General features: G+C 44.2%; 4 protein-coding genes across 5 annotated transcripts; all 4 read right to left on the reverse strand.

Moving 5' to 3' along the window:
• Positions 1-8,251: 8,251 nt before the first annotated feature.
• On the reverse strand, positions 8,252-9,208 carry LOC130085886 (gamma-crystallin M2). Its single transcript, XM_056251873.1, has 3 exons — positions 9,144-9,208; positions 8,797-9,039; positions 8,252-8,570 (listed from the first exon to the last, which is right to left on the reverse strand). The coding sequence occupies exons 1-3, from the start codon at positions 9,147-9,149 to the stop codon at positions 8,298-8,300; spliced, it is 522 nt and encodes a 173-aa protein (XP_056107848.1). The 5' UTR covers positions 9,150-9,208; the 3' UTR covers positions 8,252-8,297.
• An 8,617-nt stretch (positions 9,209-17,825) lies between these two features.
• On the reverse strand, positions 17,826-21,215 carry LOC130085872 (uncharacterized). The gene is made up of 2 exons (XM_056251856.1): positions 21,027-21,215; positions 17,826-20,929 (listed from the first exon to the last, which is right to left on the reverse strand). The coding sequence occupies exon 2, from the start codon at positions 20,329-20,331 to the stop codon at positions 18,745-18,747; it is 1,587 nt and encodes a 528-aa protein (XP_056107831.1). The 5' UTR covers positions 20,332-20,929; positions 21,027-21,215; the 3' UTR covers positions 17,826-18,744.
• A 13,009-nt stretch (positions 21,216-34,224) lies between these two features.
• Positions 34,225-44,859, reverse strand: LOC130085876 (gamma-crystallin M2-like). 2 transcript variants are annotated; one of them, XM_056251861.1, is made up of 3 exons: positions 44,809-44,859; positions 34,678-34,920; positions 34,225-34,539 (listed from the first exon to the last, which is right to left on the reverse strand). In XM_056251861.1, exons 1-3 carry the CDS (start codon positions 44,818-44,820, stop codon positions 34,267-34,269), a joined length of 528 nt encoding a protein of 175 aa, XP_056107836.1. In that variant the 5' UTR covers positions 44,821-44,859; the 3' UTR covers positions 34,225-34,266. The 2 variants fall into 2 exon arrangements, with proteins under 2 accessions (XP_056107836.1, XP_056107837.1); XM_056251862.1 differs by lacking the exon at positions 44,809-44,859 and adding an exon at positions 35,020-35,099.
• Positions 44,860-47,691: 2,832 nt separating this feature from the next.
• On the reverse strand, positions 47,692-48,502 carry LOC130085882 (gamma-crystallin M2-like). Its single transcript, XM_056251867.1, has 3 exons — positions 48,422-48,502; positions 48,074-48,316; positions 47,692-47,992 (listed from the first exon to the last, which is right to left on the reverse strand). Exons 1-3 carry the CDS (start codon positions 48,431-48,433, stop codon positions 47,720-47,722), a joined length of 528 nt encoding a protein of 175 aa, XP_056107842.1. The 5' UTR covers positions 48,434-48,502; the 3' UTR covers positions 47,692-47,719.
• Positions 48,503-72,089: the final 23,587 nt, after the last annotated feature.

The following is a 72,089-nucleotide window of genomic DNA, read 5'->3' on the forward strand; positions in this document are numbered from 1 at the left end:
TCGCGAAAACACTTGAACGAGTTGTTTTCAACCAGATCTCCTCCTTTCTTTCACAGAACAACCTCTTGGACGACAATCAGTCTGGTTTCAAAAGTGGACACTCAACTGAGACTGCCCTGCTCTCAGTAATTGCAGCTCTGAGACTGGCAAGAGCAGCTTCCAAATCCTCAGTCCTCATCCTGCTGGATCTGTCTGCTGCTTTTGACACAGTTAACCACCAGATCCTCCTGTCAATCCTAAAGATGAAGGGCATCTCGGGAACTGCACTCCAATGGTTCGAGTCTTACCTCTCAGGTAGGTCCTTTAGGGTGTCGTGGAGAGGTGTGGCATCTAAGACCCAACATCTAGCTACTGGGGTGCCTTAGGGCTCAGTGCTTGGACCACTCCTCTTCTCCATCTACATGACATCACTAGGATCTGTGATTCAGAAACATGGCTTTTCCTATCATTGCTACGCTGATGACACGCAACTCTACCTCTCATTCCAGCCTGACGATCCAACGGTAGCTGCTCGTATCTCAGCCTGCCTGACAGACATTTCTGGCTGGATGAAGGACCACCACCTTCAACTAAACCTTGCGAAGACAGAGCTACTTGTGGTCCCGGCCAACCCAACACTTCATCACAACTTCTCCATTCAGCTAGGCTCGTCATCCATAACTCCATCAAGGTCAGCTAAGAACCTTGGGGTTGTAATTGATGATCAGTTGAAATTCACAGACCACATTGCTAGAACTGCCCGGTCCTGCAGATTTGCCTTGCACAACATTAGGAGGATCAGGCCCTTCCTTACAGAGCATGCCACACAACTCCTTGTCCAAGCACTTGTTTTATCCAGACTGGACTATTGTAATGCTCTCCTGGCTGGTCTTCCAGCTTGCTCTGTCAAACCTCTACAATTGATCCAGAATGCTGCAGCCAGAGTAGTCTTCAATGAGCCGAAGAGAGCACACGTCACTCCTCTCCTCACACAATTGCACTGGTTGCCAGTTGCCGCTCGCATTAAATTCAAGGCACTGACGTTTGCCTACAGAACAACCACTGGCACTGCTCCCTCTTACCTAAACTCATTACTTCAGACTTATGTGCCATCCAGAAACCTGCGCTCTGCTAGCGAATGTCGTCTTGTGGTACCATCTCAAAGAGGCACAAAATCTCTTTCTCGGACCTTTACCATGGCTGTTCCCTGTTGGTGGAATGATCTGCCTAACTCAACCAGAGCTTCTGAGTCAGTAGCCACTTTCAAGAAACTGCTGAAGACATATCTTTTTCGGCAGCACTTGATTCAGTAGAATTAACACTTTCCCTTCTCTTCTCTTCTATTCTATAAAAAAAAAAAAAAAAAAAAAAAACCTGCACTAAAATTAAACTGAGAGGGGTTATAGCACTTACGTATTGTCCTACTGTTAGTTTAACTGCTTCTATTGTTCTCATTTGTAAGTCGCTTTGGATAAAAGCGTCTGCTAAATGAATAAATGTAAATGTATATAAGGGCGCCTTGCAAACATGACAAATCACCTTATCGTCTGAAGGGACTGTACGGCAGGCGGGCCCCGAGGCATGGCAGGGAGACGTATTGTCTCGTTCCCTCGTTACAGTCGTAACCTGAGACGTTCCCTTTCGAAGGGAACTCAACAATACGTCATCGACGCTATGGGGAACGAAATACCCACTCCGCCATGCTGAGGGGAGTGCATGCCCTCAGGCAGTGACAACTGTCCGAACCAGCAAATTCAAATGAAATGCTAGAACCACTCACCCTCAGGTCACACTGGGCTGTCAGTGACCTCATTCCCTACGGTCATAGCCCAAGCTATAAGCCTCACAGGAAAACCTCCATAAACATGGTTAAATGAAAGGCCTACCTGGGCCTGCTCAAAGGCCTAGGACCACAACTTCAATTAGAAGGGGTCCCTTCTAGGGAATGTGGCTAGGGAACCCGAAGGAACCCCAGCCAATCACTATTCAGGGGAACGTACTCACCCCGAAATGCCACCAGGATGGCCTGACCCGGCATCAGATACATAGACACTTAGTCTGGCCACTTCCTGTCTGTCCGAAGACAGAGCCTCTGGACACTTGCCTTAGGTAAGGCATCCAACCCGAGGGACTGCGAAGCTGGCAGTGAACCACTCGGCCCGGATCTCAGAGACGGGATATCCCGGAGAGTATGACTCGGCATAGTGCTTTCCAACCCTTGCTAGCGAGGGGAGTTTCTCTACTCGATCCACAGATCAACCCAGTGTCTGTGTTTCAAAACACTGAGGAGGCCTGTGAAGGCCTAAGGACTGATCTAACTGGGAGGCCCTCACGAGAGGCCTACGACCGTCTGACCAGACTCAGGAGTCCGCGTGCTCACAGTGACCCTCAATGAGGGGAGCATATGGTCCCCCTGGTAGGCAAAACCAGGCTGTAGGCAGGAAAGAGGTTCCGAGAGGGAACCAGTAGCAGAGAATGAACACTTTAGTCGAGCCAGGGCGCAAGCTCGCCTTCAGCAGCTGCCTGATAAGGCCAGCTGAAATGATAGCAAGAGGCCACTAGCTTCCTGAACCCAGCACCGCTAGGGAACCACTCACAAGGAGGCCTGGTGAGGCCTACTACCTGATAGCAACAGTATGTGGTCACCTACAGGGAGGCCTAGAGAGGCCTACTACCCGATAACGATAGTACGTGGGGAACTCACCCTCAGGGAGGCATTTCTCTCGAGAAGTGGCCTACAGCGCCCTATTGGGGGCTGCCCATACAAGGAGGCCTGCTGAGGCCTACTACCTGATGGCGCAGCCTTCGTTGGCAGATAAGCTGTTTACACAGCGCCTACAGCATCCTGGTGCCTAATCACATTGCCCACGGCAGTGTACTCAGCAAGAGAGCTTAGCACCCTTAAAAACAAGGGGAGTACAACATACACCACTCTGCCTCAATGGAGGCCCCAGTTAGTCAGGGGCCTACCATCTATGCATGGGCGTCAGCTCAGGGCAATGCTCTGGCTACAGGGGAGCGTACTTCGACCAAAGAAGAAGTGAAGGCTTACTTCATACTCGACCCGAGCCATAGTGGTGCGAGGTAGGATAAACAGAACTGGGAGTGAAGTACTCAGACCTACCCTGAATCACAGGGGAATACTCACACCTCACCCTGAGGTTACCAGGGGGCGGGCCTGCCAGCGGCTCTAGGGGTGACAGAAATGTATCTGTGCCCAACCTAGGGGAGTGGGGCTTGAATGAAAGCCAACCACCTACAACCCGGCGCTCGAGCAGTAGCTCAGCGAGGTAAGTGAAGCCCATACTGGCGGCCTAAATCCGTAGGCCAGTTCTGCACGGCAGGGTCGGGCAGGAGACTCAGTGTTCTTCGTGAAGCGAAAGACGGCCTAACCCTGCTCAAAAGGACTTGTATACCACGGAGGCCTAACTGAGGCCTGCCATGTCCTTATAAACCATCCTCTGCACCACGCTGCATTACTCTAGTCACCCCAGAATGCAGAGAAGGGGGCGGGCCTTGGCCTAACGACTCCCATGGGAGGAGGCTGATTATACAGGGACATGAAGGGTCAGAGGAAGAAATGTTAATTTTAGCAGAACGCCTCTAATATCCCTGGCACAGCCTAGGCCAGCTACAGAGGCGGCCCTGGTGAGGGCCAACCTGTAAGCATAGATCTATCTGAGGGCTCAGAGGAGCCACAGCCTACTAAAGAATATAGTCTGTATTATTCCATACAAAGGGCTGCAGAACGCTCAACCTAATGAAAACTCAACAGAGCTCAAGGGGCGAAATACTCAGATCTTATGTCCGGCCCATGGGACCGTTTTGACTTTTCTATCTGAAGCTCTAGCGTCAGTCAACACTCTAAGTAAAACATTCTATCAGAGAGAGACCAACTACTCTACCCTGAGGTGGCTAATAGCCCGAAGGCTAACATAGTTATCGTTCTGGCCACCTGAGGGGGAACTTCAGGGCCCTGATAATCCAAAAAAGTTATCTTACTTTATTACCTTGACATGGCCCCATAACTCTATACAGGGAACGAGGTCTGTAAAGAGAAACATATTATTTTTTAATCACAAAAAATACTCTTTGTAAGACCAGCAGCTCACCTGCGGCGTGCGAAGTGAAGACTCACCAGACAGTTCTACATGAACATGGGGTCTACCACCTTTACATACCTGAAAGAGGCACTCTCACTAACCAAGCCGAGGCGGGCCATCAGAACATTGTTCTAACCATGAGCCCAGCCTCAGGCCTGATGTAAGAAGCGCCTGGGGAGTCGGGGAAGAGAGGAAAGGGCTAAGATATAATCACGCCCTCAGGGAAGATGATCCATGACCGACGCAACGTGCGTTTGTGCCGGATCACCTCCCTCAGATCCCTCTTCTTGCGGGAGTCGCGCCTCCTCTGCGACCTACTACTCCACGGAGGAGGCGCACGAGAGGTGACACTGGCTCTCTGGCCTCATCTAAGGTCCTCGGACCATGATAGGCCAGGCCCTCCCATCTGTCTGGGCGTGGACACGGATCTCAGCGGTATGTATTTCCTGGATACAGCTAAGCGCGCCTTCGCCTCTTTGAACTTTCCAACCACCGCCAACACGGAGGTGCCGAAAAGCTCAGAGGGCAAAACCAGCGAATCGAGGAGAAAGCCTTTCTCTTTCTTCCCGATGTCAGCCAGGTTCAACCACAAATGTCTCTCCGTGGCCAGTATCGTCGCCATCCCGGAGAACTATATATATATATATATATATATATATATATATATATATATATAAATTTTTTTTTTTTTTTTTTTTCATTTGCGGCGCAGCTCAGTAACCGCCTCAGGGGCCCCACCCCCTGGTAGAGATCCCCCAGCAGATCGGCCTGGTGTACCTGCAACACCGCCATGATGTGCAGGCTAGCACCGGCCTGACCCGCTGACATGTATGCTCTGCCATTCAACTGGCAGGGTTTGAGCTCTCAGTGTCGATTGTTTTCCCATCAACGCATAACCACGCTCTCCTATCCTCTCAACATCAGCGAGACTAGCCTGCTGATGTTGGTGGATACAGGCAGAGTATGGGTTCTTCCATGTCCTCTCGATCTCAGTATGAGATGGGGAAGAAATGAAAGGCTCACCTGAGCTGGTGGTTCTATGACCGGGGAAAAACCGCTCTCATCACGAGCGATTTCTCCCCCAACGAGCAGCCACGGCAGCTGCAGCCTGCCCGCGGCGCGTTCTATAATACCAACCAGCTCAGCATGCACGGGGCAGGGTGGCTGAGAAGATACAGGAAAATATCTTATATTACCACCCTCATCAGCCATCTCCTGTTTGTCCGGGAGAGCGCTTGCTGCCGGACTAAGTTTTCCCCTTTTTTTTTTTTTTTTTTTTTAAACTTCATCCAATTGCAGCTTCTCGTCAGCCGCCGCATCGTCTTGAGAGGATTACACCCCTCTCAAGGCGATCGGCGAGCTTCATCTGTGACATCCAGACACTGAACCCTTTTCTCTCGAGAAGAGGGACAGGCGCGATCACAATTTGTACAGGCAGTTCCCTCGAGAACTGCCTGTGCGCGTCTTCCTTCCCAGACAGAAAAATGCACAGTTCGCGTGTGTCACCTGGCTTCAGATAGATTGAGCATGGGTCTGCACACTTCTGAAAGCATTTCATAATTACCTGATTTTCAAAGCAGTTACAGACAAAACAGTCCCTGAAGACGAAAATATGATTTGTCATGTTTGCAAGGCTCCCTTATATACTTCCAGGTCGCACGTTAAACATTCACGTTAATGATTCACGGGCTGTCGCCGGTCAATGTGATTGACGTGATTTGATAGTGATTTCAGACACCTGTCACGCCTGAGGCGTTCCCCATAGCGTCGATGACGTATTGTTGAGTTCCCTTCGAAAGGGAACTGCTTTTTTCATATTGCTGTGTTATTTATCTTATGGTTTGTTTTATTATTGTTTGGGTTAATTGATTATTGTGTGTTAATTGTGAGCTGACTGCAGCATGGGTGATGGCCCAATACAAATTTCCCCATGTGGGATAATAATGTTTTACCTCACCCTTACCTTACCTGTTGTTTCCTTTCCTTTACCTTTATTGTTGTTTACTTGATCTTTTGTTCACTCAGATCTATAATTGTGGGAACAGATTTCAGATATAATCTGACACAACTCAAATAGTTTTACTAAAACTTAGTGGTGAATTTGACACTGTAGATCATAAAATTTCTTTGGACAAGGTTGACAATCTTGTGGACGTTTTCGAATCATATCTGTCAGATCACCACCACATTGTATTTAAATGAGCTATGTGACTTAAAGGAGTCATAATGTAGTATTAACTTTGATACCCACGCTCTATTATAGTCATTTCATGCCCTTCTAAAAAAGAAAAATTGGAAAAAAATAAACAGAGAGCTCGTTTGACCCTTATTTCTGAATGCATTATTGTCTCGCGAGATCTGATGCGAGGTTTTGGCTGTCGTGGACGGTCATTTTAATAATGCAAATGAGGGGCGCGTTGATTGGTGGCAGGAAGGAGGGGGCTTGACACCGCAGGTAACTTCAGCATATCATTCCAAAAAGAGATCATGGAGCAAGTTGTTAATGAACCCGACCTGGCCGCGACCTACGGGATTAAACCGTATATGTTTGAGCCAGACTCTGAACCAGAGCTGGAAACGGAAGAGGAACAACAGTCAATTGAAGGACGTCTACATCAACATGTCTCTGAATGGTAAAGACAATTTTTTTGACTGAGACATACATTAACATCAGTAACGAGCTAAAACGTTTTTTTGCTATTTTCTCCCACATAAGTTTAGCTTTAATTTAATGTAGATTACATTAACTGAGATGTAGTCTACTTTATTTTCAGTTTACAGTGGTTATAGAGATTAACGTTTGCTATAATGTGTTGTTTTTGCCTTTTTTGACGTTGTGGTTTTTTAGATATTTAATAATTTTCATCTGCAGACATGTAACGTTATGTTTATTAATTCTTGACTGTTTTTTAAATGTATCTATCCTTATCTATTATATAAAAAAATCAATACAATGATATGTTGTCATTGTTATACTGTATACGATTATATTAAATAATAGCTGTATCATTTTCTAGTCTGTTTAAAGTGGAAAGATGTGGCTAGCATTCCCGTGTTTACATCACATACAACAACCGCATTAGTAGTTAGCTGCTATTTACACAAAATATAGTAATAAAAACAGTCTTACTGTTTTAAATTCAGGCAAGTCCCTGATTGTTGGAATGGCACCTTTTTCCAAACGTAGCTTCGATGCCAACTTCGCCTGATATTGCCCCAAATTTGTAAAAGATTATTTTGTGAAATGTTTAGCGCAGAAACCTAACGTTGAGCAAGTTGAGATGGTTGTTGGACAGCGTCATTGAAAATAAATTTCATCCACTTGTCCCTTGTAGTTTGGTCAGTTTTGGGTAAAGAAAAAACATTAGAATGTGGATTATGACAGTCAACCACAGAGCAACTCACGTGTGCACTACGTTTCTGCATCTTTCTTGACTGAATATGATGGGGAGAGGGGCAGGGCGGGCCTCCTCTGCGGTGTCCATATATGGTATATCCGGCCCCGTCTTGACGTCAAGTCGGGGGAGAAATTGAAATCTCGTATTTGAGTGCGCGTGCACGTTGGCTAGTTTAAGAACCCTGGGGTAAACAAACGCTTCACTTTTGAATATCGGCATCCCGGCCAATGTATAATCGTTAGTCAATCATAACATACATTGATTCTCATGGAAAAGTGAAAATTGCACATTATGACTCCTTTAACATATGAAAAATGTATGGTGTGCCTCATACAGTAGATCAATCTTTGGCCTTTGGGTGTCCTTGGGTGTCCTTCGAACCCTTTCTTTTTTAGATGATTTTTAGGAAACAAGGTATTAGCTTTTTTGTTGTGCACCACATGGAATTTCAGTTTTTTATATCAGTGGACTACATTCAGTTCTAACAAAGGGTACTACTAGTCATTTGACCAGATGCTTTGATAAGTATGCTATCCAAGTACAGAATCTGTATCTATATGTTTCCACTGTTGAGACATGTTATTCTGCTAAAGAGCTGAGTAGCTTGTCATTTGAAATCCAAAATCCAAATATTAGCACATGATGTATTAAAAAAATACAGTAATTGATTATTCTTTTTTCTTTTCTTAATTTGTTTGACATCATGAGAACTTTGTTTGTTTGTGCACTACTCATGCAGATATTTGTGGCATAATGATTTTCAAGACAATGTTTAGTGTTCTCGTGAAATAGTTTTATTATTAGACACACTGGAATGCTAGTACCAAGAGTCCATGATACGCCTCATGCTCATGAATCTCATGCCACCCATATTGTTGAAGCTCCTGTACTCTCCAGGCCTGAAGTAGGACATCTTGCCTCTGTAGTGGGGCTGCTCATACATGAGCCAGTGGCCGTCCATCACATGACAGGACTGGCAGTGAGACATGCGGTAACGGTCCATGATGTTGTCACAGTCATCCATCATCTCGTACATCTGACCCATGAAGTTCTCCCTCTCGTAGATCCTCATTCTGTAGGATCCCCTGTGCTGTAGTGGAAGAGAACTCCATTATTTTCAAGTTTGTCAGGCAGAATTAACATAAAATGTAAAAATTAGGTCTGTCTCAAATCACCATTCTTATAGGTTCCTCTGTTCTTTTCAAACATTTTTCTCTAACCCCCAAAAAACTAGAGTTAGTTCTCTGATTTATGCTTCTAAATAAATATGAATTAAAATATTTCATTTATTACAAATACTTCAATGTGGAGCTCACCATGGGGATCATGCGGCAGGACCTGATGCAGTTGCTCATTCCAAACATAGACATGTAGTCAGCGTACTCGCCCCTTTTAAAGAAATACTGATTTCCCATGTAGTTGGGATGATCATACATCATCCAGCATCCACTCTCCACTCTGCAAGAGTGACAGCGACTCATGTAGGAGTGCATGTCAGCACAGTCGCCCATACAGTCGTAAGAGCGACCCTGGAAATTCCTGTCCTCAAAAAAGGTGACCTGAAAATTCAAAGTTAATTATTTAGTGATTTAAAGTGAAATATACCAAATAAAATGCATAAGAAGTTAAAATATGTGTAAATGGCAGCTGGAACAAGGTTTACCTTCATGGTTGTGCTGTCTGATCCCCAGTAGGAAAGCAAAAAGAAAAAGCTGAAGCTGATTCTGGTTGTTGACTGACTGCTGTCACCTGTGCTTTTATACTAGACCAAGACTAAAGACTACACAGCACCTATTGTTAGTCAATTCCTGACTGTGCAAGTTGGAATAGAGGCCATTCTAGCTAAATCTTGGTATGTAGATCATAGTGTTCACATTTTATTAGGACAAATTATCATAATTTTCTAACATTTACATTAGTCAAAAAGAATGTGAATCTGTAAAACACTTAAATTAATCTAGGCTAATGTTAATCTCTGCATATATTAGTATTTTAATTAAATTGAATAAATTAAGTTATATAAATTGATGTTAAGGGATTATCAACAAACATTAACAATAGTTTATTTAATGAACAATAGTATGGTGTATTCATAAATTAGCTTTAATATAGTGAATGCTGAAAAAAAATATTTTGTGATAACATGTCATATTTCACACAAATTGAATCTAATTGTAATGTTACTATCATTCTTAAAATAAACATGTAAAGTTTTACTGAAATACTTAGTAGACAGAATGTGATACAATCATTGGATCTGAGATATGTATAAATGTATGTTAGCGACCAAATATTTTAACTTTTGATTTAAATTCTAGCAACAAAAAAAAAAGAGTATTGAAGAAATTAAATAATAAATAAGTTATCTCCAAAGCTCTCTCTGTTGTAGTTTATTAGACCATTATGCTGCCTCAGAAGCCTGTGTGAAATCAGTTTTAGCTGTGTGTGCAAACTGTGAAGTTATTACCTGATTGGGCAACTAGTTAGTAAAGATGATAATCACCAGAGGCCCCACAATACGATATTATGACAGTTCTTAAGCAACAATAAGATATTATTGCGATTTTTTTTTATATAAATGTGGTATATTGCGACTGCAAACATCCCCAAGTGAAAACTTTGTCCACATATGCATTTAAAGGGTTAGTTCACCCAAAAAAGAAAAGTATGTCATTAATGACTCACCCTCATGTCGTTCCAAGCCCGTAAGACCTCCGTTCATCTTCGGAACACAGTTTAAGATATTTTAGATTTAGTCCGAGAGTTTTCTGTCCCTCCATTGAAAATGTATACACGGTATACTGTCCTTGTCCAGAAAGGAAATAAAGACATCATCAAGGTAGTCCATGTGACACCAGTGGGTAAGTTAGAATTTTTTGAAGCATCGAAAATACATTTTGGTCCAAAAATAACAAAAACTACGACTTTATTCAGCATTGTATTCTCTTCCGGTTCTGTTGTCAATCCGCGTTCAGTGACGCTGCTGACGTAAGACCCTGCTGACGTGTTATCAGTGCTCCCGAGCTTCGTTTACAGTCTCTGAGGGAGACGCACGCTGTAAACGAAACAATCTTCACAAACATGTCTAAGGATTTCGACACAGAGGAAGACTTGCATTTTTTTGCCCAGCCATATTTATTTGAACCCGAATACACGGAAACACCAGATAACGTCAGCAGCGTCTTACGTCATCAGTGTCACTGCGGACTCGTGAACGTGGCTTGACAACAGAACCGGAAGAGAATACAATGCTGAATAAAGTTGTAGTTTTTGTTATTTTTGGACCAAAATGTATTTTCGATGCTTCAAAAATTCTAACTAACCCACTGGTGTCACATGGACTACTTTGATGATGTCTATATTTCCTTTCTGGACAAGGACAGTATACCATGTATACATTTTCAATGGAGGGACAGAAAACTCACGGACTAAATCTAAAATATCTTAAACAATGTTCCGAAGATGAACGGAGGTCTTACGGGCTTGGAACGACATGAGGGTGAATCATTAATGACATAATTATCATTTTTGGGTGAACTAAGATACGGTTCTCAGTCTGTTAATTTAACATCTTCATATCTGTCACGAACTGCTCCGAGACACAAAGGTTGAGGATCCAAATGCAGTTTTATTGAAATGGTAATCCACAATCGTAGTCGAAAACAGGCAAAGGTCATAAACACCGGGTAATCAATCCAAACAATAACAAACACAACAAGGCAGGGAACACAGGCAAAAGAGTAATCCACGGAACAGGCAAGAAATCCAAAAACCAAGAGACATAAAACCAGGGAGAATGCTCGGAATTGCAGTGTAACATTTAACAAGACTTCGTGGGAATGAATGTGAAAACCAGGCTTATATGGGCTGAATAAACAAGATAATGACATACAGGTGGATACAATGAGTGCTGATGAGTCCAGGCAGAGAATTATGGGAGATGTAGTTTGTGAGGGAATGACAATAGTCTGATGTGGAGTGCCCTCTGGTGGCTCTCAAGGGCACTCCAGCTGGTGACCATTACATAGCCCCCTCTCAAAGGAGCGGCTTCCAGACCCTCCTAAAATTGTCCAGGAGGGAGGTGGAGGGGAGGCGGACCCAGGGGCGGGGTGGTGGTTCAGGCCCGTGGAGCGGAAGAGGGCCTGGAGACTGAGGCGGAGCAGGCGGCCAGGGCGGTAGTGAACTGAGACCGTTCAGTAGTCTGGCAGCATTTTCAGGTCGTATCAAATCCCAAGTGAGATAATATTCTCAAAGGCAGGGGAAGTAGTAAAAAAAAAAGAAATAGACTAAGCCCTCACACAGTCCTGCTCCTTAGTAAAAAATCTTTAATTTATTCAATTACACAACTCCCCAGTTCACAAGCACTACCCAGCCTTTCACCATTCCACAATAGCTTTCTTTTATTTTGATTAGCCTATATACAGTATGCCTATATGAGCCTTGCCTATTGTAACAGTTCGTCTAGTATTCACACCCAGACGAATTGCCACAAGATTTATATTAGGGAGGGAACCGCCGGCTATGCTCTGTGTTAGTCTAAATACTCAGTAAGACAAGAAATAGATGCAAAAGTGAGTATTATTCACAACAGAAAGAGGTAAAGAATACATACCACCATCAATACATGATAGGAAATCACACATATCATGGCCAGAGTCAAGGCATTTCAACATAGAAGGAACACGTCATACATCAACAACACTATTTACAAAAGCAGTGCAAAAGTTCTTATCTGGATAGGCAGAAATGACGAAGTCCTTTCTGCTGTACTTAAGTGCACGAAAGTCTGGAAACGCAATGGCTGGAGTCAGTCCGATATAATCCGTCATTAACCATGCGAGTAACTAGACTTTTCTCCTTGTATATCCACCCAGAAGATAACGAGGAGGATAGCAGTAGGGTGTCCTGAGGTTAAACAGTCCTTTTGATGCACAATCCTCCTGGATATTATCAGTAAGGACTAAAGAGTCCTTCTACAAACAAGCAAACACAAATCAACATCATACTATATGAGAATCCACACAGGCCAAAAATAACCTTGAATAAAACAAACAAAACACCAAATCTTACATTGACTGAGCAGAAAATCCCATAGATTCCCAGTCTGGACTCTTAAGAGTGGCATGCAGACACCATGCTGTTCGTCCCCAAACAAATCTAACTTCTATCATTGCCTTACTGATATCCTAGATCAATAAGCACACTACCTCCCCCTAGTGTCAGGTAGTAGCCGTACATACCAAAGGAAAACCAATGTGACAGGCCAAGACTGTTACATACCCTCCCCCTCAGAAGAAGGCTGGCTATAACCATAACATGGCTTCAGATTTTGTACATGTAAAGTTTCCACAATATCAGGATTATCAATGTACCTCAAAGAACAATTAACAGGTCCAAGTACTTTTACCACCTTGGCAGGGCCTTTCCATTTTGCTGCCAACTTAGCCATATACCCTTCGTCTGCTCTGGAAAGAGGATGGGTCCGGACCCAAACCACATCTCCCACCAAAAACTGCACTGGTTTATGCCGCTGATTATAGTACCTTTGCTGTTTTTCTTGGGCTCGTTCAACGTTAGCTTTCACCAAGTTGATGAGTTGCCGTTGTCTGTCGAGAAGAACATATGCAGGGTTATCTGGATCAGGGGGTTTGTGGATGGCTCTTTCTATGGGTCCTTTCAATTTTCGTCCCAATGCAACCTCTGCAGGGGTGAAACCTGTGGTCTCATGCCATGCAGTGTTAAGAGCAAAACGAAACTCTGCTATCCATTTGTCCCATAGTCGATGTTGATCACCGACATAAGAAGCAATCATTGTTTTGAGGTTGCGATTAACCCTTTCGGTAAGGTTGGTTTGTGGGTGGTAAGCGGTTGTTAATTTCTGAATAACCCCCCATTGCTTGCAGACTGAACTGAGTAATTGAGATGTGAATTGTACCCCTCTATCTGATACCAAGAATGTAGGTGTACCCCATCTGGTGAAAATCTCCTCCACAAGAATCCAAGCTATTTGTGGTGTCTTGGCTGTACGCAATGGAAACATTTCTACCCATTTAGAGCAATAGTCAACAACCACGAGGAGGTATTCATTTTGTTTACTGCTCTTAGGGAAGGGTCCCATTAAGTCCACTCCTAACATATACCCAGGTTCGACGACAGGAGTTAATTGGAGATGACCAGTCAGCTTGGTTATTGCGGGTTTGTATTTTTGACAGGTAGTACATTCTTTGCAATACTTCCATACATCATTTCTCACATTAGGCCAATATGCAATATCAAGTAATTTTAATAGAGTTTTCAATCTCCCCAGATGTCCGCTAATGGGACTATCATGTGTGTAGTGTAACATAGCTTCACGTTGACTGGACGGGATCATCAGCTGGAGTTTTTGTCCTTGTTGTCCTTTTGGTAGACTACGAAACAGAAAACCGTTCTTCATCACGTAGTGGATGCGGGTAGGATCAGCAACTTCATTGCACTGTGCCTTGTGAATCAGTTCTTGTAACTCTGGGTCGTTTTGTTGATCCGTGGCAATTTGTGTTAGATCTACTTGCAAGTTGCTTGGTATAGCTGGGAAGGAATACGTGAAAATTCATGAAGATCGGGCACTTCTGGAAAAGTTTTTGATTTTTGGCAGGGTGTTAGGTATGGGCCTAAGGTTTTTAAAAATCCATGGATACAAGTTGGGGTGGTCCCCCTAGTGGCAGTTATCCATAAAATCCAAATTGGCCCCCGCCGAAAAGAGAAAAGGTTACATCTCAGCTTCCTTTAGTCTTAAATTGTTGTATAATGTAATTTTCTCTACATTGTTTGATACAAGGAATACAATTCTGATATATTCTTCTTATTTTGAGTCCATTTCCATGTTAAATCTATTATCATAGTCATATTTAGCGCAAATAATCTGTCAATATCTCTGAAAAAGTCACATTGAAATATTACTCAGGGCCCTAGACCCATATTTTTACCTCCAAGGTATGCTTTTCTTTGTTGATTGGACAGGTCGCTATCACCATAGTGTCAAAAATCACATGTTGTGACCAAAAGGACCATTGTTGAGGCTTTAATTGAACAGAACTTCAGAACTATGCCACAGTGAAAAGTTATATTAGGCTTTTCACCATGTTAAGGATCAATATTATATTTTAGTCAAATAACACACAAAAAAAAAACAATACATACTTAAACATCATGTATTTATTAAAAACAAAAATTTTTCACTCTTCATCATTATTAGTTCAGCCTCCCTCACACTTGCACAATGTGGTACAGCGAAGTCCAGCTCGGTGGCACTTACAGTTGCCCTTGCAGGCAACCACACAGCCACAGTTGAGGAGAAGTGAGCATCCCTTGCTGACATCTTCCAGATCTGTCCAATATGGCACCCAGACTTTGGTTCTGTCATTCCATTCCCAACCCCACTCACTGGTGTCTGGAATCTCTGGAGTTTTGGAGAGGGACTGCTTCCAGACAAAAGCTGCAGTGTGCAGGGCACGCTTCCCATGCTGGAATAAGGCATGCTGGGTCGGGGGGATTGAATCCAGGGACTTGAGGCCATTAGTGAAAAGAAGCTTACAGGCTTCATTGACTGACTTGACACCGCAGTTCTTACTATACACTCACCTAAAGATTATTAGGAACACCATACTAATACTGTGTTTGACCCCCTTTCGCCTTCAGAACTGCCTTAATTCTACGTGGCATTGATTCAACAAGGTGCTGAAAGCTTTCTTTAGAAATGTTGGCCCATATTGATAGGATAGCATCTTGCAGTTGATGGAGATTTGTGGGATGCACATCCAGGGCACGAAGCTCCCGTTCCACCACATCCCAAAGATGCTCTATTGGGTTGAGATCTGGTGACTGTGGGGTCCATTTTAATACAGTGAACTCATTGTCATGTTCAAGAAACCAATTTGAAATGATTCGAGCTTTGTGACATGGTGCATTATCCTGCTGGAAGTAGCCATCAGAGGATGGGTACATGGTGGCCATAAAGGGATGGACATGGTCAGAAACAATGCTCAGGTAGGCCGTGGCATTTAAACGATGCCCAATTGGCACTAAGGGGCCTAAAGTGTGCCAAGAAAACATCCCCCACACCATTACACCACCACCACCAGCCTGCACAGTGGTAACAAGGCATGATGGATCCATGTTCTCATTCTGTTTACGCCAAATTCTGACTCTACCATCTGAATGTCTCAATAGAAATCGAGACTCATCAACATTTTTCCAGTCTTCAACTGTCCAATTTTGGTGAGCTCTTGCAAATTGTAGCCTCTTTTTCCTATTTGTAGTGGAGATGAGTGGTACCCGGTGGGGTCTTCTGCTGTTGTAGCCCATCCGCCTCAAGGTTGTGCGTGTTGTGGCTTCACAAATGCTTTGCTGCATACCTCGGTTGTAACGAGTGGTTATTTCAGTCAAAGTTGCTCTTCTATCAGCTTGAATCAGTCGGCCCATTCTCCTCTGACCTCTAGCATCAACAAGGCATTTTCGCCAAAAGGACTGCCGCATACTGGATGTTTTTCCCTTTTCACACAATTCTTTGTAAACCCTAGAAATGGTTGTGCGTGAAAATCCCAGTAACTGAGCAGATTGTGAAATACTCAGACCGGCCCGTCTGGCACCAACAACCATGCCACGCTCAAAATTGCTTAAATCACCTTTCTTTCCCATTCTGACATTCAGTTTGGAGTTCAGGAGATTGTCTTGACCAGGACCACACCCCTAAATGCATTGAAGCAACTGCCATGTGATTGGTTGATTAGATAATTGCATTAATGAGAAATTGAACAGGTCTTCCTAATAATCCTTTAGGTGAGTGTACATGAATACAGTCCAGCGTTCGAGAACTCGCATGTGCACTAATTCCAGTGTGAGGCTGGTTGGGTCTTGGGTGATCACAATGAGGGTGTCGGGGACTTCTGGGTAAGCTGCCCACGCATTCCATGCAGTTTTTTGCCAATTCCATACATTGCTGATACAACGTCACATCCTTTGAACGCGTAGAAGAGGGGCAGTGCTTGTGCAAGTGTGAGGGAGGCTGTACTAATAATGATGAAGAGTGATTTTTTTTTAAATAAAACATGATGTTTAAGTATGTATTGGGTTTTTTTTTGTGTGTTATTTGACTAAAATGTAATATTGATCCTTAACATGGTGAAAAGCCTAATATAACTTTTCACTGTGGCATAGTTCTGAATTTGTGTTCATTTAAAGCCTCAACAATGGTCATTTTGGTCACAACATGTGATTTTTGACACTATAGTGATAGTGTCCTGTCCAATCAACAAAGAAAAGCATACATTGGAGGTAAAAATATGGGTCTAGAGGCCGGAATAATATTTCAATGTGACTTTTTCAGAGATATTGACAGTTTATTTGAGCTAAATATGACTATGATAATAGATTTAACATGGAAATGGACTTAAAATAAGAAGAATATATCAGAATTGGATTCCTTGTATCAAACAAAGTAGAAAAAATACATTATACAACAATTTAAGAATAAAGGAAGCTGAGATATAACCTTTTCTCTTTTCGGCGGGGGCCAATTTGGATTTTATGGATAACTGCCACTAGGGGGACCACCCCAACTTGTATCCATGGATTTTTGAGAACCTTAGGCCCATACCTAACACCCTGCCAAAAATCAAAAACTTTTCCAGAAGTGCCCAATTTTCATGAATAGCATCCTAGCTAGTAATACATCGGTGGATTTGATCACTGCAATCATTTCCTGAGGAGTATGGTTGTTATGCACTCTGGACAATATGTCAGGCACTACATTGCATTGACCTTTACGATACTTTATTGTGAAGTGAAAGCCTTGTCATCTCAATGTCCAACGGGTGAGGCGTGATGAAGGCTTTGGGTGCTGAAAGACCCATGTCAGCGCTGAATGGTCCGTTATAACTGTAAATGGTCGACCCTCCAAATATGGCCTCCATTTTTCTACAGCCCAGATTACAGCTAAACATTCCTTTTCAGAAACAGAGTATGCCTTCTCTGCTCCTCGTAATAAACGTGAGGCATAGGCGATGACCTTTTCTTCACCTGCTGTTTCCTGAGTAAGCACCGCACCTAATCCAACCTCACTAGCATCTGTTTGCACTGTGAAAGGGTTACTGAAATCTGGGGGTGTCAACACTGGTGCTTGGGTTAAATCCTGTTTTATAGTGTCGAATGCATGTTGACATTGTTCTGACCATAGCCAAGGGGAATTTTTTTGTTTCAGTGCATGAAGTGGGGCAGCTTTCTCAGAGAAATGAGAAATATAGCGGTGGTACCAACCAGCGAGTCCTAGGAATCGTTGCACGTCTTTGATTGACTGAGGATCTTTGATTGATCTGTTTTTATTCCACTGCTTGACACAATGTGCCATAAGAAGGTGAGAGTCTGTTGCATGAAGTTACACTTGTTCAGGTTGAGGGTTAGACCAGCTTTATGGAGACAATGGAAAACTTGCTGCAGATGGCAAAGATGTTCTTCCTCATTCTTGGAGAACACCACATGTCATCAATGTAACTGAAACAGCACTTACCCTTGATTTCTCTAAGAGCCTGTTCCATTAGTCTCTGGAAAGTTGCAGCAGCATTTTTAAGCCCGAAAGGAAGACGACAAAATTCGTATAGCCCAGATGAAGTGACAAAGGCAGTTTTCTGGATGCTGTTAGGCGCCATTTCCACCTGCCAGCATCCGCTTTTTAGGTCAAGTGTACTGAATATCGTGGCACCATGCAAGGATTCCAGAATATCTTGGATCTGTGGCATAGGGTATGCATCGAGGTGAGTTTTAGCATTCAAACCACGATAGTCCACACACAATCTTGAACTACCATCCTTCTTAGGCACTACTACGACAGGTGCTGCCCATGGAGAAGCTGATGGCCTGACAATCTTCTTGGTTAGTAGATTATTGATTTCAGATTCAATGAACTGCTGCTTGTCTAGAGACACTTTATATGGGCGTTTTCTGACTGGAACTTCATCAGTTGTGAGGATTTGGTGTTTTACTAGGTTGGAATGTCCTATTTCGTGAGTGCATACTGCGGGCCATTGCAACATTAACTTTTCCAATTGGGTTCTGACCTGAACAGTAGTATTAGCCTGTTGAACCAGTTTTTGGATGGACAGTTGTGTTTCATTGGATGTAGGAGGGATGGGTAGGGCTATATAAAAATGTACTGTCGCTTGGGATCCATGTGGCAAAAAAGGGAAAGTTTCTTCAGCTCTTCCTTCTCTGGCTGGTATGATGTATTGTGATCAATGAAAGTCTGAAGTCAATCCAGAATCCATCAGAAAGTCCATCCCTAGGATGATTGGCACAGTCAAATCCGCATCACTCATTATGTATAACGTTAGCTCCATCTTACATCCTTGGATCTCACACTTCCAAGTCACTCTTCCAATTGGAGTCTGCTGCTGTCCATTGGCGAGAAGAAATGCTTGACCCCCACAGGGCTGATATGACTCGTTCTTGCCAATCTGTTCCCAGGTGGACTTTTTAATGAGAGAGAGTGTACTACCAGTATCTACCATAGCTGTACAGTATCGATCTTGTAAAATAATAGGGATGGTGACAGTCTTGACTCCAGTTATGGCTGAATTATGGGAAGTTTGGACTATGGTCGTACTGGTATGACAAGGTCCTACTTGGAGACAGCGAGCTGATTGAACTTTCTTCTTTTGGTCAGCTGTATTAACTTGACTCCAATACCTCTTAGACTCTTCAAAATCCCTTTCGATTTGTGTGCCAATCCTCACTAGTTCAGCAACATCCTTCACGGTCCCTCTTAACAGACTAGCTAGACGAGGGTTACAGTTTCTTAGGACAGCCTGGACAATGTCTCTCTCACTCATTCCACTTTTCCATTTCATACATAACGCTCGAGACCGGTAAGCAAAGTCCCGAAAACATTCCTTAACCCCTTGTTTCCTTTCTTGTAATCTTCTCATAGCTACATGTTCGTAATCTTCACTTAAGAAGGACTGCAAGAAGACTTCTCGAAACTGCTTCCAATTCCTCACGTTTTGCCGTTCTGCCAGCCACCAGTCTTTAGCGGTACCTTTGAGTACAGCAGTCAAAGCAGCCATAATTTCCGCATCACTGAGAAGTCGAACTGCAAAGTACTCTTCACATTGCTCAATGAAGTTTACAGGATCCTCTTCCTGAGCGTCACAGAAGCTAGGGAACTCAAGTTTAACCGGGGGATTGTACTGCAAGGATGTGTGACTTTCTTGATAAATTGAGGGAATGTTCTGTACATTATAAGTTTGATTTTGAGAAGCTGTATAAGGAGTAGAGCAATTGGGAATAGTCTGTGCAGAGTTATGCAAGCGAGCATTGAATGATTTGAACTTTTGTTCAATTTGGACATCCCTCCGTTTCAAACAGTCAATCATGGATTTTCCTAAGTCCCTTATTGCTAGTTCCAGTTGTTCCTTCATTCTATCTCTCTCTCTATCAAAACGATAGTTCATTTTTTTCTTCAGCGTTTGACACTTGGATTCCAACAACTCTTGAGAAACACACTCACTCAACCTTCGTTTGTTCTCTTCCCAGCTGCCTTCAGTTAGTCGATCTGATAACTTCTCTACTATCACTGTTGTTGTTATTGGTGTAGCTTGGTCATGCTCACTTTCCCATTCAAGTGGGGGTGGAGGTAGAAACCTTTCCTGCACATCATCTAAGCTATTTTCCTTTTCTTCCTCTTCTTCTTCATCAATGTATAAGTTGCTGAATGTGTGCATTAACTCACCCAATGGGTCTCTTCGGGTAATAAATGTCTCAGATGAGAAATCCAGTTCAGGACCATATTCATCCTCTCCCAGAGCAGCCTCACTTGCCATGCTGAAACATCTGAAATATCCACTGAACACAAAAGATTATAAATGCCTACAGGTCCCTGTTCGGGCGCCAATATGTAACAGTTCGTCTAGTATTCACACCCAGACGAATTGCCACAAGATTTATATTAGGGAGGGAACCGCCGGCTATGCTCTGTGTTAGTCTAAATACTCAGTAAGACAAGAAATAGATGCAAAAGTGAGTATTATTCACAACAGAAAGAGGTAAAGAATACATACCACCATCAATACATGATAGGAAATCACACATATCATGGCCAGAGTCAAGGCATTTCAACATAGAAGGAACACGTCATACATCAACAACACTATTTACAAAAGCAGTGCAAAAGTTCTTATCTGGATAGGCAGAAATGACGAAGTCCTTTCTGCTGTACTTAAGTGCACGAAAGTCTGGAAACGCAATGGCTGGAGTCAGTCCGATATAATCCGTCATTAACCATGCGAGTAACTAGACTTTTCTCCTTGTACATCGACCCAGAAGATAACGAGGAGGATAGCAGTAGGGTGTCCTGAGGTTAAACAGTCCTTTTGATGCACAATCCTCCTGGATATTATCAGTAAGGACTAAAGAGTCCTTCTACAAATAAGCAAACAAAAATCAACATCATACTATATGTGAATCCACACAGGCCAAAAATAACCTTGAATAAAACAAACAAAAGACCAAATCTTACATTGACTGAGCAGAAAATCCCATAGATTCCCAGTCTGGACTCTTAAGAGTGGCACGCAGACACCATGCTGTTCGTCCCCAAACAAATCTAACTTTTTCTATCATTGCCTTACTGATATCCTAGATCAATAAGCACACTACCTCCCCCTAGTGTCAGGTAGTAGCCGTACATTCCAAAGGAAAACCAATGTGACAGGCCAAGACTGTTACACTATGAACTCAGATTTAGGACTACAGCTAAAGTTTTAAGGCTGCATTTGTTAAACAAAGCAGAGTTAATTTGTCCTATGTATTAATTATTTCATGAATTAATTCATAGACTCATTTGTTCATACATTGTGTAAACATCAACACTAACACTGGTGATTTTTATTGCTTTGTGGTTTTCATAGCACAAAGTGATTTATAACATAAAACAATAAATAAAAAAATTCGGAAAGGTAGCTTTTCCACCTTTTGACCACAAGTGTGCACCGTGTTGAAAATCTTCGAGTAATGAACCAATTTACGATACACTTGAGGGGAAAGCCTCAGTGCTTTACAAAGCTTCATTTCACCATCACTACACGATCGTTGTCGAAAACAGGCAAAGGTCATAAACACCAGGTAATCAGTCCAAACAATAACAAACACAACAAGGCAGGGAACACGGGCAAAAGAATTATCCACGGAACAGGCAATAAATCCAAAAACCAAGAGACATAAAACCAGGGAGAATGCTCGGAATTGCAGTGTAACATTTTACAAGACTTCGCAGGGAATGAATGTGAAAACCAGGCTTATATGGTGTGAATAAACAAAATAATGACATACAGGTGGATACAATGAGTGCTGATGAGTCCAGGCAGAGAATTATGGGAGATGTAGTTTGTGAGGGAATGACAAGGGCACTCCAGCTGGTGGCCATTACAATATCCATCTCATTTATCCTTTACTTGTCCACTGAGTTCCTTCCTGGTATTTTACATATTTTTTTAATAGAAATTAGTTTTCAGCCCCACTTCATCAAGTTTATTTGACTATTATGGACTAACATTTAAATTAATCATTTGATACATTGCACTTCTTGTGTACTTGCAATATTTTTTTTATATAAGTACAAAATAAAAATATGTATGTAACTACAGCTGTAATTAAATTATGTAATTAGATCTAATTAACTGTTGACTCTTCCCTTACACCTCAACACACCCTTAAACCTAACCATACCACAAAACCTGTCTCTAACCTTTCATCCCACCTCAATAGCAGCAACATTTTTTTGCAATACAACATGAACACAGTAAGTACATTGTAACTAACTTTTTTTTTTTGTTGTTGATGAAAGTACATAGTACTTAAAGATGCCTAATATAAAGTGTGACCCATTGTCAAATAAAAATATTTGGACATTTCAATGTTTGACTCTCAATTTAGTGTATTTCTTTTTACAATACGTATTGTTTTAAGCAGTTTTACAAAGAAAAACAAACTTACTAGCACCCAAATGAACGAGTTAAAGGTTACACCATACTTTTCAGTTATGAAATATAGTTAGGCCCCTATGTGCTGAATCATATTTTAATCGTTGTTTTAGGAAGATACATGGTTGCCATTAACAGATACTTAAAAGCATACAACTTGGATGCTATATGTGTCACGTTTGTGTCTGTTTTGATCTTCTGTTTTCTTTTTAGTCACATGTCTTTTGTTTTCCCGCCACTCATTTTGTTTCCATGCCAACCATCATTAGTTCACCTTCATCACCTGTGTCCTGTTAATCACCTTCATCTGTATCACCTGGTTATGTTCATCAGTGTCTGTATTTAGTTTGTTCTGTTCAGTCGGTCTTGGCCGGTTGTTAGTCTTGTATAGTCGTGTTAGTGTTTGTTATCTGCCTGCCTGAACCTGCCTGTGATTATCTTAGTAAATTGTTGCAATTTGAGCCTTTTTGACTTTGTGTCCTTCTTCAACTGCACAACACCCTGACAATATGGTTCTGTGGTGTTATTTTTGTTATAACATAGCCTACACAAAAACGCAAGACAGTTTGATTTTCTGGTATAACCCACTGTATGTAACAATAATGAATCAAGTAATGATACAGGCTGTTTTAAGTATCCATAGCATGAGACACATTTTACTGCTGCTGCCACCTTTCTTGTCAATAGTGTTGTTTTATGAACGAGCACACTGGTAAAGTAGATATGGCATTATATAGACAGTTTCTTTGATTATAATCATGAACGAAAGATTTGTTTTATCGCTTCCTTTACACACAGAGAAAAAAAAGAGAGAGAGATTCAACAGCACTGATTTGCTCATGATGTTAGTTTATGTCTTTTCACAAACAGCTTTGTGAAACAGCTTTGTTTTCACAAACAGATTATATAATATTTGTATCATAAGTTTGGAGTTTATGGTAATATTATGCACAACACTTGCAATAAGAGCATGAATTAGCCCTAAAAATGTTGGTGCCCTCTCCCAGCTGCCTAAGATTTAAGACGAGGCCTAAGTTTCTATTTTGATGTGTTTGTTGTTTCATATTAAAAACTCTTGCCTAAATGGATTTGGTTTGTTTTTGTTTTTGTTTTTTTAATGGGCATGCATTTTGGGATCTTGCTTATACTGTAGATTTTTAACTTGTGTCCTTAGCTCTTCTCCATCCACAGAAGGGGCCTTGATTTGTGACAAAACCAAGTGCACAGCCAGTCGTGGCAGAGCGGGTTAAACCCCGCCTTGTTATTTGTGGCTGTCACATGAGTGATAGATGTGGCAGCCTATCGGCCGCTGTCCCTGGCCTATTTAAAGACTGTTTATGCCACCTGGTCATGCGTCATTGTTAGCTCCGCCCCTTGTTGCAGGCGCGCCGCCATTCAATGCTGGCCGTGTTTGGTTGGCAGCGCCGCGGTGATGTGCAGGCTGTTCCGTTCCCCCAGGTAGGCTATAGGTAAATGTTTGTAATGTAGACTTGTGCAGCTTGCGGTAACCTACGTGCTCTTCCTTCCAGTTGGGTTGTTTTTATGTGTACGCTGCTGTGAGCAACCATACGCTTATACAATTCCGTGATGATCAACTGGTATGTAATGTTATTCTTTTAAAGTTTCAACTATTATTTAACTGAGCTAATCAACTGATGTCTGATGTTTTTAGCAGGATATTGATTCCTTTGAAGATGCTCCGTCTTAATGTGGACGTTGGGCTGATCGTTTTCTGCATAAAATCCATTTAGACTGCGCTGCTGTCTTGCTGCTGTGTTATTGTTTTGTTGTATGTCTTCACCGCTACAACCATCGATCTGTTCACCGCTGCAGGTGCCGAAGTTGTGTACGTGGGCTCGCCCTTCAGTCATCTTATCATTGGCTGCCTGTGTGTTTAGTTGTATGTTTCTTTATTTTTGTTTTTGGTTAGATTGGATGTTGATTTATTGTGCAATGTGTTAAGCTGCAACTTTGTTGCCCTGTGATTTTTGTGAACTTGTTTTGTCTACAAGTTAGTGCTCCCTTTGTGGTGAGTGTTTGGTACCACCAACCACTCCGAATTTTGTTATTAGTTGTGTCTAGTATCATTTGTTTAGTGTATTCATTAATCTTGTTTTTGTTTATTTTAGGCTGATGGACCCCGGGTTGGGAGGCTAGCTTTTCTTGCCTTCTGGTGGTGGTACTTCAAGCACTGAGTGTGGTTTGCCGCTTGTAACCACTTATACCTCACTGGGCGTGTGTGTGTGCGCGTGTAGCTTTTGAATTAGATACTTAGCTAGCCTCCTCCACTCCGGGTGAGCCTCAGCCATCTTAATAATAATTTATTGTATTTTTTTTTGTTTTGTTTATCGTGTGTGTGTGGATGAACAGTGTGGTACGAGTCATGTGTGTGTGTGTGACATCCTGCCTTACAGTGACCAGAAAGTTTTACCTATTGATGTGAACTTAATAAATTAACTTTTGTACTGATATCCACGTCTCTTTGCCCTCCATGGTAACGAACCTGTGTGCCCTATTTACATTGGGTAGTTATTTCCCCTCTCTCTGAAGAGGGGTGGCGTAGTCAGCTTGTTATTTATTTACCACTATACGATTTGGTACTTGTGAACCGTTTACCACTCACCACAACGCTACATAGAACACTAGTACTGTGTCATAACCAATTCCTGATTCTTCCTACCCCATGTTTTCCTCTGGTCTTTCTAAAAATCCTGAAGACTGTTCAATTGCTCTACAACAACTCTCTCAACATGTTCACAACAATCTTGTCCTGTACATCATAAATTTGTAAGACAGTTATTGATGATATAGTCTGTCAATATATTCTAATAAAAAGTAAGAAGAATAGGATGGCATTAATCCTATATTTTGATTTGGATTTGCTCAAGACATCTGTTGGACTATGTCCTTAATGTATGATGTGTTGATGTGATAGATAATGTTAATGTAAAAGCTTGGAAGTTTTAGATTCTAAATAACTTAAATTTAGAAAATTGACATGTTCAAACACATATTTCATGAGTAACCGATGACTTTGTTCATTGTAAAGAATTCACAAAGCATGAACAAGAGAAGATATAAGACATTTTAGTCTGTCTGCAAAAATTAGAAGTTCAAAGGCATGTGTAGTCTTTAAACTGGTTGGACCTTACTGTATGCTTCAGGATGCAGTATGAACTTTCATTTAAAAGAGAGAAAGGGTTGACTCTTCTAGTCCCCAGTATGTCTTTAGCAAGGGGCTTTTTTATGGGGGGCAAGTGTGGCAGACTTAACAAAATTACAAATTATTCACATTTCTCTTAAAGTCCAAGTAAAGTCAAAATTAAGTATGTGTTCTGAGTTTGTCACACCACAGAAAAAATGTGTTATTAGCCAACCAGCCAAATTTGAATGATAAAAAAAGCCGCCAAATAAAATAAGCTATCAAAATCTTGTCTCTTGTCTCAAATGAGCAGTATTCTCTGCTCTCAACTGCTGGGGGCGTGTTCACTGGCTGCGCTGAAACCACGCCCACTCGCCTGACGGGAGGATGAAGGCCGAGGCGGGAGATAGTCGGTTCGGCCCCATTCCCTAGTAACAGCGGATTATCAGTGAATCCCAGTTGTCTCCGACGAAAGTTTATAAAACTATCCTGTGTAAAATGATCACTACAGAGGCGGGTGTTGGTGGTGATCCTCAGCTCTCCATCAAGGTGGCTCTTCACAAAATTAATCCACCTCTTCTTGATATGATCGTTTTTCGGAAATTTAAATAAGGACACGATCTGTTTTGTAATTGATGGCATCCAGGTAATACGCATTTACATGACGAAGGCATAACTAGCAAGCAAACTCTAGGCTGTAGTAACTAATAGTACAGAAAGTAACTCGCGATTGAGCGGCGAACTGATGCGAATGTGCTCTAACTATATTGTTAGGGGAGGGGCCAGCCTCAGTGGCTCCAGTGCGTCATTGACAGTAGGGGTGGGCCAGGAGCTCAGTGGCTCCAGTGAGTCATCGACAGTAGGGGCGGGCCAGGAGCTCAGTGGCTCCAGTGCATCATCGAGCCACCGTTTTAGCCCCGCCCAAAAAATCCTAAACACAGTGTGTAACCCTGTATAATTTAACAAATTAATTATAAAGGGGAATTAATGAATTCGAGTTGTTAAAATAATAAACTAGCCAGAATTAGTAAAAAAGTGTAAGAAAAATATAAAATCAAAAAGAAATGTCAGTGTGATGATTGACATCTTATTGATTTGTCCAATTACGTGAGGTTTATGTTGAAGTCCCGCTCCACCACGTTAGTTGAGGTATGGGGGAATCCATTTTCTTTTCTCTGTGTGACTGTGAGACGAGCAGCAGCGTAACTTTGTGTAAAAGTTAAGATCGTCAGAGAGGACTGAATAAGAGACATTTATATGATATATTTTCCTTGGATTTGGTGAGTACACATTTTGAAATGTGTAAACTTTCATAAATGTGATCGTGTACTGATGTGTTAATTTGACAGAGAGTGAATGTATTACTTTGTCAGTATGAAATGCTGATAAGATCTGATGTTTAATGAGCAAAAAGTGATGTAATGGTTAATGTGTATATGAGTTCATAATGTTCATATTTCATTGTTGATCATATTGAACGAGTGATTTTGAACGAAGTTGTTATCTAGGCTGTCGAATGTTATCTAGGCTGTCGAATTACGATGGATATGTAGCTGTTATATGTTAAACAGGATAAAAAGTGCTACTATTCACTGTTGTTAAACTGAAAGCTGTGAATAATGTGTGCTGTGAACTAAATGCTGCCTGTTGCACATGCAGGTCAGGTCTTTATCCTACGCTGGAACTGAGTTCATTTCAGCGTTACGATCTAAGATGGCGAGCCTTCCCAGCGAGATGAACTTTGATTGATGCTAGATTTGAGTTAATCCAACACCTGTGGAATTGGGTAGGAAAGTTCTGATTGTCTGCTAGTTTTTTTTTCCTAAACGGGACTGAGTTTTATTTTGGAAAGACTGCTCAGAGTGTTTTGTTTCCCTGTGCAAAAAGATCGTAAGTTATGAATATAACTATGGATCTGTGAGACCGAAGGATGACCGTCACTACGGTCTAATAAGATGATAACCTTCGTTCCGCCTTCTCTCTCGAGACCTTATGTAAACAAAGTCATGCCCATGACCCCAGAAGCTGAACGTCACGCACTATAAAAGGCGAGTTAACTTCCGGCTCGTTCTCTTACCTTGAACGCCCTAGTGTTCCGAGCGACAAGGATAGTGACGGTCATCCTTCGGTCTCACAGATCCATAGTTATATTCATAACTTACGATCTGTTTCGACCTCACTCTGACCGTCACTACGGTCTAATAGGATGACTCATGTCAACAGGGTCACGAGGAACTACAGACTGTGAACTATCCAAACCTCGCTGGGCTACCGACATCAAAACTGCAGTGCCGACAGGCACTGTGCTAGTTACGTCAACTCTGTAAAATTTTGAAAATGTACATGGTGTAGTAGACCATGATGCTGCAGCACAAATCTCCCCCACTGAAACTCCTTTTAGTACAGCCCAAGAAGTAGCTACACTTCTGGTTGAGTGGGCCCGTATTCCCATAGGAACTGGTAACCTACTTCCTTTATAAGCCTGGGAATGTGGGAAAGCCAACCAATGTGATAAACGTTGCTTAGAAAGTGGACACCTTAGTTTGGCCTTCCCATAGCAAACAAAAAGCTGAGAATGAGACTTCCTCAAGGTCTGAGTAAAATTAACATAAGTGCGTAATGCCCTTACTGGACAAAGGGTGAGCAAATTCTGCTGATCTCCCTGTGAAGGGGGTTGAAATTGAACTACCTCCAGAACTTGATTCCTGAACTGAGAATTAAGTACTTTTGGTAAAAAGGCAGGGTTGGGCCAGAGCGTCACCCCTGTGCCATCCGGCCTCCAACGTAAACAATCCTCACTAATAGATAGCGCACACAATTCTCCTACCCTTTTAGCAGAGCATATAGCCAAGAGAAAAGCTGTCTTGAGAGACCAAGCTTTAAAATCTGCATCTGCCATAGGCTCGTACGGGGGCTTAGTGAGAGAGTCTAGTACAAAAGGCAAATCCCAATTGGGTACCCGCAAATTGCGATTTGGACATAAGCGACCAGCTCCCTTCAGGAACTGACCTACCAAGGGATGTCGGCCTAATGGCTGGCCATCCACTCCCCGATGAGATGCTGAAATAGATGAAGCATAAACCCTGATTGTACTGGCAGCTTTGCCCTGATCCAGTTGAGCCTGCAGGAATCTAAGGACAAGTGGCACAGAGCAGGTTATTGGATCAACATTCAAGCCTAAACACCATTCTGAAAAAATTCTCCACTTTATGGAGTAATTAGCCCGAGTAGATGGAGCTCTGGCGTTATTCAGCGTTTCGCGAACCGTTTCATCTAGCTGTTGAGGGACGGACTCTGCAGAGGCCATACCCACAAACGTAGTGCCATCGGGTTTGGATGCCAAATCTGCCCGTCTATTTGGGATAGGAGATCTGCCCATGATGGAAGTTGCCACGGAGGACCCTGAACCAGCTGAACTAGGTCCGGGAACCATGGTCTTCCCGGCCAGCGTGGAGCAACTAGCAGAACTGTGGAATGACCCTCCCTGATCCTCTGGAGGACCTGGGAAATCAGAGGAAAGGGGGGAAAAGCATATAATAAGCCTCTCGGCAACTCTTGTGACAAAGCATCCAGGCCTAAACTGCCCTCTTGTACCGTGAGGGAGTACCATCCCAGGCAATGGGTCGTCTCCTTGGAAGCAAAGAGATCTACATGAGCTATCCCGCATCGGGTCCAAATTTGGGCTATTACCTCCGTGTGCAACCGCCACTCCCCTGGGAGAGGCCCTGTCCTGGACAAAATGTCGGCTGCTCTGTTTGTCACACCCGGGATGTGGATTGCTCTCAGTGAGGACAGCCGTGGCCATGTCCATGTCAGCAGGTTCGTTGCCACCTGTAGACAGCGTAGGGATTTCGTCCCTCCTTGGTGATTTATGTGGTAAACTGCTGAGGTACTGTCCGTTCTCACTAGCACATGCTTGTGGTGAAAAAATGGTATCAGACCCTTGAGAGCGAGATGAACAGCCCTCAGTTCGAGCACATTTATGTGTTCTGATGACCAAGGGGGATCCCATTTTCCCCTTACTGATCTGCCTTCCCAAACGGCTCCCCAGCCTGTCAGTGATGCGTCTGTTGTTATCACTGATCTTCTGTGAGGAAGATTGCCCAGTGGAGTTCCCCTGCGGAGAAAGTCCTTGTCCCTCCAATGGAGTAAGGCCCGCATGCAGGCCTTTGTCACCAACAGCCTCGTTCTTCTGTCTTTTTTTGGATGAAGACGAAACGAATTGAACCACCTCTGTATCGGCCGTGTCCTCAGCAGGCCTAAGGGAATCACCATTGATACTGCCGCCATCAGTCCTACCAGCTTCTGAACCCTGTGGGCTGTCACAAGTTTCCCCTTCTGGAAGTGACCCAACGCCTTCTCCAGGCTGTCTATTCTCTGGGGAGTGAGACATGCTTCCATTGTTATGGAGTTGAAATACAGCCCCAGGAATTTCACCTGCTGTTGAGGCTGGAGACTGCTCTTCTTCCAGTTCACCGTGAACCCCAGGGACTGAATGTGAGCTAGTACCTCCTCTGTGTTCCATCGAAACTGTAGCCGATACCCGTGAGTTATTGTGGATAAAACCCACTGGTCTGAGATCACTCTCTCCCAACTGGCCCGTGAAAGTTGAGAGGAACAGTCGACGGCCAGCCCCTGACCCCTATGCAGGTCCGCCATCATGTCCTGTACCCTTTCGTGAACCTTTCTGTTGGGCTCCCCCACGGGACTGAAATCTCGTCTGGGGATAAGTGGCAGGATTTTGTCTTTGGGCACGAAAGCTCTGCCCTTGAACACTAACAAGATTGCCACTCATGTGTCTAGACCAGGCAGGTTGCTGCGGCCTTTGTGTTTCTCGAGCCCTTGGTCTGAAGACTGGAGCTGGTTTATTACAGGCCCGCTGAACAGCTTCTCTTGTTGCAATGGAGCGCTCCGCCTTATCCAGCACCTCCTGAGAATTTGAATTAAAAACGTGACCGGGAATTACTGGCAAATTCATTAGTTCACTTCGTATGGTCTCTGGCAAAGAGGTTTGTGCCAGCCATATCTGTCTACGACATAAAACAGCCGAAGACATAGCGTCCCCCACATCACGTGTCAATTGTGAGTGGGCTGCCAGAGCCGAATCAACAAGGTTCCTAGAATCCTGGTCATCCGCACTTACTGTTTTTCATAAGGCTGCTAAGAGGATAGCTAAAGCATTACCTGTACGAGCTGCACGTGCAGTGGCATTAAGCTAAGACTCCTACGTAAAAGTTTTTAAGCTAAATTAAGAGTTTTCTGAGAGGATTCTTAGAATCTCTATGAATACGGGCCCTGATGTTTAATGAGCAAAGAGTGATGTAATGGTTAATGTGTATATGAGTTCATAATGTTCATATTTCATTGTTGATCATATTGAACGAGTGATTTTGAACGAAGTTGCATAATGTTATCTAGGCTGTCGAATTACGATGGATATGTAGCTGTTATATGTTAAACAGGATACAAAGTGCTACTATTCACTGTTGTTAAACTGAAAGCTGTGAATTTAATGTGTGCTGTGAACTAAATGCTGCCTGTTGCACATGCAGGTCAGGGCCCGTATTCATAAAGAATCTTAGTGCAAAGAGTAGCTCCTAGTGACAAAATTCTAAGAAAATTCTTAGAAATGTGGGCGTTTACTCTTAAAATTAAAGAAAAAATCCTAGTAAAGAAAAAAGTAATTCAGAAAGTATCTTAACCCTTAAAAGAGGTCTTAAGGTCAAAATTGTTAGGAGTACGGACGAGGACTTTTAAGAGGCTTAAGAGTTTCTTTAGCAGAGGAGAAAATGGCAGAAAGACGAAGAGGAAGGAGAAATGTGTTGCAGACAATAGATGACAGTGAGTTAATAAGACGCTATAGATGAGATCGTGCAGGGATCATGTTTGTGACTGATCTTATTAGAGACACACTAATATCTCAGACAGCGCAGGAATGCCATAATGCCAGAAATGAAAGTAATCACTACATTAAGATATTTGGCAAATGGGAAAATGCAATAAAGCAGCAGTGATTTGGGTCTGTCACAACCTTCTGTAAGCAGTGATCACACAAACACTTACAGCACTTTCAGAACCTCTTATTGTGTCGTATTTCATTTAGTTTCCACTGGACATTCCCACCTTGCAGGCTCAAAAAACTTCAGTTATGAATAGCAGGCTTCCCTGGTGCGCACAAGCAGGGGAATGAACCGTTAATCATTTGCGCTATAAGCTCCCACGTCCGCTTCTCGCTCCATGCTGTGACACCCGGCCCGAATTTTCCTTTAATGATGGCCTAGTGTTCAGGCTAACAGTAAACACGGTTCTTCTGACCAGTCGGGCTTTCTCGTCTTTCTTGTTTTTTATTCCATGTTTGCTATATTAAAACCAACATTTAAACCACCACTTAAATAGACAGCAATCAGTGTAATTGGAAAGAGTGGAACAATTTTTATCATTCTAAGCCAATCAAATACCTTAGGAAATTAACAGCATGGTAAAAAAAGGATTTATATATATAGTGTGTGTGTGTGTGTGTAAACTCTATACTTAAAATTGCTCTTTTTTTCCTTCTTGGACAACCAACCAATCACAGTCTTCAAAAGATTGTGTCATACATAGCAACGGGGTCAATCCCGCCTCCTAACTAAGATGAAAGTTTTTGTCTTTTCCTTACTCAGAGTTGCTCTCAGATCGTTCCCGAATCGCTCTTAAGCTAAGACTCCTACGTAAAAGTTTTTAAGCTAAATTAAGAGTTTTCTGAGAGGATTCTTAGAATCTTTATGAATACGGGCCCTGGTCTTTATCCTACGCTGGAACTGCGTTCATTTCAGCGTTACGATCTAATATGGCGAGCCTTCCCAGCGAGATGAACGTTGATTGATGGTAGATTTGAGTTAATCCAACACCTGTGGAATTGGGTAGGAAAGTTCTGATTGCCTGCTAGTTTATTTTTTCCTAAACGGGACTGAGTTTTATTTTGGAAAGACTGCTCAGAGTGTTTTGTTTCCCTGTGCAAAAAGATCTTCTCTGGAACTGTTGAATCATTTTTCCGCGATTCTAAGGAACTGTGGATTTTCTGAACTGAATCAACGAATCGAATCTTTTGAATCAAATTCTTCTAAACGAATTTGACCTCCACACTTTTTCCAACACAACCTTTTGAACTGAACAGTTCAAACGAGTCTTTTGAACTGATCTATGTGAATTGTTTTCCTTCTGAACTGTTTTTTTGCATTTTGTTTTATTTTTGAATGTGATTTAGTGAACTGACAATTTTACAAGTGTGAACATTTATCAATGTTTATGGGGTTGTATTTTATATTGAAAGTGTAGTATTCTAGGAATCTTTATTGCCTAAAGGGTGCACCCAACTGATTGAACAAACAAAAGAGTCAAGTGAAATTGTTTACTTATTGTGAATTGAAGTGAATCCCTTTAAAGGTGCCCTATGTAAAAATTGAGGTAAAATTATCCAAAAAATGAGCTACACGCATCAAAAGAATGAGAAGAAATAAGTGCAATGATGTCATTAAAAAATTGACAAGTTATAGTGCTGCCGAGATATAAACCTAAATTAGCATGCTAAATTACTAGCGCCGGCCCGACTGGTGTCGTAATACCAGTTTCGGCCATGGGAGGCGGTATGCGGACAACATACATAACCACCAGCCAAACTGCAGTACACGAATAACTCGCACGGCTTGTGGGCGTACTTGAACTTGAACCTGATGTCAATCGCGTCTATATGAGACCGGCCTTTATAATTTAGTGTTGAGATGTTGTTCATTGAGTCTCTAATCTCTAAAAATCTCCAAATGAACTGCGGCCTTACTATCGTGTCAATTGATTTGATTAATATGCGCGAGGGAGAGAGAGAGAGCAGGAGGACTGCGCTCGTGTTGTTTGAAGACGTGAGAGTGCGCGCGCGCGGCCGGGGCACTCTCTCTCTCTGCTCGTTATAAGCCCTGTCAAGCGCAGCAGTCATTATATTCTACATCACTCACCGATCAAAATAGGCTTTGGCGGGACAAAGCGGACGATTTGACGGTTTTAGAAGATTAACAAACCGAAACTAAAAAACAGACTAGAGTAGGCCAACTTTCTGGAGGTATACTGCCCCCATCTGGTATGGAATATGCGGAGTATGAATTTTATTTTTTGGCAGACATTCCACATGGCACCTTTAACTGTGGTTTTACATTGAACAAAAAGAACTGACGATTTGTTTTTGTTTGTTTTTCTTTCCTTTTGAATATCAACAATTACTCCAGTCATTCATTTAAATATAAAGATTTACTTTATTATTTAAACAGTGTTGTCTTTATTACACCTCCATAGTCGAACCTACTGGCCTATAGTTAATATTAGTAACAAGTGCAATAATATTTGACACGTGTGCTACAGGTGCAAAACTGTTTAACGGTCTACTGTACCTCCACAATTCAGTACTTCACAGTTCACAGTCTTTGTATTGTGTTTTAGCAATACATTTCTAACATTTAAATTGTGTTTAGATTTTTTTTTTTAGAATTGCCTTTACAGGGACTTTAAGCTTGATTTTTGTGGACTGCTCATGTAATAGTGGCATTAATTATTTTCAGAACACAATGTTTAGTGTTGTATAGATATTATTTTATTGAAACATTTGAACACTAGTACCAGGAGTCCATGATACGCCTCATGCTCATGAATCTCATGCCACCCATATTGCTGAAGCTCCTATACTCTCCAGGCCTGAAGTAGGACATCTTGCCTCTGTAGTGGGGCTGCTCATACATGAGCCAGTGGCCGTCCATCACATGACAGGACTGGCAGTGAGACATGCGGTAACGGTCCATGATGTTGTCACAGTCATCCATCATCTCGTACATCTGACCCATGAAGTTCTCCTTCTCGTAGATCCTCATTCTGTAGGATCCCCTGTGCTGTTGTGGAAGATAAGTCAGTTTAATTTAAGTTTATCAGCCAGAAAATAAATTTTATCACAAGATTTTTTTAGTCACAGCCAAAAAAAAAAAAGAAAAAAAAAAAAAGATATATTTAAGCTTTAATTTTGAGCTCACCATTGGGATCATACGGCAGGACCTGATGCAGTTGCTCATTCCAAACATAGACATGTAGTCAGCGTACTCGCCCCTTTTAAAGAAATACCCATTTCCCATGTAGTTGGGATGATCATACATCATCCAGCATCCACTCTCCACTCTGCAAGAGTGACAGCGGTTCATGTAGGAGGAGAAGTCACCACTGTCGCCCATACAGTCGTAAGAGCGACCCTGGAAGTTCCTGTCCTCAAAAAAGGTGACCTGAAAAAAAAAAATTTTTAGTGATTTAAAGTGAAATGTACCAAATAAAACGCTTAAGAAGTTAAAATATTTGTAAATGGCAGCTGGAACAAGGTTTACCTTCATGGTTGTGCTGGCTGATCCTCAGTAGTTCCACAAAGGAGAAGCTGAAGCTGATTCTGGTTGTTGACTGACTGCTGTCACCCGTACCTTTATACTAGACCAAGACTAAAGACTACACAGCACCTATTGTTAGTCAATTCCTGACTGTGCAAGTTGGAATAGAGGCCATTCTAGCTAAAGCTTGGTATGTAGATCTTAGTACTTTTAAAGTTTGTTTAAACATTTGTAGTACTCTGTATTGATAACATAATAACAGGTGCAATTAATGTGTTATTTCTCACCTAGATATTTCCCACTGTGTTATACTCGGGGGCAATAATTTAGCTAGTCAGGCCTTTATTACACAATTTATAGCCAAATATAGTGACCAATGGTGTAGTTTTATAAAATACAATACTTCTAATCAATAAAAAAAAAAAAAAAAAAAAACATTCTCACTGACTCTGCCATTGTGGGGGAACTTGCCTTTTTAGTAAGATTTCCTTATAGTGTGTATTTTTTTGTCTTGTTGAATATTATAGACTTTAAACTTTAAATATATGGCAATTCTTACTTTTTCACTTCCAAAAAAACCATACATTTTACAGTGTTTTACCGTAATGTTAAGTTTCCTGGCAAATCCATTATTATTATTATTATTATTTTACTGTATTTTGAAAAGTCATATACAGTGAGACTTTGCTAATTTCTGCCTTAAAGATGTTACTGAACAATCCTACCTTAACAACTTTGTCTGCCTATACCATTTATTTTTCTTTTAGCATTTACTCACTTCTAACGCAAGTCTAAAGAGGATCTGTGTGTTTGTATAATTTTCATGAAATTGTGTTTATAAAATGTTGTTGCCGAGTCATTCATATCAGTTACATAAGGTATTTATTTTAAGTAGATTCTAAGTTCATGCTTTGGATGAAACTTTGTGTTAAACCTTATTGCCAATGCCAACTAAATGTGGCTCTTAGTGACCGGCCGGCAGCCCTGACATGCACACCACCGTGAGGAGCTAAACCGCAGGACACAACAGGCAGGACAACAAATGGGAAGTATAAAAATCTCTTTATTTACTTTAAAACATCTCTTTAAAACCACTACTGAAGTCACTTCAGCGTTCTTCTTTAACAGGATTCGAATGGAGGAAGGAGTGTGTATATTTCACAGCTTTAGCTGGCTCTTCACTGAACTCAGGTAGAGAGAAGGGAGGTGAGTACACTTCACGACGCAGCTCTTCACATGACTCAGGCAGAGAGAAGGAAGGTGAGTACACTTCACGGCTTTAGCAGGCTCTTCACTGGACCCAGACAGAGAGAAGGGAGGCGAGTACACTTCGCAGCTTTAGCCGGCTCTTCACTGGACTCAGACAGAGAGAAGTGAGTATTTTCAACCACATCAACGGTCTTTCACAGCTTTTAGCGTCTTCTGCAACTGGATTCAAACAGAGACAGAAATGGGTATTTTCAACCACATCAACAGGCTTTCACAGATTTTAGCGTCTTCTGCAACTGGATTCAAACAGAGAGAGAGGTGAGTGTTTTCAACCACATCAACGGGCTTTTACAGCTTTTAGCATCTTCTGCAACTGGATTCAAACAGAGAGAGAGATGAGTGTTTTCAACCACATCAACGGGCTTTCACAGCTTTTAGCGTCTTCTGCAACTGGATTCAAACAAAGAGACGAGTATTTTGACTAGGACCACCAATGCTTCCGCAATTCACTCCCACACTCATGTTTCACTGCAACCCACACAAGTAATCACACGTGAATATACACTCACCGGCCACTTTATTAGGTACACCTGTCCAACTGCTCGTTAACACTTAATTTCTAAGCAGCCAATCACATGGCGGCAACTCAGTGCATTTAGGCATGTAGACATGGTCAAGACAATCTCCTGCAGTTCAAACCGAGCATCAGTATGGGGAAGAAAGGTGATTTGAGTGACTTTGAACGTGGCATGATTGTTGGTGCCAGAAGGGCTGGTCTGAGTATTTCAGAAACTGCTAATCCACTGGGATTTTCACGCACAACCATCTCTAGGGTTTACAGAGAATGGTCCGAAAAAGAAAAAACATCCAGTGAGCGGCAGTTCTGTGGGCGGAAATGCCTTGTTGATGCCAGAGGTCAGAGGAGAATGGCCAGACTGGTTCGAGCTGATAGAAGGGCAACAGTGACTGAAATAACCACTCGTTACAACCGAGATATGCAGCAAAGCATTTGTGAAGCCACAACACGCACAACCTTGAGGCGGATGGGCTACAACAGCAGAAGACTCCACCGGGTACCACTCATCTCCACTACAAATAGGAAAAAGAGGCTACAATTTGCAAGAGCTCACCAAAATTGAACAGTTGAAGACTGGAAAAATGTTGCCTGGTCTGATGAGTCTCGATTTCTGTTGAGACATTCAGATGTTAGAGTCAGAATTTGGCGTAAACAGAATGAGAACATGGAACCATCATGCCTTGTTACCACTGTGCATGCTGGTGGTGGTGGTGTAATGGTGTGGGGGATGTTTTCCTGGCACACTTTAGGCCCCTTAGTGCCAATTGGGCATCGTTTAAATGCCACGGCCTACCTGAGCATTGTTTCTGACCATGTCCATCCCTTTATGGCCACCATGTACCCATCCTCTGATGGCTACTTCCACCATGTCACAAAGCTCTAATCATTTCAAATTGGTTTCTTGAACATGACAATGAGTTCACTGTACTAAAATGGCCTCCACAGTCACCAGATCTCAACCCAATAGAGCATCTTTGGGATGTGGTGGAACGGGAGATTCGCATCATGGATGTGCAGCCGACAAATCTGCGGCAACTGTGTGATGCCATCATGTCAATATGGACCAAACTCCCTGAGGAATGCTTCCAGCACCTTGTTGAATCTATGCCACGAAGAATTGAGGCAGTTCTGAAGGCAAAAGGGGGTCCAACCCGTTACTAGCATGGGGTACCTAATAAAGTGGCCGGTGAGTGTATATATATATATATATATATATATAAAGCACTGCAAATCTCACAACTCACAGAGAAGGGGCAGGCATGAGGTCTCGTCCACCACTCGCTGATGTTAAGCTAGCTGGGAAACAGCTGTGAAGCACAATTCACTCAATGTAGTACAGGTCTTCCAGCGACCTTTCACTCACCATACTATTCTATACAATTCACAGGGACGTCAATTGTTCCATTTTCCGGCTAGAGTTCGACACTTATCTCTCCCAAGGTGCTGACTTCTTTTTAGCTTCTCCCTTTCTCCTCCAGCCCGTCTTTCTCCTTGCCCGAGTCCAAATCTATCTCTTCCTCTCCCACCCGAATAACTTGACGCGCACCCACTCCACTCCACTCCACTCGACGGCCGAGCCCCTCTTCCCTCGCGCTCCTCGCACTCCTCTCGTTTTTCCTCTCTCCTCTCCTTCTCCCTCAGGTTTGAATGTCATAGCTTTTTATGTTCCCCTCAATCAAGGCGCGCCCAATCGCTGTTCCGCTCACTCTCCTCCCGCACCTGTTCTCAATCTTTCATAATCATCTCCGTCATGGCCCGGTATACCCGGAACCGGAGTCTTCACGGGTCCCGCACCCAAAAAAACTCCCCATAGGAAACTCCGGCCAGAATTAAAAATTCTGCCGCAAAGGTTCCGCCTCCATAATCGTCACCCGTGACATCCCCCCCACACTGTTCGGTTCTAGTCCCTAAAACCGGTGTACTTCGGCCCATTCGCCATATCTTTCAGGGGGTCTTCCCCGTGTGTCCCGCTGGGAGCGTCAGGATGGAGATAGAGGGGCTGCTCTTCCTGCCTCTGCTGCAGGGCCTCTAGGAACCACAGCCCATCCCAGAACAAACTGCGTTTTCTGTTGATCACTCAGCCCCTGTAGGCCGGCCAGGTACTCGGTCTGTGTTTTCCAGTCCTGGAGACTCAGCTCCGATCCCGGTCCTCCATAACGCTGTGCCCAGGGGGCTCCCATAAACACCGGCATGACTTGCGGCCGTACTACTGGCACCTCGTCATCTGCCATAGTGAACCTGCGGCCGCTTCAACTCACGGTGGCAACTCTGCCGACTACGCCACTTTTGTCACAGGTTGGGGTGGGCTCTTAGTGACCGGCCGGCACCCCTGACATGCACGCCACCGTGGGGAGCTAAACCGCAGGACACAACAGGCAGGACAACAAATGGGAAGTATAAAAATCTCTTTATTTAATTTAAAACATCTCTTTAAAACCACTAATGAAGTCACTTCACCGTTCTTCTTCAACAGGATTCGAATGGAGGAAGGAGTGGGTATATTTCACAGCTTTAGCTGGCTCTTCACTGAACTCAGGTAGAGAGAAGGGAGGTGAGTACACTTCACGACTTTAGCGGCTCTTCACATGACTCAAGCAGAGAGAAAGAAGGTGAGTACACTTCATGGCTTTAGCAGGCACTTCACTGGACCCAGACAGAGAGAAGGGAGGTGAGTACACTTCGCAGCTTTAGCCGGCTCTTCACTGGACTCAGACAGAGAGAAGGGAGGTGAGTACACTTCGCAGCTTTAGCGGCTCTTCACAGGACTCAAGCAGAGAAAAGGAAGGTGAGTACACTTCACGACTTTAGCAGGCTCTTTACTGGACCCAGACAGAGAGAAGGGAGATGAGTACACTTCGCAGCTTTAGCCGGCTTTTCACTGGACGCGGGCAGAGAGAAGTGAGTATTTTCAACCACATCAACGGGCTTTCACAGCTTTTAGCGTCTTCTGTAACTGGATTCAAACAGAGAGAGAAATGGGTATTTTCAACCACATCAACGGGCTTTCACAGCTTTTAGAGTCTTCTGCAACTGGATTCAAACAGAGACAGAAATGGGTATTTTCAACCACATCAACAGGCTTTCACAGCTTTTAGCGTCTTCTGCAACTGGATTCAAACAGAGAGAGAAATGGGTATTTTCAACCACATCAACGGGCTTTCACAGCTTTTAGCGTCTTCTGTAACTGGATTCGGACAGAGAGAGAAATTAGTATTTTTCAACCACATCAACAGGCTTTCACAGCTTTTAGCGTCTTCTGCAACTGGATTCAAACAGAGAGAGAGGTGATTGTTTTCAACCACATCAACGGGCTTTCACAGCTTTTAGCGTCTTCTGCAACTGGATTCAAACAGAGAGAGAGATGAGTGTTTTCAACCACATCAACGGGCTTTCACAGCTTTTAGCGTCTTCTGCAACTGGATTCAAACAGAGAGACGAGTATTTTGACTAGGACCACCAATGCTTCCGCAATTCACTCCCACACTCGTGTTTCACTGCAACCCACACAAGTAATCACACGTGAATATATATATATATATAAAGCACTGCAAATCTTTCAACTCACAGAGAAGGCGCAGGCATGAGGTCTCGTCCACCACTCGCTGATGTTAAGCTAGCTGGGAAACAGCTGTGAAGCACAATTCACTCAATGTAGTACAGGTCCTCCAGCGAACTTTCACTCACCATACTATTCCATACAATTCACAGGGACGTCAATTGTTCCATAATCCGGCTGGAGTTCGACACTTATCTCTCCCAAGGTGCTGACTTTTTAGCTTCTCCCTTTCTCCTCCAGCCCATCTTTCTTCTTGCCAGAGTCCAAATCTCTCTCTTCCTCTCCCACCCGAATAACTCGACGCGCACCCACTCCACTCCACTCCACTCGACGGCCGAGCCCCTCTTCCCTCGCGCTCCTCTCGTTTTTCCTCTCTCCTCTCCTTTTCCCTCTGGTTTGAATGTCATACCTTTTTATGTTCCCCTCAATCAAGGCACGCCCCAATCGCTGTTCCGCTCACTCTCCTCCCGCACCTGTTCTCAATCTTTCATAATCATCTCCGTCATGGCCTGGTATACCCGGAACCGGAGTCTTCACGGGTCCCACACCCAAAAAAACTCCCCATAGGAAACTCCGGCCAGAATTAAAAATTCCGCCGCAAAGGTTCCGCCTCCATAATCGTCTCCCGTGACATAAACATATTTCACATCAATAAGAACACTTACATTTGCTCTAATATAAATTACTGTTACTGACCTAACATTTCATTTATGTACTGATTCATTGTATGTATTATGTACTGATTCACTGGCCATTATATTGTCAGAAGTAGTAACTAGAGTTCACAGTGCCGTAGTGAATATGTTGTAGAAACGTTAGGACAAGTTCTGTTTTGCTTACACTATATTTCAGTTGTAATTGTTATGAAACAAGGCCTTTCTCTTTTAAGCTGACTGTCAGAAGCATTTCTTTAATGTTTATTTTCAGTATCTGTAGATTTAATCACATTACTGCAGCTAAACATGCTGTAATTGTAATTGTAATGGGGTAGAAGGTGTAGGACTACAAATTAGATGGACTACAGACCCCATGAGTCAAGACACTATAAAAGGAAATCAAACTATTTGGGCTTTTTCTTTGTGGTACCATGTGCCAAGCAGGAAAAGCTGTGTGGGGTTTTTCAAGGCTTTGTAATAGCAGATGAAAGACCAGTTGATTAATGAGCAGCATATAAATGAATTGTGAAGTGTCCTTATGGGAATTGTGTTGATTGGACCCTCAGAGAATTAAGCAAATATATTTAAAAATACAGATGATGCATGATTGCCGTTTACTTCATTGAAAGCATTTGTGGCTTAATGGGTGTCTGAAGAGATGACTTTAATGTTGAATTGGGTCTTTTGTGTTGAAGTGGCAAAGTGATTTAATTTGTGAGATGTTTTTTTTTTTCCTTTGTCTTGGACCTACACATGACAGTGGGGTTCCCATTTTCTTATATATGGTTTACTCTGTTAAGGTGGGGGAACAATTTGTAGTGGTTTGATTTGAGTTTGGAGTGAAATTGTGTTTGTTTTACTTGTGATTGTGTGCACTTATTTGCAGAGCAGTTGCCATTGGATATGATCGGGAACCCTGTTGTCTGTAACGGTTAAAATTTTGTCTTTGTTTGTTTTGTTTCTTTGCCATTTTTGATTACCCATTGTGCTACTTTTGAATGTTGTAGAATAAACCGTTATATTTACAAAGAAACACACTGTGGATGTTGCCCTCTTGCGAGATGATGGGGTTACACAATGTTAATAATTCCAGCCCTTATAAGAATATTTAAAGACCTACACAGAATCACGAAACTCATATTTTTATTAGTCTTTGCTGTCTATCCAACGCTATCTCACGACCAATTTGTACGAATTCATACGAGTGATTAAAAGGTGGCGAATTCGTACGACCTCACTCGTACGAATTTGTACGATTTGTCTAAACCCACGTGATGGGTAGGTTAAGGAGCGGGGTCAGGGGTAGGTCATTCATATGAATTCATACAAATTTGGTAACTCGTAAAATATGTACGAATTAGCAAAAATCTTATGAATTTGTATGATTGAGGTCGTATGAATTCGTACGAATTAGCCACCTCGTAAAATTTGTACGAATTGCCGTGAGATCGGCTTGGTCTATCAGTATTATGCTTTGTTTACATTTTGATAGCCTACAGGGAAATGTCTTTGAACTATATTGTAGGAGTAGTTATAATAACAAAAGTGTGTGTGTACTGGTTTTACCACATTTACATTGAGGACTAAATGTCTTCTTTAGCTTAGTATAAAAATTATTATGCATGTGGACAGTCTTCATCTTCTATGAAAGTCTTCATCTACCAATGTGTGTGTTCTTGTATACAAGGTTTGAGAACACAGATGTGTATAATGATGTGGGTTCCTGTGTGACATGAACAAACAATGAACAGCTGGATTTCTATTAACTAACATTAATAAAGATCAACACATACTGCAACAAATGTATTGCTCATTGTTAGTCCATGTTAGTTAATACATTAAATAATGTTTACAAATGAGACTTTATTGTAAAGTGTTACCATTTTCTGTGATGGGTATGGGTTAGGGGGTAGAAAATTTGATTAACTCACTATAAACACCATTACTTGAAAATATAACAATACAGAAAGTTTTCTGTGTAGGTTTAGGATTAGAATATTGAATATACAGTATGTACAGTATAAAAATCATTATGTCTATGGAATGTCCCCATAAAATATGAAAAACTTTTTTCTTTTTCTTGTGCAGTGCACAAGTGCACAGGATTTTGTCACACGTACATGTTTGTATGTCCTCAAATACACTGCATATACAGTATGAAGGCACAATCGTTGTACAATTGATGAACTATGAATTGAACTGACTTAAGCTCAATACTGGCTTGTTAGAGCTGCTTTACAGTTGAATTTGAATTTGTTATATTGTGCAGCTGCTTTGAAACAATCTGCATTGTATAAAGAGCTATAGAAATATGGGTGAAAGCTTGTATATTTAGTATATTTTTTTAAAATAAGTAGAAATGCAAGGGTGAAAATTGTATTTGTTTCTCAAAACATTGAGTTTTGATTTCTAAGTGATCAATGTATGTATAAGTGTTTTCACGCATGATTGTTGGGTGTATGTAATGATTGTAGCATTGAAATGGCAGTGTTTTTTAAATGAAACAAGAGCTGTTAGTTTTGAGTGAATTTGTCTAATGTCGAAAACTGTGTTTAGCATTTGCAAAAAAATGTGTTTTACAATTGCAAACCGAGTGTAAATCATATAATGTGCTTGTAGTTTTGCAGACTTGGTCTGAAGATTAGGTAAATGAGTGAATGGTTTCACTTAGCGGGCCTTAAGTACCACTTTTAGTGTGTACGCAATAAAAAAAAAAACTATACAACAATCATATTTTAAAGGTAAAGATTCCTTGATAGACTCATTCTCATAGATCTCATGTCAGTCATTTTCATATACCTGAAACTCTTGGACTGCCTTGTATACTGCCCTTGTGATGCCTAATAATTGTTAAAAAAAAGTATATAAGTAAATAGAAACAGGTTTGTTTTTTTGTCATATACTCATTTTCATGACACAATGTTTACTTTTGTATAGAAAGTATTTTATTGAAACATTAAATCTCTAGTAAAAGGAGTCCATGATACGCCTCATGCTCATGAATCTCATGCCACCCATATTGCTGAAGCTCCTGTACTCTCCAGGCCTGAAGTAGGACATCTTGCCTCTGTAGTGGGGCTGCTCATACATGAGCCAGTGGCCGTCCATCACATGACAGGACTGGCAGTGAGACATGCGGTAACGGTCCATGATGTTGTCACAGTCATCCATCATCTCGTGCATCTGACCCATGAAGTTCTCCCTCTCGTAGATCCTCATTCTGTAGGAGCCTTTGTACTGTAGTGGAAGAGAAGTTATTTTTATTTAATTTTTTGTTGGTGCCAATTCGAGATAAATGTAACCAAATCCATGACAAGATTAGAAATAAATTAAAACCAACACCATGTTTCTGAATAATCCAATCATTAACTCTAAATTGAACATTCCAATTGTCCAAAGTGAATTTATTTAATCCAAACACATACAAATTTTCATGGAACTCACCATGGGGATCATACGGCAGGATCTGATGCAGTTGCTCATTCCAAACATAGACATGTAATCAGCGTACTCGCCCCTTTTAAAGAAATACTGATTTCCCATGTAGTTGGGATGATCATACATCATCCAGCACCCGCTCTCCACTCTGCAAGAGTGACAGCGGTTCATGTGGGAGGAGAAGTCACCACTGTCGCCCATACACTCATAAGAGCGACCCTGGAAGTTTCTGTCCTCGTAGAATATGACCTGAAAATTTCAAGTTATTCTTTTAGTGGTTTATAGCTGTATCTGTGAAATTAAAGTAATGTGAATTACATTAAATTTAAATTGTTGCTGGAATTAACTTAAATTACCTTGCCCATCATGGTTGCGCTGTCTGATCCTCAGTAGTTCCACAAATGAGAAGCTGAAGCTGATTCTGGTTGTTGACTGACTGCTGTCCCCCGTGCTTTTATACTAGACCAAGGCTAAAGAGTACACCCTGTCTATTGTCTGTCAATTCCTGACTGTGCAAGTTCAAATAGACTCTATTATAACTAAAGCTTATTATGTAGATCTTAAAACTCACATTTGTCAGGATTCTAGCATTTCTCTCTTCTTTTTTTTTATAAAAGAATTTGAAACTCGTATTAGGCTAATGTTTTCATGTTCTACAGCGAAATCAAAAGTAGTATAATAATTAGTCAAATATCTAGCGACATTTTTGTTTTACCAAATATTGATTTTTATTCTTCTGTATGGTTTTGCATTCAGTGAAGTCAAGCTCTTCCTTTTTGTTAAAATTTTATTGTGAGCACATTAAAAAATGTATAAAATATATTTTAGCTACATTTAAAATAATTTCTAATTACTGCAACTCCACTCAGGTCACAAGGTGAACAATTTTGTTATTTCATTTGTTTTATACCGCAGAGAATTATTTTTTTTTTTATTACCAATTTGAAATTGTTTTGGTTGATAGTTGATAGCTTTGTCTCAATGGGAGAAACTACAAATTTGGTTTTCACATAGTAGTGTGCCAGATTTTAATGAAGAAACTTTTTTTATCAGTATTTTATTTCTTGTTTTTTAAGTTTCCATTCATTTTCATGGTATGGAAAACAGCAACCAGGAGACTCTGCACAAAACTTCCTTCTGTGTGCCATAAAATAAATAAAAATATGTTATTTTGGAACAACATGAGCTTGAGTAAATAATGACAGAATTATATATTCTTTTATCTGTATAGGTTGCACAATTTACTCAGGCAACTTGCATATTTGGACTGTGATTTGATAGCAGGGAGAGAGTAAAGAGAGCATAAGCGGGAAATGTTGGACCTACAGTTTATTGACATTCAATAAGTGTAAATTAAATGAAGGATGTTTCTGTGTGCCCAATGAGAAAATGAAATATCTGGTGTTGCATAAAAATAGCAAATAAACATAAATCATGTAAGCCAACTGACTACATTATTTAAAAATGTACTTGTGACATGATTTACAAATAAAATTGGCACTACAGTCTCTCTTCTCTCTGCGGTAATGTGAGATAATAAATGTCATGTTCAAGGTTGCAATGCCTCGTTGGTTTTAAAATATATTTTTTAAAAGACATTCCTGATCACTGGCCGTGGATTTAATGTTGCACAGCCAATATAGTGATTTTAAAACTGGCTGATATTTTACAATTTTAATATTTGAGAGTCTTTGAAGAATTATGCTATAAAATGTTGCTGGCTATCTAGTGGTCGACCAATACATCGCCAAGCCATATCAGCCGATATTTGGAGATTTTTAATTATCGCATCGGTCGATACGTTTTTCTGTTTGGTCAATTTGTCTGAAGCAGGGTTTTATTTTGAAAGTGGTAATAACGCCAGCGCTTTGGTGAATCCAGCTATTAGCCTGCATATTTGATGCACACATGATCAGTCGGTGCAAATTGGATGCAGGTAGGAGAGTTCAGCTGTCACTGGATATGCACAATCGACAAACTTTAAATCTTTGAATTCAAACTTTGCTGCAATATATCCAGTTGGCCACTATGTCGTAGGCTATGTGTGTCATATTCACTGTGTGCTGTATGTAAAATTAGTACTACCTTGTCTTTTGGAAGAAAAAAAATGATTCCCAGTGTGCACAGACTAACCAGATAACTGACTGCACTAATAAATCGAATTTTTTTTGTCATCAATCGCGATTAATCACACCTAACATTAAAGTTTTTTTATATATATATTTTATTGTAATACTTTCACATTGAATCTCCAAAATAATGTAGAAACAACATAAAGACAGTATTTTTTAAATATTTGTTTAATGGTGTCTTTTTAGTAAGCACTATGAATGAAGGCCTGTATCACTGATACCAATACTGCACTGATGTCTCTAGATTTTTCCCCCCCCACCATTTTAGCCATTAATTATAGCCATTCAACATTACAGTATAATTGAACGTTCTCATTTTTAACTTAAAAGGCTTTAAAAAATATAACAACTTTTAATTTAAGGGATCTTAAAACAATCTGCACATAAACCCATTGTAATAAATGCCACATTTAGCTGTGTTTGTAATATAATTAGGGCTTAACACTAAAGTTTTTTCTACTGGCCCAGTTAATAAAAAATAAACAATAAAGTAAAAAATAACTTTATAAAGTTATTGTCTTAATTGTTTTTGACCCATGTAACCTTATAAACAGTGGTATCCTGAGGGCTTGTTTTTTAGGTGTTTGTCCAAAGAGAGCCACTTCACAGGCCAGTGCAGATTTGACTTCCTTTTTTTGTGCTTATTGTGCTTGAATGGTTTAATAGCGCATGAATGAATAATAGCATGATCATATATAATGTAGCACAGCCGAAGGATGACAGAAAAAATGGATGCTGCGTTAATTGCTTTAAATTAATTTGGTTAAAATTATTCATTTTAAAATGTTTCATTATCAAATTAATTTATATTTATTAAATATTAGGTAAAATAAATATACTTTTAATTTCAGCAGTTGTTATCTTTAAATAATGTTATATCATATACTGTATATCAGCTTTACGTCGGCCATCGGCCACCCTGAACATATCTGCATCGACCATCAAAAAAAAAAATATCGGTTCACCACTATGGATATCATCTTAAACAGGTCTTTAATAATCAGTGATAATCAATAATTTCATGCTTTTACTGTGCATTTATGAGTGTGATTCGCTCAGGTCTATTTTTTGTAGAATGGAAGTGGAATTCATTTTCAAAGCACAATGTTTAGTGACAAATTATTTTATTGAAACACTAATACATGGAATCCATGATACGCCTCATGCTCATGAATCTCATGCCACCCATATTGCTGAAGCTCCTGTACTCTCCAGGCCTGAAGTAGGACATCTTGCCTCTGTAGTGGGGCTGCTCATACATGAGCCAGTGGCCGTCCATCACATGACAGGACTGGCAGTGAGACATGCGGTAACGGTCCATGATGTTGTCACAGTCATCCATCATCTCATGCATCTGACCCATGAAGTTATCCCTCTCGTAGATCCTCATTCTGTAGGAACCCCTGTGCTGTAGTGGAAGAGAAGTCAGTTTAATTTAAGTTTATTATTTAAATAAAAACATAGATATATAAGCTTTAATTGAGCTCACCATGGGGATCATACGGCAGGATCTGATGCAATTGCTCATTCCAAACATAGACATGTAATCAGCGTACTCGCCCTTCCTGAAGAAATACTGATTCCCCATGTAGTTGGGATGATCATACATCATCCAGCATCCACTCTCTACTCTGCAAGAGTGACAGCGGTTCAGGTAGGAGGAGAAGTCACCACAGTCGCTCATGCACTCATAAGAGCGACCCTGGAAGTTCTTTTCCTCGTAGAAAGTGACCTGAAAAATCAGCGTTATTGTTTTAGTGGTTTAAAGTGAAATATACCAAATCAAATAATTTGACTTAAATTGTAATTTGACAATCTTTGCAGGAATGAAGTTTACCTTGCCCATCATGATTGCGCTGGCTGATCCTCAGTAGTTCCACAAAGAAGAAGCTGAATCTGATTCTGCTGTCACCCATGCCTTTATACTAGACCAAGTCAAAGACTACACAGCACCTATTGTTATTCAGTTCCTGACTGTGCAAGTTGGCATAGAGGCCATCATAGGACCAACATACATGCTTTTGTAATTTTCCTGTCAATTGTTCTTCAGAATACCTCTGACTGTGCGTCTGTGTGAATAATTTACTAGAATTTTTCTGTGTATGGCAAAATGTCAAAAGTTTATTAAGCTTTTAACATCTTTTTGGCAGTAAGAATTTAATCTGATTAGCACATATGTGTGTATGCAAGGTTCACTTGTGAAATAAAACCAAAAGGCAAAATCACATAACTATTATCTTTTTCCACTCGGCACTCCTCTTGTACTCTGATTTAGAGCACAGAACAGACAAGCGGAGTGATACAAATGCATACACTTCCTGTATAAACTGTAAAATGACTGTATAAAAATAAGTTTAAGTGCTGCAAGTTTGAGTTAAATATTTGTGCTGTTATTACAAAAGAGCTTGTATAAACTAATTTGTTCCATCTCTCTATCCCTTTTACTATTCTGTACTAATAGCCAAATATATAGTGAGACAAAGCCAAATATAGTACCTATTTCTTATTTCATCATCATCATCAGGTCCTGCGCATTTGGCGACAAGCGTCCTCCAACGTGTTTGATCCATTGAACACTGACGTTCTTCAGATCTTCTTGGAAAGTCTTCCTCTATGTCTTCCTTGGTCTTCCCTGCCTTCTGCAATCTACAGTGTGATCTTTTATAGCAATTCCTTAAGAATGGAGTCAAAGGTTTTATTGAAATCGATAAAGTTAATTACTATTGGCTTCTGGAATTCAACACTCAGTTCAATAATGTTCCATAACGTGAAATTCTGTTCACTGCAGGAGCACCCTTGTTGGAATCCCACTTTCTCTTCAAGTAGCTTCTGGTTCACTTCCTTCTGAAACCACCACAGAAAAAAACGATACACGGATACTCGTTCAGCAAGCGGGTCAAGATTCTGTATCATTGCGGCTCCTCACTGTTTCAGGAGTTCAGCTGGGATCTGATCCATTCCTGGTGCCTTGTTGTTTTTCAGTCACTCAATGGCCTTCTCAACTTCAGCTGTTGTATTTGGGCCTAGATCAGGGATGGGCAACTTCGGTCCTTAAGGGCCACTGTCCTGCAGAATTTTGCTCCAACCCTAATTAAACCCACCTGAACAAACTTATCAATGTCTCCATGATTAATACAAAGCTACAGGTAGTTTTTATCAGGGTTGGAGCTTAACTCTGCAGGACAGAGCTCTGCAGGACCGAACTTGCCCATCCCTGGCCTAGATTTACAGCCAGGTCTGCAGGTGGTGGGGTGTTGAAGTCATGTAAAGATGTTGGAGTGAGCTGATTTAATGTTTCTGTTAAGTGCTCAGCCCACTGGGTGTCCTGTTCTACCCTGGTCTGCAGCATTCTCCAATCCTTGTCTTTGACTGGGGCATTGGAGCTGCACCTCACCCACGTAATATCTCTGATAATACAGTAGAGCATCCTGGTCATCCTCACATTCCAGGTTTGATTCTCGTGGTCGACAGGCTCTCAAGGGTGATCGTTGCTTCAGGGGCCTGGCGACTTTGCCCTGTCACTGTCATGAATGACAACCCTCCATCACACCGTTTATACTTTTGTAGATTTGTTTCTTGCTGTTTCTTTAGCAATAAGAAATTTTCACATGATTGTGTTGCTAGTCATATGCCCAACCCTCCTCCTTTATCCTTGCATGCAACAGGCAATGCACAAAAGTATGTTGGAGTCCTTTTCTTATTTATTTATTTATTTATATATATATATATACGTATATATATATATAATAATTTATTTATGTAGTGACCCCTACCTGTCTTTTTTGTAACTAAGTAGGACAGCGCTCCAGATTCATGAACTAAATGCCTACAGATGTTGAAGTTAGGCCCCTCGGAAGTCACAATGTATACTTTTCTTTTGGAAAGTTATGCAGAATTAAATCTATACGCACCAACTAATCAAGTCAACATAAACACTTTTTAAAGAATGAAACACTTGTAAAAGTACAAAACAAATATAGGATTTAATTGGAATATAGTTATTGAATTCATGAACGAAATCAGACGAAATCCAGTCCACCCTGCTAGCCCGGCAGCAGGGGCTGGTATGCTGAGTATCAGATCGTGCCTGCTGTCACAGCACCTCAGTCGGTCTGTCTCAGCCGCCCTGTGAGCAGAAGAGCACCTCGCCAATGGTCACGGGGCAATAGACCTAGTTAGCTGGTCACTGCGGGGCAACTCATAACTACACCATCCGTCACACATCTGTGTTCCGTTGGAATTTGTAGCATTGAGTCCAGAGGTGGAAGGTTGACCAGGGCGAGCATCCTTTCACTTAAATTTTTTGCCCGGGCGCTCTCTACTATGAGCATCTCATCTCTCTATTATGACGTCTAATATTCAGCCTCCACGACTGGCAACTCGGGAGCACTCTGTCCTTAAGAGTGCTGTCGTTGCTCGGCAAGGTTCGCGTGTACGGCAGGCGCGACCTGGTCGTCATCCTGCAACTGTCGCATATACCTCCATCGCATGCTGGAATGTGCGATCTCTTGGCGTTAGTTCTGACATGGACTGCGTCTCACCTCGTAAATCAGCCTGATTGATGCAGAACTACTCCGACTTAACATCTCCATCGCTGCCCTGAGTGAAACTTGGCTGACCGGTGTTGGCTCTGTGCAGGAAAAAAACTACACTTTATTCTGGAACGGATACCCAGATGGTGACAGACCAATGCACGGGGTTGGCTTTGCAATCCAAAACAAGCTACTGTCCTCAGTGGAAAAACCTGTGCCCATCTCCTCACGTCTCTCCTCACAGCGCCTGCACACAAACTGTGGCCCAGTTACAATCATAGCCACTTACGCCCCTACGCTGACTTCCGAACTAGATGTAAAGGAATCATTCTACAATCAACTGAGCTCCATTATTCAGAAGACCTCCTCAACCGAACGTTTGATTATCCTTGGTGACTTTAATGCCAGAGTGGGTGCTAACTCTAGTGCATGGCCTGATATTCTGGGAAGCCATGGATATGGCAACATGAATGACAACGGTCTCCGCTTACTGGAACTTTGCAGCACCCACAAACTCTGTGTCCCCTCTTCATTCTTTCAGGGCTCAAGTTCCTCTAAAGTCACCTGGCGTCATCCACGTTCTAAGCGCTGGCACCAACTTGACCATGTACTGGTGAAGCGTGAGCATTTGAAAGAAGTAACACACTGCCGATCACTGCACTCAGCAGATTGTGACACTGATCATGCCCTTCTACGTTGTAAATTAAGGATGGTCCCAAGCAAGTTTCATTACGCAAGGCCCAAGCCTACTCCTCGTCTGGATATTTCTGCAACCTATGCTCCTGCGTCGCAGCATGCGTTCCAGGAACTACTTGCTTCCAGCTTTGACTCTTCACCTCCTCATGCGGATATCACGGCTGCCTGGCAGCACTTCCACTCTGTTACCACAAAGGCTGCATTTTCCATCTTTGGAAAGCGATCCAGATCACAGCCTGACTGGTTCAAAACCCATGCCAGCCTGCTCCTACCTGCAATTGACTCTAAGCGTTCAGCCAGACTGTCCTATCTGCAGCATAACACTCGCTCAAATAGGGCAGCATTGAAGCAGGCATGCCGCAATGTCCAATGGGTCACTCGCACAGCCATGCAGGCTTACTGGAGCACACTGTGTGACCGTATTGAGTTAAGTGCATCCACTGGAAACATCCGAGGTGTCTTTGAAGGTCTGAAAGAATCCTTGGGCCCAGTCCCTAAAAAATCCTCTCCACTCCGTTCCCTATCAGGCGAACTTCTGACCGATATGGAATCTCAATTGGCGATATGGGCAGAGCACTACAGCCTTCTCTATGCTCAGCCTGTCACAGCCAACACACTGGCAATAACTGCTGCTATTCCTGAGCTCCCCCCTATGTCTGATCTGGATGCAGACATTACCATCGAGGAAGTCAAATCTGCAATTAAGGCACTGAAAAATAACAAGTCTCCTGGAGCTGATGGCCTCCCCCCTGAGGCTTATAAGGCAGGCGGTGATGTTCTTGCCTCTGTCCTACATCATCTGGTTGTGATGTGCTGGAACAGTGGATATCTCCCAGATGTCCTTAGAGATGCCAACATCATCACCATCTATAAAAACAAGGGGGGCCGTGCAGACTGTAACAACTTCAGAGGAATATCTCTGCTCAGTCTTGCTGGCAAGATATTTGCTCGCACTATTCTACCACGTCTACAAATCCTTGCTGACCGTATCCTCCCTGAAACCCAGTGTGGGTTTCGTGCTGGCCGCTCCATAGCAGACATGGTTTTCTGTGTCCGTCAACTACAGGAAAAGTGTATAGAACAGCATAAACCTCTGTTCTTGGTGTTTGTAGACTTGACCAAGGCCTTTGACTACGTTAGTCGATCTGGACTTTTCCTCATTTTACAAAGACTTGGCTGCCCTCCAAAGTTACTGAAGGTGATCACTGAGTTTCATGAGGGCATGAAGGCAACTGTACAGTCTGAAGGCACTCGCTCTGACGAGTTCCAGATAAGGTGTGGGGTAAAGCAGGGATGTGTCCTTGCTCCTACCCTCTTCGAAATATTTTTCTCTGCCCTACTACGCCGTGCCTTCCCTGATGACTCGGGTATCCTTCTACATACCCGCAGCTCAGGAAAACTGTTCAATCTGGCCAGACTGCGGGCGAAGACTAAAGTGCGCCATGTTCTGGTATGTGAGCTGCTTTATGCTGATGATGCTGCCTTTGTTGCCCACTCAGAGGCAGATCTACAACTACTCTGCTCATCTTTTGCTGCTGCATGTCTAGAGTTTGGTTTGCAGATTAGTCTTAAAAAGACAGTTATTCTTGCCCAACCTGCAACCCTAAACCCTACAGTATACATTAACAACACATGTCTATCTGTGGTAGACAAATTCACCTACCTGGGTTCCACCGTATCAAACAACAATAACCTTGACGCAGAGCTTGACATGCGCATTGGGAAGGCATCATCAATGTTTGGAAAATTGAGCAAGCATGTCTGGCACAACAAGAACCTCTCAATGCTCCTCAAAGTCCGTGTGTACCATGCATGTGTATTGAGCACCTTACTATATGCAAGTGAGACATGGACAACATACAGGAGGCACGAACATCGCCTCAACGCCTTCCATTTTCGCTGCCTTCGTTCCATACTGGGTGTATGCTGGAAGGATCATGTGCCTAACTCTGTCATACTTGAGAGAACTGGTTCCAGTGACCTGTACACCATCCTTCGTGAACGCCACCTCCGTTGGACTGGGCATATATATCGAATGAATGACACTCGCCTTCCAAAAATCTTTCTTTATGGCGAGCTGGCAAATGCCCCCCACAAACATGGTCGCCCCCATCTATGTTTTAAAGACGTCATTAAGAGGGATCTTCAGGCTTTCTCCATCAACCTGGACAACTGGGAGGCACTTGCAAATGACAGAACCAAATGGCGCACAGCAATTAACAACGGCCGCAGGGACTCTCAGGAGGCCTACAAGTCATTTCTGGAAGAGAGACGCTTAAAACAGGAAGCAGTTTGTCGTACTCGACATGAACGGCCATAGTCATTATAGTTATTGAATGTTAACTAGCTCAAAAAATTAATTTCAGAATATGAAGAATTCACACAATCACATTGCCATTAAATCTGACACAATTTAAACCCCGAAGGGCAATATCTCAGGTGCCAGACCTACTAAAATTAGTCTCCAGGTCAAATACACTCAGTATAGATTGAACCAATGACCTCAATGGGATGAATGTATACAATAACTCCCACAGATTACACAAAATATATTCTGAATATTCACATCATATTTTCGGTGCACTGAATAATGCTAAATGAACCAATATTTAATGCTGTGGGCCCACACACACACACACGTCATTCACACAACCCACCCCGTTGGAGGCCTAAATCGTTGCTCGTGTTCGTGGTGGCCGGGAAACTGAAAAATGGCCCCTTCACTCTCCTGAGCACAAAACTAATCAAACCAAGATACCTCAATTCCACGTGCAACCATACAGCAATTCCGGAATCCTGTAACAGGCCTCGCGCAGCTCCTCGTCCTCTCTCTCCCTCGTCAGCCGACGAAACGCACCTCCCACGCCGCCAGAGGAACCCTAAATAACGCGGGTATTTGGGGCGCTATCTGGTCCTCAAGGTCTCCCTCGTTGTGAAGAAAAACAACTGTGTTAACAGTCTTTAGTCTTGTGGTTTAACTGTGGCTTTAACTTATCAGTTCAGATGCGCAGATATGCCCATTGATAATTAAACAGCCTGCATGCACGTCTGAAGGGCAGATTAACAAAACTGGAAGGTCGTAAAACACTTGCGGCGATCTCAAAGAAGTAAACACAAATGAATCATCCCTGTGTCAGTGCTTCACACCCGATCTACATTACAGTTCAAGATTTTTAAACTTGTAAATCATTAATCAAATCACTCTCTTACCGCAAAAGCGTCTCTCTCATTCCCGTGTCTCTAACTCAACTCCCGCTCAAGCTTGTCAAAAAACTCTCTCATCTCTCGAACAACCCCTCACGTTACACAAAACACCAGTGAGGGCGGGACTTAATTCACATAAACCAATAAAATAATGAAACACCTAACTGTGGGTTAATGCACGTTTTTACATGTACATCTCAGTCAAACTTGACATAGGAACGAACGTTCTTAAAGGAACACACCTTTATACATACTATACACAGGTTTCTTGTATACAAACAATACCGGATGCGCGCGCATCCAGGAGGCGAAAAACCTGTTATCTGTTATGCCGAGTTCTGTAAAAGAACATTGTAATTAACGTAGATTTCGCATTGTTTGTAATTTCTTGTTGACTCAATAATAAACTGCAATTTCAGAGTTGGATCTGTTTGTTTGTGTTTCATATTAATATAACATTATGTAAAACGTCCAACTGTTTACGAATCAAAATCCGGACATACTGTGATGCATGTATGAGTTATCATGTTAGACTAAGTTCTCTTACGAGAGGTTCTCTCGTATTGCGTAAGTTTAGCTTACGCTACGGGAAAGATTCATCTTCTCGAGATATTGAAGCCAAAAATTATCCTAATTTTGTATTCATAATCAACGCAGTGCAGCAGCTAGCAGACCTAGAGCAGGCAGTCTAACGTGCTCATTGGCTGCCCTGCAGGCAACTGCTGCAGCCTACCAGTGAGCCCGGCGTGACGTCACGCCCAATGAAGGGCGCTCGCGCCTTCATAGCGTCACAGCCCGCCAGAATGGGCGTGGCTTAGCGTATAAAAGAAGGGGCTCGTAGGCTGAATTCCCTGATTTTTCGACTCTTCAGCGAGCTCTCCGCATCGCTGGATCAGAGAGAAGCCACCGCCGCCGTCGAACAGCGAACAGCCAGCTTAGGACAGCGCTGAGGAAGCCGGCCGTCTTCGCCACCTTCAGCCATCCGTGCAAGCTACGCTATCCGGTGACGTATCCTTTTTACTCTGTTGTATTCTCTTCTAGCTTACTCCTAAAAGAGCGCGAGTGTCTTTTTAAAGATGCCTCGCATTTCCTGCGGCTCGTGTAGGGCCCCGGAGACAGCCGGAACCTGTGGCCACTGCGACGCGCTCGCCGGAGAATCTCCCTCGAGCCTCGCTCTCGCCTTCCCCGCCTCTCTTCACCGACGCGCAGCTGCCGCTCACGAGCCTCACTGCCGTCGCGTCTGAGGATGAGGTTGAGGGACACGCCACAAGGGACTGCTGTTCTAACCGCGGCTAGCTTCCTTTACGTTACAAGGAAGCTACCGCGCCCACCATAGAAGCAGTCACTCCGCCCTTTGTGGGACCGCGCGGTGATAAGCGCCGTTCCCAAAGGCAGCCGGAGCCTGTAGCCACAGCGACGCGCTCGCCGGAAAGCCTCCCTCGAGCCTCGCTTTTCACCTTCCCCGCCTCCGTTCACCGACGCGCAGCTGCCGCTCACGAGCCTCACTGCCGTCGCGTCTGAGGTCGAGGGACACGCTATGGACTGCTGTTCTAACCGCGGCTAGCTTCCTTTACGTTACAAGGAAGCTGCCGCGAGTGCTCTTATCTGCTCGCGCTACTTAAGCTTTCGTAGTTTCCCCCGTGGACCAGTGGCTAAACTCAAAGCTTTCGCGCCAGAGACCCGTGTTCGATCCCGGCTCTCGCAGCAGAAAAATTTATGCAGCTCTCCTCTATGAGCTCGCGACCAGCTTTCTTACGTACAGAAAGCGAGCGCGCGCCCCCGAGCGCATGCGTCACCGGCGAAGGAAGGAGAGAGTGTGGTTTTTTGTCCCGCCGAGGCCTAACAAACCCCCTCTTTTTCTCAAACATTTTCCAGCTCCTCCTAGTTCGAGCGGCTGGTAATGTCTATACTGCAGTAGAGAGCCTGTTATAACACGCACGCCTGCAGACAATGCCGACACGCACACGAAAACTGTGATGACGCTCTCTCTCTTATCTGCTCGCGCCAACTAAAGCTTACGATGTTTCCCCTGTGGCTCAGTGGCTAAACCCTAAGCTTTTGCGCCAGAGACCCGTGTTCGATTCCCGGCTCTCGCAGCAGAAAAAAATTATGCAGCTCTCCTCTCTGAGCTCGCGACCAGCTTTCTTACGTTCAGAGAGCGAGCGCGCGCCCCCGAGCGCATGCGTCACCGGCGAAAGAAGGAGAGAGTGTGGTTTTTTGTCCCGCCGAGGCCTGACAAACCCCCTCTTTTTTTCTCAAACATTTTCCAGCTCCTCCTAGTTCGAGCGGCTGGTAATGTCTATACTGCAGTAGAGAGCCTGTTATAACACGCACGCCTGCAGACAATGCCGACACGCACACGAAAACTGTGATGACGCTCTCTCTTTTATCTGCTCGCGCCAACTAAAGCTTATGTTGTTTCCCCTGTGGCTCAGGGGCTAAACCTTAAGCTTTTGCCCCGGAGACCCGTGTTCGATTCCGGCTCCCGCAGCAAAAAAAAAAAAAAAAAAAAATTTTGCGGCTCTCCTCAGCGAGCCGCCGTATTCAAGTTTATTTCCCTGTCAGTCCCCTTCAATCAGGCTACTGCAGTGGTCCATTTAGCAGCCAACGAGCCGGCTCATTTGCCCTCTCGCCTGCACACATACGCCGTTTGCACGGCGACCCAGAGAAAATCTCAAAGGAGTATAATGTCTGTTCCGGCACACGCCGCTGGTGTTGTAAGTGTAGTGAAAGTGCCCACGCCCCTGTGTTCACCCCTACACACAAGCACAACACGTCCCGTGTCACTCACAGAGCACACTCTCATAAAGCGCAGAAAAGCCGCTCGAGTGTTGAATGTAAGACATGTGTCCACAGGTTTGTGCCCACTGTCTGCCCGCTCTGTAACACGGTCAATAAAGCAGGTTATGAATGTAAGTCTCGTGCCCGCCAGAGAGCGTTCACGCTTACTAACACACACTTCTCCCCGGGCGCCGCTAAGTGTTATCACAAAGCGCAGGGCGTTAATAAAACGCTCCCCATCCTTTTCGATCGGGGCGTCAAATACACTTGTAAGTCTCGTGCCCGCGCACACGCGTTCACGCTTACAGAAAGCTTCTCCGCCCAGAGCGCTGCTCGCGCGACAAAAAGTGGAAGGAGAATGTTCCCCATCCCTTATGATCGGGACATCCCACATAAATCAGCCGGTTTCGGTTTTCAGCGAGCAGCCATTGCCCAGAACCGAGAGCGCGCGCGCCGCGCTTTCGGCTCCGGTTCAGTTTCACAAGCCCGCGAATGGCGGCGATCTGAACCTGGAGGCCATTCGCCCCCTAGCGGCTCACATTGCTGCATGGGAAGCTATCCCAAGGGTTTCAGAATGGGTGCTGAGCACAATAAAGCATGGCTATACACTTCAATTCATTCACCGTCCCCCGCGCTTCCGAGCCCGGACCGCGACGATAGTGAATGCGGAAGTAGCACACCTACTTCACGCAGAAATAGCAAAGCTGCTGTGCAAAGGGGCAATAGAAAGGGTACCGCCTTCTCTGAGCGAGTCAGGCTTTTACAGCCGATATTTTCTCGTACCCAAGAAGGACGGAGCCTTCAGGCCCATCCTCGATCTGAGACATTTGAACAGGGTGCTTGCGAAAAGACCGTTCAAAATGTTTACGACCAGGAAAATCCTCGCGCACGTTCGCCCGAGGGACTGGTTTATTTCTCTAGATCTGAAGGATGCCTATTTTCAGATTCAGATAATACCCCGTCACAGGCGATTTTTGAGATTCGCCTTCGTGGGCAGGTATATCAATACACCGTCCTGCCGTTCGGCCTGTCTCTAGCACCCCGTACATTTACGAAGTGCATGGACGCGGCGCTCGCCCCCCTGAGAAGTCAGGGGCTGCGAATAATGAACTACCTGGACGATTGGCTGATTTTGGCACAGTCAGAGACAGAACTGATGTCTCACAGAACAGTGCTTCTCAGTCACCTGGAAAGTTTGGGTCTCACGGTCAACTGGACCAAGAGCTCATTAACGCCCAGCCAGTCAATTTCCTTTTTAGGAATAGAACTGGACTCGGTGACTATGACGGCATGTTTATCGACGCAGCGCGCGCGCCGTGTTCGACACCTAGCCGCATGTTTCCAGAAGGGCAGCTTTCTCCCTCTGAAAACATTTCAAAGGATGTTGGGCTGTATGGCGTCAGCTGCAGCGGTCCTTCAGCTGGGCCTACTGCGCATGCGCCCGCTCCAGCGCTGGTTGAATGCTCGCGCATCTCGCCGAGCTTGGGTGTCTGGCGGCCAGAAAATCAGAGTGACTCAGACCTGCATAGCGGCTCTGCAGCCCTGGTTAGTAGCCGACTGGTACCAGCAGGGAGTGATGATGGGAACCATCTCTTACCGAAAAGTCATTTCGACAGACGCGTCCAACTCGGGTTGGGGCGCGCTGTTCGAGGGCAGACCGGCCTTCGGCCAGTGGTCAGATCAAGAGAAGTGTTTCCACATAAACTGTCTGGAGATGTTAGCGGTCGAGAACGCACTGAAGTGCTTCCTCCCGTTCATACAGGACCAACATGTTCTTGTCCGCTCGGACAACATGTCTGTGGTATCCTATGTCAACCGTCAGGGCGGTGTCAGATCCAGGAATCTCTGCAATCTGGCGGAACGCCTCCTTATGTGGTCTCAGATGCACCTGCGTTCGCTGAGGGCGACGCACGTGCCTGGCCATTTGAACGACGGCCCAGACAAACTGTCCAGGGACAATGTTCCCCCAGGGGAATGGTCCCTGCACCCACAAACGGTCCAGAAACTGTGGCGCCTATTCGGCAGAGCGGAGGTCGACCTATTTGCGTCAAAAGACAACGCTCAATGTCCGATATTCTTTACGGAAGACGAGGACGCGCTGGCCCAGGTTTGGCCCAGCCTCCCGCTTTATGCTTTCCCTCCGATCTCTCTGTTACCTCAGGTGTTCAAGAGAATCAGGGAAACACGCTCCTCATAGCCCCGCGGTGGGAGAATCAGATTTGGTTCCCGGAACTGACACGGCTGTCACACACAGCTCCGTGGCCGATCCCGGTGAGGGCAGATCTCCTCTCTCAGGCTCGCGGCACGATCTGGCATCCCCATCCAGAGCGCTGGTCTCTGCACGCATGGTTGATCAACGGGTACTCGTTACCCTGCCAGAAGGACTGATGAACACAATCACGCAGGCTAGAGCTCCTTCCACGAGAAGGCTCTACGCGTCTAAGTGGTCGGTGTTCTCCAGATGGTGCACCGACAGAGGTCTGGACCCGCGGACATGCGGGGTGGCGCATCTGCTCACTTTCCTTCAAGAGATGTTGGATAAGGGGAGGTCCCCATCCACGCTCAAAGTGTATGTGGCGGCCGTGGCAGCGTTCGCAGAGCCGACGCACGGCCAGTCATTGGGAAGACATGAGTTGGTCATCCGCTTCCTTAGAGGAGCTAGAAGGATGAACCCGCCGCGCCCCCCGTCGGTTCCTGTGTGGGATCTTTCATTGGTCCTCGAGGCCCTGAAAGCTTTTCCATTTGAACCACTGGACTCCGTGGGGTTAAAGTATCTATCACTAAAAAACGTTTTTCTGATTGCACTGTCGTCAGTAAAACGTGTGGGGGACCTGCACGCGCTGTCTGTCAGCGCATCGTGTCTGGAGTCCGGGCCGAATGACTCTAAAGTCGTCCTCAGACCTAGACATGGCTATGTCCCTAAAGTGATGGGCACTCCATTCAGAGCGCAAGTCATTTCACTGTCAGCTCTGCCAGCATCTGACAGCGAAAGTGATGTGAATCTCCTTTGCCCTGTTAGGGCGCTGAGGTTTTACATTACGCGCTCCGCCTCCTTCAGGCGTTCGGAACAGCTGTTTGTTTCGTTTGGAGGGCGCACCAAGGGTCTCGCCTCCTCGAAACAGAGCCTGTCCAGATGGATAGTGGACGCTGTAGCAGCCGCTTACGCGTCAAAAGGTCTGCAATGCCCTTTGGGTATCAGGGCTCATTCCACGAGAGGCGTTGCCTCGTCGTGGGCGTGGTCCAGTGGGATCTCTATCCATGACATATGTGTAGTGGCGGGCTGGCGCTCCCCGTCTACCTTTGTCAGGTTTTATAACCTAGAGGTTCCTGCCTTGCAGGCTAAACTTTTGTCATTTCGAAAGGGATGTGTATTCTGCCCAGATATTCTGCTCAGATCACTCTCACGTGACCCAGCTCTCCTGGTTGAGCTGCACCAGTAGGGTATGTGCCATGTGCCTATACAGACCACCGCACTGCTCTGTATTCCCTATGTGTGCTTATATACAAGTGATGGCCCGCGTGGCTGGCCACCTTATTTTTCCCACTTATTGGGCTCCCCTAAGTTCGGGGTCTCATGGTGGATGCTTGGCGCGCACGGCGTTGACAAAGTGTTCCCGTAGCGTAAGCTAAACTTACGCAATACGAGAGAACCTATCGTAAGAGAACGATACTCGGTTACTAACGTAACCTCGGTTCTCTCTAGAGAGGGAACGAGTATTGCGTAACCGGCCGTGCTCGCGCCACGAGCGACTTCGCTTCAGTTGTCGAAAAACCAGGGAATTCAGCCTACGAGCCCCTTCTTTTATACGCTAAGCCACGCCCATTCTGGCGGGCTGTGACGCTATGAAGGCGCGAGCGCCAGAGCCCGCTGATCCTGCGCCAGAGCCCGCTGATCCTGCGCCAGAGCCCGCTGATCCTGCGCCAGAGCCCGCTGATCCTGCGCCAGAGCCCGCTGATCCTGCGCCAGAGACGATTCACGTCCAGCCTGCTCAGCCAGAGACGATTCACGTTCAGCCTGCCCAGCCAGAGACGATTCACGTCCAGCCTGCCCAGCCAGAGACGATTCACGTCCAGCCTGCCCAGCCAGAGACGGTTCACGTCATGCCTGCCCAGCCTGAGATGATTCATGTCATGCCTGCCCAGCCTTAGACAGATCCGTCCTGCATCAAGCCTTCGCCGCTGGTCCCGTCCAGCCCAGAGCTTCCTTCGCCCTGAGCTTCCTTCGCCGCTGGTCCCGTCCAGCCCTGAGCTTCCTTCGCCGCTGGTCCCGTCCAGCCCTGAGCTTCCTTCGCCGCTGGTCCCGTCCAGCCCTGAGCTTCCTTCGCCGCTGGTTCCGTCCAGCCCAGAGACCCCTTCACCGCTGGTTCCGTCCAGCCCAGAGACCCCTTCACCGCTGGTTCCGTCCAGCCCAGAGACCCCTTCACCGCTGGTTCCGTCCAGCCCAGAGACCCCTTCACCGCTGGTTCCGTCCAGCCCAGAGACCCCTTCACCGCTGGTTCCGTCCAGCCCAGAGACCCCTTCACCGCTGGTTCCGTCCAGCCCAGAGACCCCTTCACCGCTGGTTCCGTCCAGCCCAGAGACTATTAATGACTCTGTCACTCTCCCCATTACATTTTTGGGGGGGGGGGGCCATAGGGCTCCGCCATGGCCGCCCGAAGGGCCTCCATCGCCATGGCCACCCGAAGGGTCCGCACCGCCATGGCCACCCGAAGGGTCCGCACCGCCATGGCCGCCCGAAGGGCCTCCATCGCCATGGCCACCCGAAGGGTCCGCACCGCCATGGCCACCCGAAGGGTCCGCACCGCCATGGCCGCCCGAAGGGTCCGCACCGCCATGGCCGCCCGAAGGGTCCGCACCGCCATGGCCGCCCGAAGGATCCGCACCGCCATGGCCGCCCGAAGGGTCCGCACCGCCATGGCCGCCCGAAGGGTCTCCACCGCCCTGGCCACGCCCATGTCCTGCTCCGCCCTGGCCACGTCCTGCTCCGCCCTGGCCGCCTTCACGTCCTGCTCCGCCCTGGCCGCCTGCACGTCCTGCCCCGCCCTGGCCGCCTGCACTTCCTGATCCGCCCTGGAGGCTTCCCGTCCCAGTTTGGCCACGCCCTGGCCAGCCTTCAGGGCGCCCGCCCCCCCACCCACCCCATTGATGTTCTACGGCGCGAGGTCGCGCCTTGTTGAAGGGGGGCGTTCTGTCACAGTCTTCGTCTGCACCTGTCTGTCTTAGTCATCTTCACTACACTTCCCAGAATCCTCCTCGTCTCCACACCTGTATTCACTCCCTCACTTACCAGCCTGTCCCTCGTTATCATCATCAGTGTCACCTGTTTTCACCTTGTTATGTCTGATTCATGCTTGTATTTAGGTTGCTTCTGTTCAGTCTGTCCTTGTCGGTCGTTGAACATGTTACGTGTTTATGTTACGTGTTAATGTGAGAGTTACCTTTTGCCTGTCAACCTGCCTGTACCTGTTTGTTGTTTTGGGAGATCTTAGTAAATGTTGGAATTGGAGATTTCTGTCTCAGCCTCTTCTTCATCCTGCACCATAACCCGTGGTCAACAGTGGTCATGTGCAGCTCGTCAAATACTTTGATGCTGCACCGGATTTTTGCGTGTTGAGGTCAGATAAGCTCCCTAGTCAAAGGCAAGGCATTGAAGCCAAGCCTTATGATGCCTGGCTCGGTTGGTACAATTGACCACGCAACAACTCCTTGGCATTTTGACTAGCGACAACACCACCACTATGCTACTAGCCTAAACCCTTTACTCCGGTACGAAGACCGCGGGTCTTTTGCCTCCTGGTTGCGTGCGCAAGCAGTGATGACATCGCTGAGAAATCCATGTATACTGAGATGTATATTTAATTCACCTTTTAGCTCAGGATTAGAACTAAATAAAAAAAAACAAATAAATTGAGATAACCCATTAACTGAAGAATGGTATTCTACTGGGTTATATGTACGTTCTACGGTTTTCTGTTCATAGAAAATCTAAAATTTTATTTCACATTCCAGATGCTGCAATAGTGGCTCAAGTCCCCTCTGTATGAGGGTCAAAGACGAGACATCGCCATTTTGGTGTCCGCATCAAAATAAATATACTAAAGGGATTTTGTATACATAAAAAATAAACATATTATATGCGAGTAAAATGTCAACTTTCATTTTCACTTTCATGGAAATAAAAGTGAAACCTTTTCATGGTGGGGTTGTCAGAGTTATGTTTAGTTTTATTGTGTCTTTGAAAGGATATACAGGAAACCAAAACACATTAACAGTGTAGCATTCTCAGCACCCTTAGTATCCTTGATTTCTCATGAGTTAATTATTACATTCACTTGTATGTGTGGAAAGTGTTTATGTTTCTCCTGAGATTATCCTACGTATTTCTGTTGTTGGTTTAAAAGATGATTTAGAATGAAATCATCACCCGCCACGGACCACTAGCGTGAGACTCCTCAAACCACGGAGTCAGTGCCAGTCAAAGAGTCCATCCCGGAGCCGGAGCCAGAGCCAGTCGCCACGAGGCCGAAGCAAATCGCCTGATCCAGCGAGGATGTAGTTTTGGTGCAAGAGTCCACCGTTGAGCCAGCAGAGAATCGCTCATTAATTTCACAACAGAGCCAGCTCCCACCCTTGTTTCCACCCCTGACCTCTCTCTAAGTGACCTGTTCAATGTTCCGGTCACACCCTATTACCTTCCTGCCCAGTTGTCTCCATCTCTGCTGGTCCCATCAAGTCTAAGTCACTCACCTGCTCCACTGGTGTCTCGCAGCTCCTCGGCTTCGCCCTCACTGCTGATTATACCACCAGCTCTTCGACTCCGCCTCGGGCCACATCACCACCAGCTCGGCTATGTGATGCGGATCTCATGGCTGCACCTCGGGCCTCCAGACTTCTGTGGCTCCACCTTGGCCAGTCAGTCCTTTGGCACTCCCTCAGTGCCGCCGTTGTCCACAATCACTAACGCTCCACCGGGCTCCCTCGTTCCTCCAGCTTCACAGTGGTGAAGCAACATTTCTCCTAAGCAAAATTCTGCTAAAGGGCCCTCCTACCTGACCCGTGAGCCATGTAAACCATTTGCCATTGCCACACAGTCACACCTGACACCCCAGTGCTCCCCCTACAATCCTCCCTCCTTTACACACAGCAGTTTCCTCCATCAGTCGGGTAAAGAATAAGTAGAACAATACAGAATGGAAGGAGCTATAAACAAAAATATTTATTGAATATAATTCATTGAAAATGGTAACACTTTATAATAACGGCATGCTATGAAGCGTTAGCTACCCAGACAGCAAGCCAACATTGAATAAACATTGTTTTTCCATCTGAATCATCATCATGGTTGATATTGAAATTTCAATGCAAAATTAATGTTGAATCACCATTACCCTGTCGATGAAAACCTGATGTTATTAATGTTGATGGCAACGATATTGGAACAACATTGATCTATAATTATCTTTATGATTGATTAAGCATTGATATTTGGTTTACCGGGCGATCGCTGAATGTGTTGAAAAGTCATTTATTTATAGTTGACCGGAAAACGACGCTGTTGTTGAAAAGTAATCGGCATATAGTTGAGGGGGACATATGATTGAAAATGCATCGATATATAGTTGACCGGGAAATATGATTGAAAATCAATAGATTTTTGGTAGATCAACGGGTGTTATACCAACGTAACTGTCAGGAGCCAATCAGATCCCTCACATGTCACCACGCAAAGATCACTGTCCCCAGATTACTGATAACCTGCATCTGTTTCCACTCAGCACTCACTTCTCAGCCAGCACAAAAGCACCCGATTCACTCCCAGTCATTGTCAAGCCTCCAACAGGAACGACCCTTACCAGTCACCACTTGCCTCACTCTGAGCCATCCTTCAGCAACGGACGTAAAGTATACTTACCTGAAAGAAACTAACCTTGTTGTCCTTGTTCTGATGTTCCCAGGATCCGCTCCATGACTCATGTTCTCCGTTTCCTGGAATCCGCCACGAGTCCCGTTTCCCACTGGATGAGCTGCAAGAGAAAGTGAAAGTATCACTGAACTGGTGAGCTCATTGTCAAGTGCACTTCAAAGGATCTACTCACCTGGAATCCTTCCTGAATCACGCCTATCCACGAACGATCTGAAAAGAGAGAAAAACTCAAGTTATTGATCTGTGTTACCCGCCACGTTATTCCTTAAGAAGAGGATTCACTCACCTGGATGCATTCCTGCCACATATATCCTCTTCGAGATCACCGTTGAACTCCCGAAACCCTGCATACTTACCTTTGAGTTAAATAAAGATACATTTATGTTTATCACTTACCTCTGTCTCCGAGCCTGAATCCTGACAGAAGGCTTGACCTAACAACAGAAAGAGGTGAGAGATGGATTCCGGACAGCCCGCTGTTGCTACCAGCTCCACACCTACCACCGATCCTCCGACAGAACCCATGTTTACTCCAGTGAGAACTTCCGCGAGCGCCGCTTCTTCGATTACCTGCTTTGCAACTCCCCCGTCGCGCCCAGCGCCCTTCTCTGGCCGGGTGGAGGACTGCAACGGATTTTTACTCCAGTGTTTGCTAGCTCTGGAACAGCAAGTTCAGCTCTATCCCAATGAGAGATCGAAAGTGGCATTTATCATTCAGCAACTCTCTGGAGCAGCTCTGAGGTGGGCAGAGGCGTTATGGATGCAGGAATCCACAGTGGTTGCGTCAGTTCAAGAGTTTGTCAAACATTTTAAGGAAGTTTTCGGACGACCCGCGGATGATTCCTCATTTGGAGAACAGCTCCTACAATTACGTCAAGGAAAGAAGTCATTGACTGAGTATTCTGTGGAATTTCGCACACTTGCATCAAATAGTGGATGGAATGAGAGAGCTCTGATTTCTGTTTTCCGTCGAGGTTTAAACCCAGCTTTGCGCCTCCAACTGGCGATCTATGATGACAGCTTAGGAATTGAGAAATTCATTCAGCAAGCCAAGCGAGTCCATCAACGATCTTTGAGTTGTTACGCTGATCAGTCTCATCACCATCCTGTGTCTTTTCAGAATCCCAAGAATCTCAATCCAGAAAATCAAGTTGAAGAGATGCAAGTCGACACTTCAAAAATTTCTCAGGCTGAACGTGTTCGTCGAAGAGAGATGAAGTTATGTATGTACTGTGGTACCAAGGGTCACTTCAGACTTAACTGCCCAATTCGACCGAGGAAAATGATGGTAAGCTCAGTCTTTAATCAACCCATTGTCTCAGCACCACTCACGATTCCTGTGATATTAAAGATTCAAGAAAGACACATCTCTGTAACAGCTATCATCGACTCAGGGTCCGCGGGAAACTTCATTTCTGGAGAACTCTGTAAGAGGCTCAGTCTGCGAGAGATCAACACTCCCAAGTCTTACGCCATCTACGCTGTAACGGGTGAGTTAATTAACAAGACGAACGTTACTACCCAGATTGGTCCTATTCAATTGTGTGTGGAAGAGACGCACCAAGAGTGGTTTGAACCATTTGTGTTGATAAACAGCCAAACAGATCTCATCCTTGGTCGGCCATGGCTCGTCCATCACCAACCCACCATTGATTGGACGTCTGGAAAAATCCTGCAATGGGGATGTCAATGTCCAGAGATCAACGATCCAGTATCCCGTTCATCCAGTAACCCAAGGACCCAAGTGCTCAAAGATAACTCCACGTCCATAGAGAGTCCCACAGAAAACTTGTCAACTAATATCCCAGCCTGTTATTCTAAGTTCTCTGACGTCTTCAATCCTGTCACTGCTTCCAAGTTACCCCCTCATCGACCATGGGATTGTGCTATAGACCTGATCCCTGATGCACGTCTCCCCAAGGGTCGGATTTACTCCTTGTCCATTCCAGAGCAAGAATCCATGAAGAAATATATCCACGAAGCTTTAGATCAGGGTTACATCCGACCTTCCACATCTCCTGCCGCCGCAAGTTTCTTCTTCGTGGCCAAGAAAGACGGTGGTTTAAGACCATGCATTGATTACAGAGCCTTGAATCAAGTCACTGTGAAGTTTAGCTACCCTTTGCCTCTCATACCCGCTGCTCTCGAACAACTCAGAGAGGCAAAGATGTTCACCAAGCTTGACTTACGGAGTGCGTACAATCTAATCCGTATCAAAAGAGGAGATGAGTGGAAGACTGCTTTCATAACCCCTGCTGGCCACTACGAATATCTTGTCATGCCATATGGTTTGGTCAACGCTCCTTCCGTTTTCCAAAGTTTCATGGATGAGATCCTCAGAGACTTTCTAGGGAAGTTTGTTCTGGTCTATATCGATGACATCTTGATCTATTCCAAGAATCCAGTCGAACACCAGAGACATGTGTCTCTAGTCCTACAACGTCTCAGAGAATTCACTCTGTTCCTGAAAGCTGAGAAGTGTACCTTTCATCAAAGCACCATCGACTTCCTGGGATACATACTCAGCGATCGAGGAGTGGAGATGGACCAACAAAAGACCGAGACCGTCCTGTCCTGGCCAACTCCCAAGTCCGTGAAGGAGCTTCAGAGATTCCTCGGGTTCGCCAACTTCTATAGGAGATTTATCAACCAGTACAGTCTTCTCACTTCTCCATTGACCTCCTTGCTAAAAGGAAAACCTAAGATCCTGCAGTGGAACCCCGAGGCTGAGAAAGCTTTTCATGCTCTGAAATCTGCCTTCACCAGTGCCCCTTTGCTTCACCATCCAGACCCTGAAAAACCATTCATGGTGGAAGTCGATGCCTCCACCACCGGGGTTGGAGGAATCCTGTCCCAATGTTCCGAGTTCTCCTCAAAGCCACTCCCTTGTGCATTCTTCTCCAAAAAGTTTTCTCCAGCAGAGGCAAACTACGATATTGGAAATCGAGAACTTCTCGCAGTAAAACTTGCCTTGGAAGAATGGTGACATTGGCTAGAGGGAGCCAAACACCCATTTCTAGTCCTAACCGATCATAAGAATCTCCAATACCTGAGAGATGCCAAGCGGTTAAATCCACGTCAGGCCCGATGGGCGTTATTCTTTACACGCTTTCATTTCAAGATTGCCTATCGTCCAGGATCCAAGAATACCCGTGCAGACGCTCTTTCCCGTATCCATGCCCCTGAGAGCCCTGTTGATCAACCTGAGACCATTCTACCCGAGAGGTTATTCGTAAATCCTATCCAGTGGGAAATAAACGAACAGCTTCAAGAATTGGCTCATCAGCAACCCAGAGTTCCCGGATGTCCTCCCGGGAAGATTCATGTCCCTGAAGAATTTCGCAACGCCTTGATTTCCTCAGCTCATTCTTCAGTGGCCACTGGACACCCAGGTATAACCAAGACCTTAGCCACACTTCAGGAGAAGTATTGGTGGGCTCACATGCGCCAAGATATCACTCAGTTCATTCAAGGTTGCATCCCATGTGCCATCTCCAAGGTCCCGAGAAATCTGCCAGTGGGGAAACCGGTCCCCTTGCCTATTCCAAATAGACCTTGGTCCCACATCGGAGTGGACTTTGTTACTGACCTTCCGATTTCTGACGGAAATACTTGCATCCTAGTAGCCATCGATCGTTTCGCGAAAGCATGCAAGTTCATTCCATTAAAGGGACTTCCAACCGCCTTTGATACTGCTGAGCTTCTCATGGAACATGTCTTTCGAAATTTCGGTCTGCCAGAGGACATTGTCTCCGATCGAGGGCCACAGTTCATTTCCCGAGTCTGGCGAGCATTTTTCACTCTCATGAATGTGACAGTGAGTCTGTCTTCCGGGTATCATCCACAAACCAATGGACAAACCGAGAGAAAGATCCAGGATCTAGGTCGGTTCTTGCGCACATTCTGCCACTCCAACCAAAACATCTGGAGTAGGTACCTCATCTGGGCAGAATATGCACAGAATTCCCTCCGACAAGCATCCACTCAATTGACTCCATTCCAATGTATCCTTGGTTACCAACCTCCGTTATTCCCATGGTCCGGTGAACCTTCAGAAGTGCCCGCGGTTAACAAATGGTTTGAGGAGAGCGAACAGGTCTGGAACCAAACTCATCAGCACATCCGACAAGCTGTGAATAGACAACAGCAGTTCGCTGACACCCGCCGAAGATCCACGCCAGAATACCAACCTGAGCAACTAGTCTGGCTTTCCACTCGAGATATCAAACTGCGCCAGTCATGTAAGAAATTAAATCCCAAGTACATCGGACCCTTTCCAATTGTCAAGCAAGTCAACCCAGTCACTTACCAGCTCCGGTTGCCCCCAGAATACCGTATCCATCCCACGTTTCACGTCTCACTTCTGAAACCCCATTATCCACAGATTTCCCAGTCAGTCAACGAGGTCGAACCCGAAGAAAACCCCCCGATACCACCCGTTGAACCCGAGCCCATCTACCTCATCAAGGAGATCTTGGACTCTCGACGTCGGGGAGGTCAGTTAGAATACCTCATTGATTGGGAGGGATATGGGCCAGAAGAGAGAAGTTGGGTACCTCGTAATGATGTTCTTGATCCCAGTCTGCTCCTAGAATTCCATGCTCAGCATCCCGAGAAACCTGCACCACGACCCAGAGGCAGACCCCCACGACGTCGAGGTCCAAGGTCCGCTGGCGCGGACTCTGGAGGGGGGGGTACTGTCAGGAGCCAATCAGATCCCTCACATGTCACCACGCAAAGATCACTGTCCCCAGATTACTGATCACCTGCACCTGTTTCCACTCAGCACTCACTTCCCAGCCAGCACAAAAGCACCCGATTCACTCCCAGTCATTGTCAAGCCTCCAACAGGAACGACCCTTACCAGTCACCACTTACATTTACATTTAGTCATTTAGCAGACGCTTTTATCCAAAGCGACTTACAACTGAGGACTAAACCAGGCGAGTCATCGTGAAGAGGCAAAAACAACGCAAGAAGTGCTCAAAATACAAAGTTCAGACATAGCTCGGAGTAGCATAAGCCAGGCAAGCGAGGATTTAGAGGAAAGGATTTTTTGGAATTTGGATGGAATTCTTTGTTTTTTTTTTTGTTTTTTTGTTTTTTATGTGAAGTGCTCCCGGAAGAGATGAGTTTTCAGTTGTCTTTTGAATGTTGTCAGGGATTCTGCATTCCGGATGAGGGTGGGGAGATCATTCCACCGGCAGGGAACCGTGAATGAGAATGTTCTGGAGAGTGATTTTGTGCCCCGCTGTGATGGTACCACGAGCCGTCGCTCATTGACCGATCGTAGGCTTCTGGTAGGGATGTAGACTTGTAGTAGTGAGTGGAAGTAGGAGGGAGCTGAACCTGTGGTCAATCTGTAAGCAAGCGTCAAAGCCTTGAACTTGATGCGAGCAGCGAGTGGTAGCCAGTGCAGAGAGATGAACAGAGGAGTGACGTGGGCCCTTTTGGGCTCGTTGAAGACCAGACGAGCTGCAGCATTCTGGATCATTTGTAGAGGTTTAGTTGCACATGATGGAAGTCCAGCCAGAAGAGCATTGCAGTAATCAAGCCTAGAAATGACCAGGGCCTGGACGAGAAGTTGTGTTGCATGCTCAGTTAGGAAAGGCCTGATCTTCCTGATGTTGTGCATAGCAAACCTGCATGATCGAGCTGTCTTTGTAATGTGGTCTGTGAAGGTCAGCTGATCATCAAAGATTACTCCAAGATTTCTGACCGACCTTGATGGGGTGATTGAGGATGAATCAAGCTGGATAGTGAAGTCGTGCTGTAGAGACGGATTGGCAGGGAGGACGAGAAGCTCAGTCTTTGCCAGGTTGAGCTGCAGGTGATGTTCCTTCATCCATGCCGAGATGTCCGCCAGACAGCTTGAGATCGGTACAGCTACTGTGGGATCATCTGGTTGAAATGAGAGGTAGAGCTGGGTGTCATCAGCATAGCAATGGTAAGAGAAACCATGTGCCTGTATGATAGGTCCCAGTGATGTGGTGTGCATGGAGAAGAGGAGCGGTCCGAGAACTGAACCCTGAGGAACGCCTGTGGTCAGTTGATGTGCTTTGGATACCTCACCTCTCCATGTGACCTTGAAGGACCTACCTGTGAGATAGGACTCAAACCAGTTGAGGGAGGTTCCAGTGATGCCCAGTGATGAGAGGGCCGACAAGAGGATCTGATGATTCACAGTGTCGAAGGCAGCAGACAGGTCCAGTAGAATGAGAACTGATGATTTGGAAGTAGCTTTTGCGATCCGCAGGGCTTCCGTGACTGACAGCAATGCAGTCTCAGTTGAATGTCCTTTCTTGAAGCCAGATTGGTTGACATCCAGCTGGTTGTTCAGAGACAGGAAGGAGGATACTTGGTTAAAA

This window comes from Rhinichthys klamathensis, unplaced genomic scaffold (assembly GCF_029890125.1).
Source record: "Rhinichthys klamathensis goyatoka isolate OS25496 unplaced genomic scaffold, OSU_Roscu_1.1 h1tg000090l_1, whole genome shotgun sequence".
Taxonomy (NCBI): Eukaryota; Metazoa; Chordata; class Actinopteri; order Cypriniformes; family Leuciscidae; genus Rhinichthys; species Rhinichthys klamathensis.

Bases quoted from the DNA above. Each gene is read 5' to 3' on its own strand.
- LOC130085886 (XM_056251873.1), bottom strand. The intron at 8,571-8,796 runs GTGAGCTCCACA...CTTCCACTACAG, and splicing joins CCTGCCGCATGATCCCCATG to CACAGGGGATCCTACAGAAT.
- LOC130085872 (XM_056251856.1), bottom strand. From the start codon at position 20,331: ATGGCAAGTGAGGCTGCTCTGGGAGAGGATGAATATGGTCCTGAACTG.
- LOC130085876 (XM_056251861.1), bottom strand. The intron at 34,540-34,677 runs GTGAGCTCAAAA...CTTCCACAACAG, and splicing joins CCTGCCGTATGATCCCAATG to CACAGGGGATCCTACAGAAT.
- LOC130085882 (XM_056251867.1), bottom strand. The intron at 47,993-48,073 runs GTGAGCTCAATT...CTTCCACTACAG, and splicing joins CCTGCCGTATGATCCCCATG to CACAGGGGTTCCTACAGAAT.